Source organism: Salmo trutta, chromosome 2 (assembly GCF_901001165.1).
Source record: "Salmo trutta chromosome 2, fSalTru1.1, whole genome shotgun sequence".
NCBI classification, from domain to species: Eukaryota; Metazoa; Chordata; class Actinopteri; order Salmoniformes; family Salmonidae; genus Salmo; species Salmo trutta.
In genome coordinates, this window is record NC_042958.1 from 22,881,147 (window position 1) to 22,953,235 (window position 72,089).

At 42.5% G+C, this 72,089-nt stretch overlaps 2 protein-coding genes across 5 annotated transcripts; both read left to right on the plus strand.

Annotated features, from left to right (window-relative positions):
• Positions 1-21,067: 21,067 nt before the first annotated feature.
• On the plus strand, positions 21,068-34,585 carry LOC115153420 (metalloreductase STEAP1). Of its 4 annotated transcripts, none has more exons than XM_029698857.1 (6): positions 21,068-21,290; positions 23,647-23,765; positions 24,444-24,801; positions 28,014-28,180; positions 33,032-33,196; positions 33,447-34,585. In XM_029698857.1, the coding sequence occupies exons 2-6, from the start codon at positions 23,655-23,657 to the stop codon at positions 33,762-33,764; spliced, it is 1,119 nt and encodes a 372-aa protein (XP_029554717.1). In that variant the 5' UTR covers positions 21,068-21,290; positions 23,647-23,654; the 3' UTR covers positions 33,765-34,585. The 4 variants fall into 4 exon arrangements, with proteins under 4 accessions (XP_029554717.1, XP_029554725.1, XP_029554733.1 ...); XM_029698865.1 differs by having other exon boundaries at positions 21,072-21,290; positions 33,501-34,585; XM_029698880.1 differs by lacking the exon at positions 21,068-21,290 and adding an exon at positions 24,197-24,239 and having other exon boundaries at positions 23,690-23,765.
• Positions 34,586-35,276: 691 nt separating this feature from the next.
• Positions 35,277-44,566, plus strand: LOC115153412 (metalloreductase STEAP2). The gene is made up of 6 exons (XM_029698845.1): positions 35,277-35,397; positions 36,560-36,996; positions 37,094-37,252; positions 38,653-39,180; positions 42,560-42,724; positions 42,987-44,566. The coding sequence occupies exons 2-6, from the start codon at positions 36,607-36,609 to the stop codon at positions 43,269-43,271; spliced, it is 1,527 nt and encodes a 508-aa protein (XP_029554705.1). The 5' UTR covers positions 35,277-35,397; positions 36,560-36,606; the 3' UTR covers positions 43,272-44,566.
• Positions 44,567-72,089: the final 27,523 nt, after the last annotated feature.

Here is a 72,089-nt window from a genome sequence, read left to right on the forward strand (position 1 = left end):
ATATGCAATTTCAAAATGTGGGGGGGACATGTAAAAGGTTACGACCTTGTTTGGCCGTGTCATCACACAGTTCCATTGTTAGTGCAGGGAATAGACAAGGCTATAGCCTACTATTGTACACTATTCTCTATTATAATTATATATCAACTAATCTTTCAACATTACCATGGATTGAAGAACTTAATGTGGCAATTTTCAGAATGACTCAATCCAACGTTTTCTTTATTTTGTGCGAAATGGCTCTCCAAACCATTTTTTTATGATTCATAAGTACTTTCCTAAACCTAAATAATCATGAGCTGAAGTAAAATATCCAAGAAATGTTCCATACGCACAAAAATCTTATTTCTCTCAAATGTTGTGCACAAATTTGCTTACATCCCTGTTAGTGAGCATTTCTCATTTGCCAAGATAATCCGTCCACCTGACAGGTGTGGCATGTGAAGAAGCTGGTTAAACAGCATGATCATTACACAGGTGCACCTTGTGCTGGGGATAATAAAAGGCCACTCTGAAATTTGCAGCTTTGTCACACAACACAATGCCACAGATGTCTCAAGTTTTGATGGATCGTGCAATTGGCATGCTGACTGCAGGAATATCCACCAGAGCTGTTGCCAGAGAATGTAATGCTCATTTTTCCAATGTTGTTTTAGAGAATTTGGCAGTAAATCCAACCTGCCTCACAACCACAGACCCCGTGTAACCACGCCAGCCCAGGACCTACATATCCAGCTTCTTCACCCGAGGGATGATCTGAGACCAGCCACCCGGACAGATTATGAAACTGTGGGTTTGCAAAACTGAAGAATCTCTGCACAAACTGTCAGAAACAGTCTCAGAGAAGCTCTGACTTCAAAATGGACCGAGTTGCTCCTTCTCAAGAAACCAACATTCGACTTATCTGACGTCAAAAACTACAGACCTGTATCCTTATTTATTTTCTTTACAAAACACTTGAGCATGCTGTCTCTGATCAACTTTCTCATTATCTCTCTCAGAACAATCTTCTGGATCCTAACAAGTCAGGCTTCAAGACGGGTCATTCAGACTGCTCTTCTCTGTGTCATTGAGGTGCTCCGCACTGCCAAAGCTGACTGTCTCTCCTCTGTTCTCATCCTCCTAGATCTATCTGCTGCCTTCCACACTGTGAACCATCAGATCCTCCTCTCCACCCTCTCAGGGCTGGGCGTCTCAGGCTCTGCACACTCCAGAATTGCATCTTATCTGGCAGGCCGCTCCTACCGGGTGGAGTGGAGAGGAGTTGTGTCTGCACCACGTACCCTCACTACTGGTGCCCCCCAGGGCTCAGTTCTAGGCCCTCTCCTCTTCTCCAAGTCACTCGGCTCCGTCATATCCACACATGGTCTCTCCTATCATTGCTATGCAGATGACACTCAACTGCTTTTCTCCATCCCCCCTTCTGACACCGAGGTGGTGACACACATCTCTGCGTGCCTGGCACATATCTCAACTTGGATGTCGGCCCACCACCTCAAGCTCAACCTTGACGAAGACGGAACTGATCTTCCTCCCGGGGAAGGACTGCCCCGCTCAAAGACCTCTCCATCACGGTTGACAACTCCACAGTATCGCCCTCCCAGAGTGCAAAGAATCTTGGTGTGACCCTGGACAATACCCTGTCATTCTCTGCACACATCAAAGGAGTGACCCGCTCCTGCAGGTTCATGCTCTACAAAATCCGGAGAGTACGACCCTACCTCACACATGAAGCAGCGCAGGTCCTAATCCAGGCACTTGTCCTCTCCTGTCTGGATTACTGCAACTCACTGTTGGCTGGGCTCCCCGCTTGTGCCACCAAACCCGCGCCGTATGAGGCAAATGGTGGTCACTAAGGCTGTTGCGTTGACCGTATTACTGCCACACAGGCGATCATGAGTCATGAAGGCAGTCAAATTCCACGTGACCGTTTAGTCATAGTAATTAGGCTTCTCAAAGCTCTGATGCTGCTGATGGTCATTAGTAGCCTACCAACTTGCTAACTGTCTGGTACTCAGCACTTTATTGTCCCTCTAATCACTCTGACATCAATGCAAATGTAATCGAAAATCTAATCAAACACTTCATGAGAGCCCATGAGCTCATGTTGTGCAACGTTTCTATAGGCTATGCAATTGAGCTAGACAACAGAGTGATGACCTCTATTAAAAAGGGGAGGATCCCATCAGCTTTCTGGCTAGGCCTAATATATTTATTTTTCTACTTTCCTAATATTAAGCACATTGCTTATCTTTACAACAGGCTGGCATGAAAATGAACCATGAACCATGAGAAAAGCTCCTCCATTCGCTATTTAAGTGCATAGATGACATATTTTTTCCTGCTGCCCCTGTTTGGAGACAAGTGCATGATAATGGTGCATTCTAAATTAAAACAAATTTCACAAATATATGATTTAGTATATGTAAAGAGAAAATCAAGAATAGTCTGATGGGTGACAATATTTTTTAGAATCATAGCCGCACACCTCATGTAGCCTAGCCCATAGGCCTCAACTAAAGTGGCCAAATGACTTTTTAAATTAAGCACGTTAATCGGCTTTACAGGGGGTGTAGAGCCTAACTGCATACATAAGCAGCGTGTGAGTTTCAAGTTTGGGGAATATAATTTTCACCATAAAAATTCACCTTTATAATAAACTCAGTTAAATATTTGAAATTGTTGCATGTTACGTTTATATTTTTGTTCAGTGTAGATGGCTTTCTTTCATTGATCCCTAATATTCTCAACCTGTTCCCTCAATATATTCTAGTGAGTCTGTAGAAATGTTTTTAACTATGTAAAAGGCACACTGTATTTAAAGGGATGGCTTAAGATAAATATACTGAAAACCCTATTCAAAGAAGCCTTCCCTGTAGCTCAGTTGGTAGAGCATGGTGTTTGCAACACCAGGGTTGTGGGTTCGATTCCCACGGGGGGCCAGCACAGGAAAAAAATGTATGAAATTGTATGAAATGTATGCATTCACTACTGTAAGTCGCTCTGGATAAGAGTGTCTGCTAAATGACTAAAATGTAAATGTAAATGAAAACTCCACCACAAAATCTGTTGGCCAGCAAGTGGCAGGGTTTTCAGCAAATGAATGAAATGTATTCAGAGTGTGCAAGGTAGCCACACCTGAAGAGCACATTACACGACTGAGTAAGGTAGGCTAAGTCTGAATACCAACAACTGAGAAGTGTGTAGTAAAAGCATGTGGGCCCCTATGGGAATAGGTGCCATTTGGGATGCAGCCAATGTCTCTCTGTACTAAGCGGTGTACAGTTCCCTTGTTAGTGGTGATGAATGGGCTGTGGAGCTGGTTTCATTAGAGTCTTTAATTTGAACCACAATTAGATGCAATCCCTTTCAGAAGACAAAGCAGATTCCCAGACAGTTCATTAAAAGACATGGGCCACAAACGCTGAAGATGGATGCTTCTGTTCTCACTGGCCTGGGTCTCTCAGTCTGGGCCTTGTTCACAGTTTACTGAACTGAACCCCCATGAGGCAACTTTCCCCTCTTTACTCTGTAGTCCCCACACTGGCAGAGAAATGGTGGTGATTTTAGTAGAAAAAGCAGGTAAAAGGAAACAGTTCATTTCTATGTAAAAGTGTTGATGTTGAAAATATCACACTTTTCTCATACAATAGTGATAATTATGTCACATTGTTAAGAGAAATTAGACTATAATCTTTAGATGAAGTGAATGTAAAACCCTGTTTGGTTAGTGTGGTTAGCTAGCACCATGCGAACAGATCTAATATTTTAGTTATCTTATCAAACAATAGGAATGATGATAAAGTTTGATGATGGTCAGGTTGTTCATAGAACTGACTGAGTGGGGGCAAACCCATTATTATAAACAAATACCTCCGGACAAACATGCAATCAGTAGCTGTGTGCATTATTGATCAGGGATAGAGAGGAAGGAGTAATGAAGCTATGCCTTGTGTCCAGGGTTTTGGAGTGAGAAAAGAAGAAGAAGAAGAACTTTTAGGTCAACCAAGAGCTTTAACCACACAGAAAGTGCCTGTGCGTTTCTTGGAAAAACAGTGTAAAAAAGAGGAATGAAAACACAACATAGACTTGAATCGTCAGGGCTGTCATATGAGCTATTGTGTCTCGTCAGGGGAACAGCCAGTCTAGCGTCCCTCCCTGTCCGTCTGACAGAAGTTTGCGCTGCATCCCATTTGTGTCACTGTGTCTCCTGTTTTACAAGCCCTATAAACCCTCCATGACAAGGGGGAAAAGAGATGGTAAGCCATCAATTAGACCTGAATGGTGTCCGTAAAAAAAAAACAGGCTGATGCCACAAAGGTGAGCTGAGTCAATCTCAGAAGGAAAATGGTTTACGGTGTGATAAATCTTACAGAGAGAGGTGGATAGCATGGAGACATCTCCGGCCCTGTAGAGGTTAGGGGATGTCCTCTCCTCTTTCCCTGAGGTTATCAAAACAGAAAGGTAAAAAAAAGAGTTATTTAGCTAGCTGATCCAGATAGAACAGATCTGTGTGTACAACAAGGTCATCTTATTTAGAGAGCAAACTGGCCAACAAGTTTATTGGCTTTTTTCATAAAGGTTGAAATGAACTTTGACAATCCCTGAAAAGGCACATGGAAAAAGATTTGTTTACATAGGACAAGGTTTATCAACAGCGTACAGAGGAGGGAACTTGTGTGTGATACGTTAAGGGATGGGGGAGACCAGCCGTCTGTGAATATGTCTGTGATTTCCAACATTCTGGTAAAGACAGGATTCCAAGATTCCAATGCATCATTGGGGGTACACTGCCCGCCCTCCAGGACACCTACCACACCCGATGTCACAGGAAGGCCAAAAAGTTCATCAAGGACATCAACCAGCCGAACCACGGCCTGTTCACCCCGCTAGCATCCAGAAGGCGAGGTCAGTACAGGTGCATCAAAGCTGGGACCGAGAGACTGAAAAACAGCTTCTATCTCAAGGGCATCAGACTGTTAAATAGCCATCACTAGCCAGCCTCCACCCAGTACCCTGCCCTGAACTTTGTCACTGTCACAACCAGCTACCACCCGGTTACTCAACCCTGCACCTTAGAGGCTGCTGCCCTATTTACATAGACATGGAATCACTGCTCACTTTATGATGTTTACATACTGTTCTACTCATTTCATATGTATATACTGTATTCTAGTTAATGTCATCCTATTCAATTATTGCTGTATATATACTATCTGTACAATACCTACGTATTGTACAGATATACTAAATATTCTATCCACATACTGTCCATAATGTCTATAATGTCTATACATCCCATCACATATATATATTTATACTCCGGACTCCGACATTGCTCATCCTAATATTTATATATTTCTTAATTCCATTCTTTTACTTTTAGATTTGTGCGTATTGTTGTGAATTGTTAGATATTACTGTAATGCTGGAGCTAGGAACACAAGCATTTTGCTACACCCGCAATAACATCTGCTAAATATGTGTATGCGACCAATACAATTTATTTGATTTCTAAGGTACCAGACTCCATGCTTTCAAAAAGCCACCACACAAACCTCTGTCTCACACACACATTGAAAAGGCAACACTCGTCACATACCCACTCAATCGCTATAATGCCATTCATATCATATCTAGACCCTGGCTCTTTCCACCCTTCCCTTCCCCTGTATCTCTTTGAGGCTGTGCTCTTTTCATTTCTGACAGAGACCTGTCACACACTCTGTGCCCCCAGTGTCCCCACTTTGTCCTCTTACATGGCTAGCCAAAGACTCAGAGATGGCCCGACCTGATAGCCCTCAGGCCGATTGTATACTAAGGTTAGCTGTTTGCTACTCTCATACAGAGACACTACAGTGTGTTGATATCTTTCTATAGCCCCGAAGAGCAACGCTTCTATGGAGTCAGAGATCTGATACAGTGAGACCTTCATTGGCCCCTCGCCTGCACTCCTCCTTTTAGGTAACATTCAGTCTTTTGAGAGGCCAGAGATGGAGGGCTGTGATACAGTCAACCTAGAGTCGTCGTCTTTCTCCAACTTGTGTCACTCACTCAAAACCCAGTGACGCACTTCACATTGCCTTTATGCTCTCTGGACACTGTTTAAAAAAAATGCAAGTCCATTAAATAGATACACTATATACAAAAGTATGTGGACACCTGCTAGTCAAACATCTCATTCTAAAATCATGGGCAACAATATGGAGTTTGTCTACTATAATAGCCTCCACTCTTCTGGGAAGGCTTTCCACTAGATGTTGGAACATTGCTGCGGGGACTTGCTTCCATTCAGCCACAAGAGCGTTAATGAAGTCTGGCACTGATGTTGGGCGATTAGGCCTGGCCACGGGTGAGGCTGAAATAGCCGAATCCACTCATTTAAAGGGGTGTCCACATACTTGTGTATATATAGTGTAGGTGGTAAAGACAAAGAAAGGAAACCACAAGACACATTTGTCAGACCAACCACATCTACCGTATGTCTTACAAGCCCTGCTAGTGAGAGCCCCTTTCTCTGGCTCAATACCTCCTTACCCCAATAAAGCTCCAGTGTAGTGCTCTGTTTTCAGATGAGACCAGTGGGACCACTCTGCTGGTGGTGTTCTCTACTGCCATTTAGATAGAATAATACAGAGAAAGGGGACCATGTTACATAGAGAGTAGTGCGTTTGTAGATACAGTAGCTAGTTGCCCATAGAGAAAATGTGTCATTGCAAGTACAGTGCAATACAGTACAGTACAGTACAGTACATGTGTCAGAAGGTGAACATTGACAGGTTCTTTAGGATCTGGGTTGAGCAGGCAGAATGAAGTAGAGACAAAACACAAAAAAATTAAAAGCATATAAAATGGACCCCTACTTTACAACTGCCCACTCAGAGGCCCAGATCTTGCCGACTACGCCAAATATCACACAATGGAAAAGTGACAGGTACCTTAGGATCTGGGTTGAGCTGGCAGTGTGATCCCAGCTTCAGCCCAGACTTAACCCCAGCTCAGCCAAACCCAGCCCCAACCCAGCCCATGCAGCTCCTCTCCCAGCCTTGATCCTGACCTTGCAGGTCCCTGGGTGCTCCAGCATGGGTCCTGGATGGATGGGGTGACCCTGCTTGCTTAGTCCCCAGTCCCCTCAATGCACAGCACAGCCCCCCTCAAAACTCGATTCAGTGATTAATGAGCTTTAAGGTGACAAATCGCCCCTGTGGCTCAGCTGTGGGATCGAGCACTAGGGCGCTTCATACGTTGGCCATCGCCACCCATTCAATCGATGCTGCAATGTTTCTTTTTTTTAATTCTCATTTTCTCTCTTTGTTTCTCTCTCTTCATTCCACTTTCTCTATTACCCCCCTCTCTCTGTCTGTCTCCCTCTGTCTCTCTCTGTCACTCTCTCTTTCTCTCCCTCTCTCTCTCAAAGGGACATCACAACAAAGCAGAGAATAAAATCTCCTTTTCAACACTTTTGACACACTCATTTGATCTGACAGAATGCAATGTACTAGTGCGCTGCCTTTATGCTTTCCCATAAAGTGTGTTTGTGGAGGTTTTGTGTTATTTCAATGTACTCAACCCATTTTCAACCCAAATGGAAAACTCACTTGACTAATATTATGTTGGCCATTGAGGATGTAACGCATAACCCCTATGTGTTATCAAAGCAATAACCTTGATATTTACACTTCCCAAACCTTGCATAATATTCTAATATCCTGGTTCTATTTGCTCTCTTAACGATGGGTGTATTTTAATAAACAGAGTGGGTGGAGAGGTGTGAGTTGGCAACGGGGACATAAAAAGCTATTCACACAGTGGCAATGAGGACGTAATCAGAGTGTACACAGACACAAATACACACACAAACACACGCACGCACGCACACACACACACGGGCAGAGGCGATTCACCGGGTAAAGGTCAGATCCGAGAGAAAATTGGCTTTTCTATATTGAATAATTAATGTGATCATCTTTTCTCTGATGGCCCTGCTCTCATTCGCTGGGACACTGCTTCATGTTAAACAAACAGGACATCTGATTGGTCAGGGGAAGACTTAGGGGATTGTACGATATGCTGTCAACATTATACATGCTCAGGGGACTCCAGTTACATGTAAAATGTTTGCCACTTGGCTAGCTGCGCTAAAGACATAGTTATTTCACCTGAAATGAAATAGGCTTCATTCCTTTTGAAAATTCTTATAAATAACCAACCAGACAACATCATTATTTGTGAGACTTTTAAAGCAGCGCCAAGGTTTCAGCTTTGTACTGTAACAAAACACGCTCTTTCTCTCCTGAGATAGACCCACATGCTTCCAGGATAAATGTCATATCTCTCTATGTGCAGCCGGGCTGGGCAGCAGGTAGCCTCAGAGACAAAGTTATTACAGCGGCAGAGCTGCCAAAATGGATGACACTGTGGTGGGTAGACCACTTCTCCCTTTTATTTCTTAATAAAAGGATTTCTCTCCCCGACGGCTGATAGATTTCTGCCTGTTTCTGCCTGGAGAGAAGCAGAGGAGAGGGGAAACCCAAGGAGGATATGTTTCCTGACAGTGGGTCTGTCTTCTTAATGACACAGACTTCAACATAACCTTCAATAGCCGCTCGCCACACATGGTGCCGGGCAGAGCCGCCCTCTTCACTGACAGTTTACCCAGGTCCCCCGGCTCCAATAAATGTCATGCGCTCATCACTCTCTGACCACCGGCCAATTTGAAACCCCCGACTTAACGGACGAGTCATAAATCGGAACATACAGACACCATTTCTCGCTCTCTCTCAGGTCTATCTATGTGTGTGTGTGTGTTTGGCCTGAGGAATCTCCACCTCTCCACCATAATATTCCATATGTTCATTTCAGCTCCCTCCCTCCACCTCCTCCTCCTCTTCCACCTATCTCTCTCTTCATCTTCTCTTTCTTTATGGCCAACATTTAAAGCCCTGATGGTCTCGCTAAGCTAGCATTTGTCTGGAGGGCTTATGGGGTGTTGGAGTGGGTGGGCAGAGGTAATATTTACCATGTGTGAGGGACTTCATAACTCACCACTGGTATAGGCAGTTTTCATAGGGTTGATGGCGTGATATTAGAGGCATGGTATAGGCAGAGTGAGACACTCTTTAGATAAGGTTGGGGGGAGGTTAGGGGCATGGAGATATGAAGAGGTTACCGCAAATTACTATTTCCCACTGCAGGAATGACCTGCGAGATTAACAAAGATGATAGATTATTTGAGGCTGCCAAATATAATAAAAAACAAGAGCAGTAAAACCTGAAATCTGTTTTCTTGATGAATGCTCCACACACTGGTGACCTTACTTATAGAGATCAAAACTACATTTCAAGGAGTGACACTTGTTACCCAGTAACCCTCCGTTTAACTTTCCATGGCTACGTCCAAAATGGCACCCTATTCTCTACACAGTGTACTACTTTTGACCAGAGCCCTACGGGCCCATGGTGCTCTGGTCAAAAATAGTGCACTATATACACTCTTAGAAAAAAAGGTGCTATCTAGAACCTAAAAGAGTTCTTAAGCTGTCCCCATAGGAGAACCCTTTGAAAAACCCTTTTGGTTCCAGGTAGAACCCTTTTGACTTCCATGTAGAAACCTTTACATGGAACCCAAAAGAGTTCTACCTGGAACCAAAAAGGGTTCTACCTGGAACCAAAAAGGGTTCTCCTATGGGGACAGCCGAAGAACACTTTTGGTACCCTTTTTTCTAAGAGTGTAATGAATAGGGTGTCTTTTCTTCCCCAGTACTCTCTCCCCGTGCTCATTTTCCCTGGTCGTCAGGACCTTGGCTGTCAGAGGGTTGTTGGACGAGTGCAGCCTCTCACAGTGACAGGTATTCATGTGTGATTAATGGGCCAGGACCAACTCTGTGTGGGTGAGGCAGAAGTCCTATCAAACCAGAGAAAATCACAGCAATTAGTGACTGACTGATGAGGTCACTCACCATGCTGCTTCCTGCTGGGGGTTTAGAATATCCTGTTCACCCTGACACTACTCAGAAGGACTATAATACACCACATAGACAAATAGATAAAGGCTTTGTCCGTCCTGTTTGGGTTGGAAAGCTGAAGACATTTGTTTAGTCTCTGAGTCATTCAATTATAAGAACCCAGCATTCAAAATGCAACACAAGCAATTGACAAAGTGAGACATGCATTCTATTCTCATCCTATTCTCATCCATAGGGATCAGGCGTGTGTGTGGGGGGGCAGAGGTCGACATGGGAGCGAAGGTGTTTTTAAAGAGGAACCAAAGAGCAATCTGTGTTTTGACCACCCCAGAGGACAGGGGACACGGGCGGACTTGGACATCTGACCCACAGATTTAAAATGGAGGCTTGAACAAGGCCCCTCTATCACCAAGGGTCCAGAGTGATGAACTACACCCACACCTCCATGAGACAGCAACAATACATCCCTTCAATTCCTCCCTCCCTCTGTCCATACCTTCCAATAACTCCTTCTCTCTCTCTCTCTCTCTCTCTCTCTCTCTCTCTCTCTCTCTCTCTCTCTCTCTCTCTCTCTCTCTCCCTGCACGAGCTTCTAGCCTTCACCTAGGTTTACCCATTCGACTCATCCCCCCTTCAACTCTCCACCCCTTCACCTCTCCACCTCTTCTCCGATCCATCCATCCCTCCACCGCCTCCTCAACCCCTCCTTAAAGACATCGCGGAGATGCAATCATTTCCAAACTCCTTGTGAGTGATCCCCCAGCCCGAACGTATGCGTGTTAGGGTGTTAGGGTATTCAGGCCCATGGGTGGCAGATGACTGATAGCGCTGTGTCTGCGAGGGGAAACTGAATGATGGCTGTTGGACCACATGGTAACAGAACAGAGGGTGTGTGTATTTAGACAGAGCTGAGGAGAGGAAGGATAGAGCAGCAGCCAAACCTACCCTGTCCTGCAGCTCAGATCCTACCAAATCAGCACAAGCAAGATTATTAGACTTATTTAACATTATCATACCTTGTATCATACCTTTCTAAGGCTGATAAGTCATTATTTTCTAGAATCACTTTATGCAACGTACATTAATTCTGACCTAATTAACACATTATAAATGCATTAATAGAACACCATAATATTTGCGCGGTAGGTAGTCTAGTGGTTAGAGCGTTGGGCCAGTAACCAAAAGGCTGTTGGTTGGAATACCTGATCTGACAAGGTGAAAAATCTGCCGATGTGCCCTTGAGCAAGGCACTTAACCCTCATTTGCTCCCGGGATGCCGTACTACTATGGCTGACCCTGTAAAACACATTTCACTGCACCCATCTGGTGTATGTGACAATAAAACATATTTGTTGTTAGTCGGTATAAGTGATCCAGAAAATCTGAGTAAGTTGGGGGAAAATATGACTATGAGTACTCTGAGTAGTCTTTTGCCAACTCACACCTGGCCCTGGCCATAGTAGCAAACCATTTCCTTCCAGTTGAAGTGATTCGGAAGAACCTCCTGTGTGGAATCAGTTCCGCCCACACAAACAAACCACAACAGACTGTTTACAGGACAATAATCATACTCACATATTGGTAATTAGGTGTCAAAGGCATCCTCAAGTCTAGCAACCCTCTGGAAGGTATTGATCCCTAAGCTGTGGTAAACAACACAGAGTTAATTGTGAGTTAAATGGAAGACACAACCACCAGTAGTCATAATAGCTTTAATCCGCCTTAAATTCGGCTGGACAGTTATCAACCAGACGGAAGGGGGCGGGAGAGGGGGGTTCTGACAGCGCTATCGCCGATGACGACTGACAGGCGGGTGTTTTGGAGCGCTGGTTGTGGTGTTGGGGAGGAGTGACGCATTGTCTCCTGGGTAATGCTGGCCTACGGTAATGAGTCCTCAACGTGGCTGTCTCCCAGGCTCCCGGTTTGTCTGGAGGAGGAAAGTTTACTACAACTTATAGCTGTGATCACAGAAGCTGATAAGCCCAGGGGCCGCACACACACGCGCACACACCCCTCCCCTGCCACACCCTCTCCAATAGGGTTTTTCAAATCTCCGCCTCGGCCCAGCCCTCCTCGATTTAATAAGGAATTACAATTATTTGTCATTCTAATCTGTCTAGTCAGACAGAAGGAGATATAAAGACGACGGTAAGGCCGTGTTGGACAACAGGGCGTGTGTATGATTCATCACTCTGTCCTCCGGCCCCAGATTAATATTTGAATGTAATTATTACTTCCCTAGCCATTAGCGTACTGGCTAAATGAAATCACGTGAAAGAGGTATTTCATTAAAGTTACCACAGATGGGGAAAGGAGAAATCACTGGCGAGGCGATCCCAGTCCTAGATGACCGATGGGACCCTACAGACAGACATGGAACACTCAGGGTTCTGGAATGCTGTTCTGCATTTTAATGTGGAACTGGTATGATCGTTGCAGTATAGCCATGGCTATAAAACATTCAGAAGGACATCCCTTTATTATTTAGGCCACAATAAACAAGACATAAATCAATGACTAAATCTAAATGTTTGGATTGAATTGGATTTTATACAAACGCTTCTAATGCGGAAATATTGAGTCATTGAAAAGGGGTCAGCGGCTTTATGAATAGGCTGAATGAAATCAAATGTACAAGGTGAACAGGTGTTGAGAGCCACAAAAAATGCATTATAGTTGAAATATTAGAAGACCAATATAACTTATTTTATATAAACTTGATTCATAAACAAGTGGAGTTAGCCAGCTGGAGGTGACAGCTTAAAGACTGTCAGGTACGTTCCTGTCCCACTGTGTTAAAGAACACACAGACCATGCTACTTGGCTCTATACTCACATATGATTTGCACTGCTGCTATAAGGGCATCAAAAGAATGGAGGCATTTTGTAAATGAGAGGTTTGGAGAGAATGATATCATACAATAGATCCATACCAACTCAGATGGATCTCAAGGGGCATTAACACACACACACACAGACACATACATACATATATACACACACACACATACAGTGAGGGAAAAAAGTATTTGATCCCCTGCTGATTTTGTACGTTTGCCCACTGACAAAGAAATGATCAGTCTATAATTTTAATGGTAGGTTTATTTGAACAGTGAGAGACAGAACAACAACAAAAAAATTCAGAAAAACGCTTGTAAAAAATGTTAGAAATTGATTTGCATTTTAATGAGAGAAATAAGTATTTGACCCCTCTGAAAAACACGACTTAGTACCTGGTGGCAAAACCCTTGTTGGCAATCACAGAGGTCAGACGTTTATTGTAGTTGGGCACCAGGTTTGCACACATCTCAGGAGGGATTTTGTCCCACTCCTCTTTGCAGATCTTCTCCAAGTCATTAAGGTTTCGAGGCTGACGTTTGGCAACTCGAACCTTCAGCTCCCTCCACAGATTTTCTATGGGATTAAGGTCTGGAGACTGGCTAGGCCACTCCAGGACCTTAATGTGCTTCTTCTTGAGCCACTCCTTTGTTGCCTTGGCCGTGTGTTTTGGGTCATTGTCATGCTGGAATACCCAACCACGACCCATTTTTAATGCCCTGGTTGAGTGAAGGAGGTTCTCACCCAAGATTTGACGTTGCATGGCCCCGTCCATCGCCCCTTTGATGCGGTGAAGTTGTCCTGTCCCCTTAGCAGAAAAACACCCCCAAAGCATAATGTTAACACCTCAATGTTTGACGGTGGGGATGGTGTTCTTGGGGTCATAGGCAGCATTCCTCCTCCTCCAAACACGGCGAGTTGAGTTGATGCCAAAGAGCTCCATTTTGGTCTCATCTGACCACAACACTTTCACCCAGTTGTCCTCTGAATCATTCAGATGTTCATTGGCAAACTTCAGACGGGCATGTATATGTGCTTTCTTAAGCAGGGGGACCTTGTGGGCGCTGCAGGATTTCAGTCCTTCACGGCGTAGTGTGTTACCAATTGTTTTCTTGGTGACTATTGTCCCAGCTGCCTTGAGATCATTGACAAGATCCTCCCGTGTAGTTCTGGGCTGATTCCTCACCATTCTCATGATCATTGCAACTCCACGAGGTGAGATCTTGCATGGAGCCCCAGGCCGAGGGTGATTGCCAGTTATTTTGTGTTTCTTCCATTTGCGAATAATTGCAACAACTGTTGTCACCTTCTCACCAAGCTGCTTGGCGATGGTGTTGTAGCCCATTCCAGCCTTGTGTAGGTCTACAATCTTGTCCCTGATATCCTTGGAGAGCTCTTTGGTCTTGGCCATGGTGGAGAGTTTGGAATCTGATTGATTGATTGCTTCTTTGGACAGGTGTCTTTTATACAGGTAACAAGCTGAGATTAGGAGCATTCCTTTTAAGAGTGTGCTCCTAATCTCAGCTCGTTACCTGTATAAAAGACACCTGGGAGCCAGAAATATTTCTGATTGAGAGTGGGTCAAATACTTATTTCCCTCATTAAAGTGCAAATCAATTTATAACATTTTTGACATGCTGTCACGATTCCCACCGAAGGTGGCGCCCCCTCCTGCTCAGGTGGCGCTCGATGGTCGTCGTCACCGGCCTACTAGCTGCCACTGATTCCCTTTTTGTTTTCCCCCTTTCTGTTATTGTTTGCACCTGTTCTTAGTGGGGGTGATTAGCGGGGCTATTTGAGCTAGCTGGCCCGCCTGCTCTTTGTGCGGAATTGTTTATCTGTTGTATGCTTGTGTACACGCTGGTTGTGTTTTTGTGCTAGTGCGTTGGTTTTGCGCCGACTGTGTTTTCCCCTGTGTTTGGGGCACTTTGTTTTGTGTGCACTCTCATCGCTGTTTGGGGTGGCTTGTGTTTTTCGCCATTTGGCCCATTAAAAGCCACTACCCTGTATTCGCTGCTTCCTGCGTTTGATTCCTCACCCACGACGCCCGAGCATTACACATGCATTTTTCTGGATTTTTTGTTGTTATTCTGTCTCTCACTGTTCAAATAAACCTACCATTAAAATTATAGACTGATAATTTCTTTGTCAGTGGGCAAACGTACAAAATCAGCAGGGGATCAAATACTTTTTTCCCTCACTGTACATATATACACACACACACATATATACACACACACACACGCACGCACGCACACACACACACACACACACACACACATATTTATATATATATATATATATATATATACACACACACACACACACACACACACACACACACACAGAGGCCGTCACAGTATGATTGTGGTGATCTGAGACAGGGTGATCCTTAGTGCTAGTGACTGGGTCACATGGTCATATGTAACGGAACCCTCCCACTCTAGAACCATACTAGCTCCATTCTCCACTCCTCCACTGAGCTAATGTTCTGTCACAGCTAATGAGAGTGGTGGAACCAGAGTGATGGATCCGCTCTGGCATCTCCTCACAGAGAACTAGCCTACACTCAGTGTGGTGGAGATAGAGATCTCTGCTGCTTAGACTCCTATAGGGATGTGTTGTGTGTAAATGTGTATAATACAGAGAGACACATTCGCTAATTACTATTAGCTTGTGTCATGTTAGGTCCTTTCTTACTTTGAGCCAACAGTTTGTGAAAGAAACCTAGTTCTCTTCATATACTGTAAAACATTATGCATCAACTATATTTAATTGTGAATTACACCAAAACAAATCCTAACAGTTTAACCATTAAGGCAAGGTAGTCTGCGGGCTACCCAACCCAGTCCACAACAATAACACTGCCTTGTATAAAGCGAGCAGACACTTTTTACAAGGTTGGTTCCCTTCCGGCTAGAGGGGACAGACTGTTTTGTCCTTGAGATCCTGTACTCAGCGTAGCTCTCATACTCTCAATGGTGATTTATAGATGGTATTGTTGTGCTTCTCAATATTGTTCAATACACAGCCTGTGATTACCTCGTCTCCCTGCCACCCCGGACCTTGTCAAGGCTTCCTTCCAAATGGCACCCTATTCCCTATGTAGTGCAATACTTTTGATCAGGGCCCATAGGGCTCTCGTCAAAATTTGTGCACTATATGTCATTTCGGACATAGTCCCTGTCTCAGATGTCTGCCTGGTGCTAGAAGGCCCCTGATGGCCCTGGGGCCCCTTGACAAAATCATTGGTTTGGGCAGGATTTTGATAGCTTGGAATCCAAACTGATATGCTCTGTTTTAATGAAATTGAGCATGTCAGTTTAGATTCCAGGCTATGATTTTTTGGGGTCATTTCAGTTTTAATAAGAGGGAATTCAACACTGTTTGTGTTATGTGGGCAGGAAAGGGGATGCACTGTCATGGGCCTGTCCTGTCTAACCATATAAAGCACCCGTTGAAAGGGAGGTGAGGGCACATACAACCACGTACGCATGAAGCCATGCACACAGCAAAATACTGATGCCACAGGGAAGAAGTCGTAATACATCCTTTTTCCAAAAAACATAGTGAACGAGAGTTTGGCCATGCTTTCAAAATATCTGTAACTTGAGACGCCTAAAACAAAAACTACTTACATGTGTTACAACATACATGTTAAATAAACAGCTGTTAAATTGGACTGGATGGAATGAAGTGGAACAGCATTCATCCACATTTGGATGGAGGACAGGACGGAGCCAATGCTAACTGTCAGATGGACATAAAACTGTCAATTAAAAATGATCTTTCAGAGCCTATCCATTTTGAAGTCAGTTCCACGACCACTATCCCAATTTAAGCCCTGATATTACCGTAGTGTAAGTGTTAGTTGAAGAGCTATTTCAATTCAATCATTATATTGGATAACATATTCACAGAAAATAATAGTCTACTTACTATCAGAATTAAACAATTCGTTGATCTCTTTGAGCACCCATCATTCGGTTATGTTACACTTCTTCAGAAAGCAGGGAAATCTATGCCTTTAAGCTGTGAAGCGTGGTGGCTCGTATGTGCTGGAAAAATGAAGTATCAAAGCAATAGTCTTTATGCAATGCCTGCTCTCTTCCTAGCCCACTTTCTCTATCCATAGTGAAATGCATACACCTTTTCTTTGAAATATTGGAATTGCTGTGGTTTAATGATAATAAAAGTCAATTTGTGCAGATAACCGTAACAAGACAAAGGAGCTTGCAGACACTGCCACCTATTGGCAAGAGAGGAAAGCTATCTGGCTAAACTAAAGCATAGATTGTCTAACTCCCAAATGGCACCCTATACCTATAAAGTGCACCCTGTGGGCCTATGTCAAAACTAGTGCACTATATAGGGAATACGCTGACATTTGGGATACAGCCATAGACATTGATGTCCGTGGCAAAGTGTCTTCTAGCAGTGATCTGAAAAGCCTTCGCTGTGATGGATGGCAAAGCCCAGCTGACCATATTGCTGTGCTAATAAAAACCTGCCCTGCAATTCACATAGCTCACTGTGGTTTTTTTACCCCGGCACCATTGCTTTTAAGAGGAAAACTGGTTTAGGTGTCAAAAAGAACGATGCCCCTCCTCAGACCACGACTCACCTCAGAGGTATAGAATGAAAGGAGAGCTATATTTACAACTAAGTTTTCTCCCAGCTTGAGACAGCAGGAAAGACCTTACAGATGAAACTTTTACCCCACTACTCCTTACTTGAACATTTTGACTTCATTGCTTCATTACAAGATGGGCAGTTACCGTACATTAACAATGATTTTAATCGAAATGTAAAAAATAACAAGGATAAAAAGATACAGGATAATAATTAATAGATCAAATAAAAAAGAAGACCTTGAAAAAAACAAAAGCAGTGTGTGTATAAAATACGGCTGCTAACACTATCAAATGATGAGGATTGATCTGATGGTGAGCAAGCTGTCACCATGCAATATTAACCATGGGCCATCATGGTGTCAGTATACAGTGCAGTCAGCAGAGGATCGCTGGGTACACAGGAAGTCACTTGTTATCTCTTTGCATCCAGGGGCGTCTGTAAGGCCACTTCCTGTTTTAATTACAAGGATAACAATTAGTGACAACATTTTATAATTCATGTGCAGATGAACCTATATATGTATTGGAGTTAACCATCTCACCTTCCATGAGATTATAGAGGTTGCAGTAGTTTGTGCCGTGATCTCTAATGGCATACCAGCTCTCTGAGACAGACATGGCCTGCAGAGAAAGAATGGCTCTGGTTAGAAGTGTTTAAGACCTGAAACATGTTACTGTAGTGTTAGCTACAGATAACCCACGAAAAAAGATGTGATCCCTAAATAGGCCTACACATTATATTATTGTCCTTATATGTCATATGGATGTATAGAAGTGACGACAGGATCAGAGAATATCCCTCCTACCGAGACGTGACAGTGGGTGAAGAACTCAAAGGAGACCAGACGGAACGTCAGGTCATCGACAGACTTCTTAAATGGTGTGGTGTGTTTGGCTGCTATGAAGTGGATAGAGGCTGCCTGGAGCTGGGGAGCAGAGAGAAAGAGATAAACAGAAAGAGATAAAGAGAAAGAGATAAAGAGAGAGAGAGAGAGAGAGAGAGAGAAGATGGTCATAGTCTGTAGTCAGAAATATGCAACACACAGGGTTGTAAAACTACCAGTATTTTATCAAAGTTACTGGAATTTTCTCTCATTTTGGTAATTAACAGGTAATCTATGGCAATCTATGGTAACTTTGGCAATTTATACTTAAATAACTTAAAATATATATTCATATAAAATATGAATTCAAGAGAAAACAGCTAAATTCATTTTAAAAAGCATCTAAACAACAATTACATAATTTCCAATTAACTCTGCAACTTTTCCAACAATTTACTTTTTTGACAACTGCCACTAGTTTGGCACCAAAACATTTACAACAATCACATATAGACAGAGTAAATAAAGTTGAGTAAAAATGTAAAGGATAATTCATGGTGAAACCCACACATTAAACACCAACGGTATTCCCTAAGTTGATTGAATATATTTAGGTCACATGCGGTTGGTGGCACCTTAATTGGGGAGAATGGGCTCGTGGTAATGATGGGAGCGGAATCAGTGGAATGGTATCAAATACAGCTAACACACGGTTTCAAGTTGTTTGATGCCATTCCATTTGCTCCGTTCTGGCCATTATTATGAGCCGTTCTCCCCTCAGCAGCCTTCACTGATTTAGGATAATGTTTTACAGCTTTGTTACAATGTTTTATATTAAAATCATCTCAATTTATGATTTTATATATTTTACATGTTTTGAAAATTCCATAAAAGGCTTGAACGTTTCAACTTTGAAAGTTACCAGTAATATACTCTTCGTTTGCAACCCTAAACACACACAAGTAATTATACGATATAAAAACACACAAACACACATACACCATACCTTGTAGAGGCACCTCTGTCCCCCCATCGCACAGCTGGACATGGTCCTCCACTGCTTGATCTGAGTGACCAGACCTTCATAGACCTGTCTACAGGGGATCCCAAAGTACCTGTAGTAGGACCCAGAACATAGAAACACATCGATGACAGGGCTTAATACTTAGTCTCGTCGGGCCATCAGCTTGTCTAGTTGAGAAGCCTGGGCCCCGAGGCTACTCATTACTAGTGTCCACCACAGTCATTTCAGGTAAAATGGTACTGGCACCATCTTGTGGATACAGAGGGTAGTGTTCAACTGGGCCTAACAGAACTGCTAATTAAATTAACAAGTGGTTGTAATAAATCAGCACTATGTAAAGTTATTGATTTTTATTTGGAGCCATTTTGCACAGAGAGCTATAATAAATGATTAGTCATCATGAGGGGAATGTCCATGAGATCATATGTTTGTATTTATTTTATTTAACCTTTATTTAACTAGGCAAGTCAGTTAAGAACAAATTCTTATTTACAATGACAGCCCACCCCGGACAAACCCTAACGACGCTGAGCCAATTGTGCGCCGCCCTATGGGACTCCCAATCACAGCCGGTTGTGATACAGCCTGGAATCGAACCAGGGTCTGTAATAACACCTCTAGCAGTGCCTTAGACCGCTGCGCCACTCGGGTATGGGTCAGACCATAAAACAGCAAGAGTGAACAACAGCAACAATTTGTTTTTAAAACAACCAGCACCACAGTAAAAACAGCACGCACCATCTGGTCAAAACATAGACATATAGTCATAGCATAGTAATGGTCAAACAGTAGCTTACCATTCTACTTTGCATTGTGCATGGAGAGGTCCCGCGGATGTGATCTTGAGATTTGAGGTCCCAAAAACTAGAGCCACCGAAAGGATCCACCCTGTCAAATGCATCTTGTGAAAAGTAATATTTTTTGAAGCAGTATCCAAGTAACACATTCACAACACCAACAACAAAGTTCTGAGGCCTGTTTTGGGAGACGGATAGAAAATCACAGGATGGTCATGTGCGTTTAGAGGAAAGGAAACAGCCTAAATTCAATTAACTTTAGAAAAAAGATCCATCATTCTACAGAGCAGAGACAGAGCTACAGAGGGCAAGACTAGAGAGACATCTATGGGTCATTGAAATGAAAGCATCCACTGTGAACTTGTGAAATTGTAAACTGCTTCATCAATGAACATACATTACAGCCATACATTCCAGGCATGTGCATGTTCAGGGTTCAATGATGCATTGGAGACTCTCCAAAAAGGAGAGACAAACGTTATTCAAAGTTGTTGTAAGAGGATAAATCTGACATTCAAGATACAGTGTGGTTGTTGAAAGCTTTTTTGTTGTTGCAAATAAAATCACATTTTTATATTGGTTAACTCAGTCTTTAGAATAGAATATAACTTATTTGATCGCTAGAGGTGTCTGTATGTGTTCGTTGCTCATGTTTGCCCATGTCTTCTAGAAAGAACTAAATATTACAGAAAAAAAAACAAAAAAAAGAGTAGTGTATTCCACAGTAGGCTATAGGCAATCCTTCCTGTATCGTTCACGAGGACGGACACACCATTCAAAATGTGTGGCTGTGATTTGTATCCGAGACCCGCCCCGAAAAGTCGTATTAACTCCGCCTCACGGGCGTACTTACCTATCCTTGTCCAGAGGTGTGTAATAGATCACGCCCCTTCCAAATCCAACTTCCAATCCGTGGACAGAATTTGCCAGACCCCCTCCTTACCGCGGTCCTTTCACTACAGAACGCTCAATGCCCCACGTCCGCATCATTTTGAAGACACGTAGGTTGTGGAGCTTTTAAATAGATGTAGTCCGAGCCGCGAGCTCGTCGAGGACTGAACACTTCTCTTCTTAATGTAAACGAGCCCCGTGTCCTCCACGCGTGTTGAGAGTTGTTCACGCAGCGCGCAGTTTCCCCCCACAACTTTCATCCCTTTGGACCCGTCCATCGGCAGGATAAATATTTGTACAGATGACCTAAACTTCCAGTAAGTCACTGACATAACACACATACAATAGGTTGACAGATTGTCCACATTTATGCCATTGTTTGCTTTTACTAATGCTATTTGCGCATATGTTCTCTGGTAAAGGATTTTATAGACACTTAAAAAAAAGTTACAACAACGAAATCTTCAAGTAAACCAATAAAACATTTATACAGGTATCACATTTCCATATTTGCTTTCTACTTTAGTAGGCTACACTGCACTATACTAGGCTACAAATGTAATACTGTTTTTCTTCCTATTCTATTTCTGTCACAATTATGTTATTGTGTTACATTTTGCCAGTCCTGTTTTTTTAATCCTCGGGTATTAATGGTTTCGGTTTAATGCCGTGGGAATAGAAGTCATGTGGATTCTGCTCTCAGATCTCGAGTACTTCACATTCCATTTTGGGAATTAAACCCAGGAGAGTCTGATTGGAACAGGCTAATTATTCATAGATTTCACGTCCGTCGCATTTTTTTTTTATAGTCTTTAGCAATTTACTTTTAAGAGTATTTATTGCGCCTACCTAGCTCAAATTCTAGAGGTCAGATTAAAACTAGACTATAGAGTCCATAAAGTGACCATTCGATTTAAAAAATACCGGATTGACAAAATTTGTAGGTGCAACAGTTTTTTTTAAATAACATTTATAATGTATCGCTTTCACGTGCACATTTCCGTCAGTGTTAAGAAACAACGATGTGCTGCTACATTCTTTTTTGTAGCATATCTGACAAAGCTAACATTTTTTTTTTCTGTAACTCAAGAGTTCTAACACCAAGTCGGTTGCGCGATAACAACACAGCTGCTTGCCCCATGCTGCCAGTCTTAAGTGTTTGCGAACAATTTAGGCTACTGTATATAGATCGCTACATTGTGGTATTCAAGCTGAGGTTAACCAATACATGCAAACAGATATTTTGATTATCTAGGTAGCTAACTAGCTACAAAGTCTAGCAAACACCAGTCAGCTGTAAGCTAGCTAACAAACAGGCAAATAAAGGTAGCTAGCCAATGAATGTGATTGTTTTGATTGGCTAGGTAGCTAGCTAACGTTAGCGTTATACCAATCATATGAGCGCTAATGTTGGCTGGTTAGCTAACCAACAAGCGAGGAAAGCTAGCTATCTATATTTTTACAAGTAAGGTTTTTCTCGCATAAGGCTGAAGTCATCAAGGGGAAACTGCTGATGTAGACACTTGCGTATAATCGGAGCACAAATAAACTAGCGAACGTCCTTGGCTGCTATGATATCCAATTAACTTTAGCTAGCTAAGTAACCTTAGCCAACGTAAGACTAACGTTAGCTAACGTGTATGGCCAGTTCATGCACCACAATATATTATACTTTCTTACACACAACTTAACTAGTTCGTTAACATTAGTTACGTTAAGTTTAAAACCACCAATATTTGGGAAACTGCCACGCTGATCACGTAGGTAGCCAGATTTCAGACAGGACAAACACTGCAGTTAGCTATGCTATATTTCCTTGACTAAGAACATCCAAGACCACAACACAAACCTTAGCCAAGAAAACAAATTGTTTTGTTAAGAAACAGTAAATTACATACGTTGAACTGCATATAGTAAATGGTTGAATCCTAAACTAACAAGTATAAACAAAACATTAAGTTACACGTTATTTTGACAGAGGCAATGAACTGTCCATTGATCAGCAAAGCAATTGATAAAACAGGACCATATTTGAAACGTGGTCCTGTTTTATCAATTGCTGTGCTGATCAATGAGCTTATGTCAATATTACACAGATAAGTTAACAGTTACAGAAATCAGAAATGCAGACAGGCTCTATCAATCTGAGCTACTGTGTCCAACACACCACCACCTGTGTTTATGTTGGGTGCCTACTGACCAAAAAAAGGATGTTATGATTTTTTTTTTGCTAAATTAAAGGTTTAAGGAAATGCACCACATGCGGTACAACTCACATTATTGTGGAAGCACCTCCTCTAAGAGTATGAATTAAGCTGTTTGAATCCTAAGCAACCTGCCTACCAATAGTTTGAAGTACAGTACCAACATAGCTACTTTAGTAGGTCAAAGCTATGTGCTGGATAACCTTGGTTGAGCATTGTGGTGCACATGTGAATTTGACTATTTTTGGCTTCAGACCAATGCCTATTCTCACTTAAAATGTAGTTTCTTGTTTTTAATAATGTTCTATTGATCAGTAAGACCACATAGTCAACTCTATAGGAGTATTAGCCAAACTATGCACTACAATTAAGAGGAACTACCAAGGGTGTTTCCAGATGTGTAATTCCAGGATGTTGAAATGCCTTAATCTATGGTGATGGCATGATGTCTCTGTTCCTGTCTGCCAAGTCTCTGAAATGATGGAGAAAAGACAAGCAGATTCACAGACCACTGTGGTGGAGGACCAAGACACATGGCAAGAGCTAGCTATAATGGACCCAGTGGACAAACCACACCTGGTACACAAGGTAAAACACACCCATTGCCCATGTCAGTGAATCAGGCTAAGCTCTCAGGTGAGTAGAAAAATCATTTCCCGAGAGGAAATATGCCGTGTGAATAGGGGCCGTTGTTTAATTAAAAGTTATCCTGCTTACCCTATTGCTGTTATTAGTCATTTCAACTGGTTGTGACTCAGAATGTGAACCGTTTGTTTGCATTTAAGCTACCCCCATAGAAAACCAACTATATAGTCAGTTAGTTGTATGCCGGCCATACATTGCTGTAGTATTACTGTGCTTTAGAAGAGGAAGCTTATAGACACATTTCCTGGCCCATTTCCCAGAATCAGAAAGCTCTTTGTTTCCCTAGCAGTGGATACGATCACATGCAACTTCAAATGCAGCTCATGACAGTTAAAAAATCCGTAATGAAATGGTTATTGTCTACAATATTCCAGATGTCATCAGAGGATTGATTACATAGCAAGCCAGCGAAGCAAGGTAAAATATCACAAATAGAGCTAGATAAAGCCAGAAGAATGATATACCTGTTGAACATAGCTATGGTTGTTTTCATGGTCATCACTCACTCACTGTTAAGTTTGTCAAGGTTCCGACTTTAGCGTTAGCTATTGTTCTACAGAGATTTTTGGTCGGGGAATACATGCGCATCACTCGAACATGACGTCTCCTCTCCTCCCAAAGGCCTCCGAGGACCAGGAGGCTCTGTTATTGAACAGGGCTAAACATCCTAAACATCGCCCTCTGCTGGTCTCCTTCGCCCTGGAGGAGTTTGAGTTTCCCTCCAGCGTCTGTTTAGAAGAGATGCCCCTCTTCCCCCAGTGGCACCTACCCCTCAAACTGATGGCCATCTTGATGGCGCTGACCTTCCTGTACACTTTTATGAGGGATGTGCTGCAGCCCTTTGTGTCTCAGAGCAGGAGTGACTTCTATAAGATCCCTATACTGGTGATGAATAAGACCCTGCCATGGACGGCCATATCTCTGCTTGCTCTGGTCTATCTGCCTGGGCTACTGGCTGCCCTGCTACAGCTGCACAGAGGTAGGCTACACACGCATACACATACTGTATGTATGAAGGCAGGGGGACACACACACTCGCAGGCATGGGCACAGACACACACAAACATGCAGGCAAGCACAGACATATACACCTAAGTATGCTCAAAGTCCTACACTTAAATTTGCCCATTGCTATGTGCTACACGTGGTGTTTTTCCTTTGAGACTTAAGGTGTCCGCATACTTCCCAGCGAAACAGTTCAGAAGAGTTTGTGCATATATTATGATGACATTTTGTGACGTTTCTGTTTGTTTTGGACTTATGTTGGCTGTTCTGGCACACAACCTGTTTTCTGGAGGCAAGCCGAAGTCTACGCCCCTTCATCGATGATTGGTCAAGAGTAGAGATTCTTCAATAAAGTCTTAGTTGTCATTCACATTTTTTCGTTGAAATACTATTTATAGTTATGAATTAGCCCAAGGTTGTCTTTCCCTGCAGGAAGGTCTACTCTTGTCTGCCTGGCAGAAGAACCTCAACATATTGTGTATCATTGGGTCAACACCCTAGTCCAAAAACAAATCCCGTTTGACCTTACTACCCCCCTCCCCCCCATCCTTGTCTGACCCTTCCCCTCAATCTCCCCTCCCCCTCTTCATCTCTCTCTCTGTCCAGTCACTATTCGTAAGGGTAATTGGAGCCTTGCAGTGTATAAATATAGGTTGAGGTTTCCTCAGTGCAATGTAATTGTAGGGGGTTGAAAATATGCAGCCAGCCACAATGGAAGCAAGCTTCATAGATAGGATAACACATTGGATTTTTTGGGGCGTCGGTTTCTCTACAATAAAGGTCAATGGATCATATGAAAAGTACTGAAGTTAGTCTATATTAGGGTTCCAGTGAGTGCCAGACAGCCAGGATGTGGCAACATAGTGTCAAACCAGAGCTAGGGTGTTGGTTTTGACATGATGACACACGTTATCTTGAGGTTCTTCTGCCAGGGAGACGAGTAGTAGATCCACCACGTAAAAACAACTTTCCCAGACAACTGTAAGCCTTTTGTAGCCTGACAGTTTGCGTCCGCATACTTCCCAGCCGAAACAGTTCGAAAGAGTTTGTGCATATATTATGATGGCATTTTGTGACGTTTCTGTTCGTTTTAGACTTATGTTGGCTGTTCTGGCACACAACCTGTTTTCTGGAGGAAGCCAAAGTCTACGCCCCTTCATCGATGATTGGTCAAGAGTAGAGATTCTTCAATAAAGTCTTAGTTGTCATTCACATTTTTTTGTTGTGAAACAATGTACCAAACATCTTAGATGTAAAATTGCGCGATTAAGAGCTCCTCTGCAAAAACGTCAAAATTAATGACAGATTTTTTTAGTTATCTTAGATTCCTTCTCACTCTTTTGAGGAATAGTCTGGCTACGGCATCTCAAAATGGACAAACTATTGCTGCTTTTTTCACATTTTTCAAGCCAAGGTCTTTTTAAAGGAGTATGCGAGCACACTCGTTCAGTTCGCCTAGCCAACTCCGCCAACCAAAGCATGCTGATGCCTTTCCGCCAGTGTGTTATGTTAATGTTACCTCTAGTGTTATTATATCAGGAGTGTGCCACTAAAGACCTATGGCGAGCAGAATCAACAACCTCTGCATCATGGGGCGGCAGCGTAGCCTAGTGGTTAGAGTGTTGGACTAGTAACCGAAAGGTTGCAAGTTCAAATCCCCGAGCTGACAAGGTACAAATCTGTCGTTCTGCCCCTGAACAAGGCAGTTAACCCACTGTTCCTAGGCCGTCATTGAAAATAAGAATTTGTTCTTAACTGAATTTGTTCTTACCTTTATTTAACTAGTTAAATAAAGGTAAAATAAAAATCATTCAAGACTGTTGCTTTGTGAGAAGGTGTTAAAGTTTATACTTAGCAATTGTTATGTAAATGACATATGAACAGTTCAAATCGAAGTTTATTTGTCGTGAACACAGATTTGAAGATGTTATCACAGGTGCAGCTAAATGCTTTTGTTTCTAGCTCCAACAGTACAGTAATACCTAGACATAAAACAAATTAAAACACAATAAAAATCCAAACAAGCGTTTACATTTTCTAGATACTCTTATCCAGAGCAACGTACAGTAATGAGTGGACACATTTTAATATTTTGTTTGTACTGGTCCCCCACAGGAATTGAACTCACAACCCTGGCATTACAATTGCCATGCTCTACCAACTGAGCCACACCAGATGTCATAGAAGGTAGAGCAGGTCTGCCGGAGCCATGAGACACGGGTGCTGGCCTGCATAGATGGAAACTGAACATTTAAAAAGTGAATTGTCAATGGAAATGCGCGATTAGGCCTACTACCACAAACAATTGAATTTGAAAGTCATTGGAGTGCACAGTTGTACACATACTCCCACAAATACACACTGACATGAAATCAGTGCAGTGAGACACACAGTTTGCATAAGCGCAGTCAGTGGATTTATTTACTTATTTATTTAAGTTTAGAGAATAAATGAAATCCTATTTATAGTTATGAATTAGCCCAAGGTTGTCTTTCCCTGCAGGAAGGTCTACTCTTGTCTGCCTGGCAGAAGAACCTCAACATATTGTGTATCATTGGGTCAACACCAACACCCTAGTCCAAAAAAAAATCCCGTTTGACCTTACTACCCCCCCCCCCCATCCTTGTCTGACCCTTCCCCTCAATCTCCCCTCCCCCTCTTCATCCCTCTCTCTGTCCAGTCACTATTCGTAAGGGTAATTGGAGCCTTGCAGTGTATAAATATAGGTTGAGGTTTCCTCAGTGCAATGTAATTGTAGGGGGTTGAAAATATGCAGCCAGCCACAATGGAAGCAAGCTTCATAGATAGGATAACACACAGGATTTTTTGGGGCATCGGTTTCTCTACAATAAAGGTCAATGGATCATATGAAAAGTACTGAAGTTAGTCTATATTAGGGTTCCAGTGAGTGCCAGACAGCCAGGATGTGGCAACATGGTGTCAAACCAGAGCTAGGGTGTTGGTTTTGACATGATGACACACGTTATCTTGAGGTTCTTCTGCCAGGGAGACGAGTAGTAGATCCACCACGTAAAAACAACTTTCCCAGACAACTGTAAGCCTTTTGTAGCCTGACAGTTTGTCAGCCATTTTAAAAATGTGTTGAGAAGCACTACTAATCCCCCCCCCCCCCCCTCTCTCACACACACACACACACACACACACACACACACATCCCTCTGTCAGGTACCAAGTACAGCAGTTTCCCAGGCTGGTTGGAGAGGTGGATGTCTATGAGGAAACAGCTGGGCCTGCTAGCTTTCTTCCTAGCAGCACTCCATGCTATCTACAGCCTCTGTTACCCTATGAGACGCTCCTACAGATACAAGCTGCTCAACTGGGCTTACCAACAGGTAGATGGCTACTGGCTAGACCAGGCTTGTATCAAAAATCTGAAAATTGCATTTCTTTGTATAACTGTTGAGATGCATTTTATACTATGATGAACAGAAGGCTGCTTATTTCAGCAATATGGCATATATTCAAGCAAACTCAATCAATCAAATGTATTTTATAAATTACTTTTTACATCAACAATTGTCACAAAGTGCTTATACAGGAACCCAGCCTAAAACCCCAAAGAGTAAACAAGGCAGATGTAGAAGCACGGTGGCTGGGGAAAAACTACCTGGAAAGAGAAAGGGGGATACCTAGTCAGTTGTCCAACTGAATATATTCAACTGAAATGTGTCTTCCGCATTTAACCCAACCGAAAGGCAGGAACCTAAGCAGAAACCTAGAGAGGGACCAGGCTCCGAGGGGTTGGCCAGTCCTCTTCTGGCTGTGCTGGGTGGAGATTATAAGGTTACATGACCATTTAGGCTAGATCGTTCCTCAAGATGTTCAAACATTCATAGATGACCAGCAGGGTCAAATAATAATCACAGTAGTTATAGAGGGTGCAACAGGTCAGCACCTCAGGAGTAAATGTCAGTTGGCTTTTCATAGCCAAACATTGAGGTCAAGGCAGCAGGTGAAATAGAGAGAGGTAGAAAGAGAGAGAGGTAGAAAGAGAGAGAGGTAGAAAGAGAGAGAGGTAGAAAGAGAGAGAGGTAGAAAGAGAGCGAGAGGGTTGTATATTGGTATAACATTTCTTGACAGGGTAAACCAATTCTTACATGACAAATTACGGTGCCAGGTTTCTGTTGGTATTGAGGTGTGGGAGTTTTGGTATGGGCTGTATGCCGGCCAGAATAAACAGAACAACCTGATCGTTGTGTACTTTTCTCAGTATGGAATCTAATGTGAATATGAAGAACAGCTATTACTGAAAGAGAATTTTATATTGACTGTTGCTCATCCCAATGTGCCAGTTCACAATCAGGCATAGTTGTCAGATGTCACTTTGATATGTGCATGTGAAATGCTTATTTGACTGAATATACGCCATATCAATCAAAAGTATTTTATGAGGCCCTTATTTACATCAACAGTTGTCACAGTGCTTATCGTGATACCCAGCCTAAAATCCCGAAGAGCAAGTAATGCAGATGCAGAAGCACGGTGGCTGGGAAAAACTCCCTAGATAGGCAGGAACCTAGGAAGAAACCTTAAGAGGAACCAGGCTCTGAGGGGTGGTCAGCTGAGCTCCCTGCCATCCAGGACCTCTAGACGGTGTCGGAGGAAGGCCCTAGAAATTGTCATAGACTCAAGCCACCCAATACATAGACTGTTCTCTCTGCTACCACACGGCAAGAGGTACCAATGCACCAAGTCTGGAACCAACAAGACCCTGAACAGCTTCCACCACCAAGCCATAAAACGTTCAAATAGTTAACGAAATACAGTGCCTTCCAAAAGTATTCATGCCCCTTGGCGTTTTTCCTATTTTGTTGCATTACAACCTGTAATTTAAATTTATTTTTATTTGGATTTCATGTAATGGACATACACAAAATAGTCCAAATTGGTGAAGTGAAATGAAAAAAATAACATGTTTCAAAAAATGTAACGGAAAAGTGGTGCATGCATATGTATTCAGCCCCTTTGCTATGAAGCCCCTAAATAAGATCTGGTGCAACCAATGACATTCAAAAGTCACATAATTAGTTAAACAAAGTCCATCTGTGTGCAATCCAAGTGTCACATGATCTGTCACATGATCTCAGTACCTGTTCTGAAAGGCCCCAGAGTCTGCAGCACCACCAAGCAAGCGGCACAATGAATACCAAGGAGCTCTCCAAACCGGTCAGGGACAAAGTTGTGGAGAAGTACAGATCAGGGTTGGGTTATAAAAAAAGATCAGAAACTTTGAACATCCCACGGAGCATCATTATATCCATTATTAAAAAATTGAAAGAATATGGCACCACAACAAACCTGCCAAGAGAGGGCTGCCCACCAAAACGCAAGAATCAGGCAAGAAGGGCATTAATCAGAGAGTCAACAAAGAGACCAAAGATTACCCTGAAGGAGCTGCAAAGCTCCACAGCGGAGATTGGAGTATCTGTCCATAGGACCACTTTAAGCCGTACACTCCACAGAGCTAGGCTTTACGGAAGAGTGGCCAGAAAAAAGCCATTGCTTAAAGAAAAATATAAGCAAACACATTTGGTGTTCGCCAAAAGGCATGTGGGAGACTCCCCAAACATATGGAAGAAGGTACTCTGGTCAGATGAGACTAAAATGTAGCTTTTTGGCCATCAAGGAAAACGCTATGTCTGGCACAAACCCAACACCTCTCATCACCCCGAGAATGCCATCCCCACAGTGAAGCATGGTGGTGGCAGCATCATGCTGTGGGGATGTTTTTCATCAGCAGGGACTGGAAAACTGGTCAGAATTGAAGGAATGATAGATGGCGCTAAATACAGGGAAATTCTTGAGGGAAACCTGTTTCAGTCTTCCAGAGATTTGAAACTGGGATGGAGGTTCACCTTCCTTCAGGACAATGACCCTAAGCATACTGATAAAGCAACACTCGAGTTGTTAAGGGGAAATATTGAAATCTCTTGGAATGACGTAGTCAAAGCCCAGACTTCAATCCAATTGAGAATCTGTGGTATTACTTAAAGATTGCTGTACACCAGCGGAACCCATCCAACTTGAAGGAGCTGAAGCAGTTTTGCCTTGAAGAATGGGCAAAAATCCCAGTGGCTAGATGTGCCAAGTTTATAGAGACATACCCCAAGAGACTTGCCGCTGTAATTGCTGCAAAAGGTAGCTCTACAAAGTATTGACTTTGGGGGAAGTGAATAGTTATGCACGCTCAAGTTCTGTTTTTTAGTCTTATTTCTTGTTTGTTTCACAAAAAATAGTTTAATTTTCAAAGTGGTAGGCATGTTGTGTAAATCAAATGGTACAACCCCCCCCAAAAAAAATCCATGTTAATTCCAGGTTGTAAGGCAACAAAATAGGAAAAATGCCAAGGGGGTGAATACTTTCGCAAGCCACCGTAGCTACCCAGACCATCAGTATTGACCCTTTTTGTACTCTTTTAACTCATCACATATGCCGCTGATACTGTTTATTATCTATCCTGTTGCCTAGTCACTTTACCCCTACCTATATGTATATTATCTACCTCAATTACCTTGTACCCCTGCACATCGACCCGGTACTGGTACACCGTGTATATAGATGGGAATTTTGGGAAAGTTACTGGAATTTTGCAACCTTAGACAATCACAATTATATTAACCAATCAAATGTATTTATTAAGCCCTTCTTACATCAGCTGATGTCACAAAGTGCTGTACAGAAACCCAGCCTAAAACCCCAAACAGAAAGCAATGCAGGTGTAGAAGCACGGGGGCTAGGAAAAACTCCCTAGAAAGGCCAGAACCTAGGAAGAAACCTAGAGAGGAACCAGGCTATGAGGGGTGGCCAGTCCTCTTCTGGCTGTGCCAGGTAGAGATTATAACAGAACATGGCCAAGATGTTCAAATGTTCTTAAATGACCAGCATGGTCAAATAATAATAATAATTACAGTAGTTGTAGAGGGTGCAACAGGTCAGCACCTCAGGAGTAAATGTCAGTTGGCTTTTCATAGCCGATCATTCAGAGTATCTCTACCGCTCCTGCTGTCTCTAGAGAGTTGAAAACAGCAGGTCTGGGACAGGTAGCACATCTGGTGAACAGGTCAGGGTTCCATAGCCGCAGGCAGAACTGTTGAAACTGGAGCAGCAGCACGACCAGGTGGACTGGGGACAGCAAGGAGTCATCAGGCCAGGTAGTCCTGAGGCATGGTCCTAGGGCTCAGGTCCTCCGAGAGAAAGAAAGAGAGCGAATTAGAGAGAGCATACTTAAATTCACACAGGACACCGGATAAGACAGGAGAAATACTCCAGATATAACAGACTGACCCTAGCCCCCCCCCCCCCCCCCCCCCCTTGACACATAAACTATTGCAGCATAAATACTGGAGGCTGAGACAGGAGGGGTCGGGAGACACTGGGGCCCCGTCTGACGATACACCCGGACAGGGCCAAACAGGCAGGATATAACCCCAGCCACTTTGCCAACCCGGATAGGAAGATCACGTCAGTGACTCAACCCAATCAAGTGACACACCCCTCCTAGGGATGGCATGGAAGAGCATCAGCAAGCCAGTGACTCAGCCCCTGTAATAGGGTTTGAGGCAGAGAATCCCAGTGGAGAGAGGGGAACCGGCCAGGCAGAGACAGCAAGGGCGGTTCGTTGCTCCAGTGCCTTTCCGTTCACCTTCACACTCCTGGGACAGACTACTCTCAATCATAGGACCTACTGAAGAGATGAGTCTTCAATAAAGACTTAAAGATTGAGACCAAGTCGGTGTCTCTCACATGGATAGGCAGACCATTCCATAAAAAAATGAGCTCTATAGGAGAAAGCCCTGCCTCCAGCTGTTTGCTTAGAAATTCTAGGGAAATTAAGGAGGCCTGCGTCTTGTGACCGTAGCGTACCTGTAGGTATGTACGGCAGGACCAAATCGAGAGATGGGTAGGAGCAAGCCCATGTAATGCTTTTTAGGATAGCAGTAAAACCTAGCAGTAAAACCACAGGAAGCCAGTGTAGAGAGGCTAGCACTGGAGTAATGTGATCACATTTTTTAGTTCTAGTCAAGATTCTAGCAGCCGTGTTTAGCATTAACTGAAGTTTATTTAGTGCTTTATCCGGGTAGCCGGAAAGTAGAGCATTGCAGTAGTCTAACGTAGAAGTGACAAAAGCATGGATACATTTTTCTGCTTCATTTTAATTTATAATATTGTAATCTCTCCATCAGGTCCAGCAGAACCAGGAGGACTCATGGGTAGCAGATGACGTGTGGCGTATGGAGATCTATGTCTCCCTGGGTATCATGGGTTTGGGTCTCCTGGCTTTATTAGCCATCTCCTCTCTTCCCTCCATTTCTGACGCCCTCAACTGGAGAGAGTTCACCTGGATGCAGGTGAATCTTTTGACCCTGAAAAATAAATAATGATGTCTGTCTGTATGTCCTTCCATCCACCCGTCTGTCTGCCTTTCTATCGATGACTTAAGTGGTCAGGGTTTCCTCTCCAGTATCAATTTATCTCTGTTTGTGTCAATGACCCTGAATTTCACTGTCAGTGTCTGTTTGGCAGTACCCGTGGAACTGTCTCCTTGTTTACCAATTCTCCTGTTGTCTGTATGTCCGTCCGTCTGTCTTTTCTTAGTAGCTGTTGACAGGCCTCCTTTTTGTTTATCTATCTTCTGGTCCTTCCATCCTGCAGAGGACTCTGGGATATGCTGCCCTGGTCCTGTGTACAGCCCATGCTCTGGTCTACGGCTGGAGGAAGTGGGTGGAGCCTAAGCACTACGTGTGGTACACCCCTCCATCCTTTATCCTGGCCTCGCTCCTCCCAGCCACCGTCCTATTGGTCAAGGCTGTGCTGCTGCTGCCTTGCCTGGACCGGAGGCTGGGGCAGATTCGTCGAGGCTGGGAGAGTCCCCGCCCCCCAAGGGGAAGGGGAGTGACTGAAAAAGACTCGCTATGAAAGATGACACGTCAAAACCTGGGATGCAGCAGTGACGATTTGATAAATTGTTTCAATTTTGGGATAAGGCCGGAAGCTTGGTCTCTGGACCTCAAGGAGAATCGGTGCTGGTTGATGGGCAACATAAAGTGGCCACTGCACAGTTCTACTCTTCTGCTTATTATACAGATATCTGAGGTGACATACTCTGTAGTCTACACACAGTATGCTTACTGAATTGATGTCTTGAGAACATAGCCTGGTTAAGCAGGCTGACCGCTGTGCTCATGTTTTGTTTAATTGAGATATTGCAAGATCAGACTGGTTTCACAAGGCTACTGAGGAAGCTCAGTTCAGTTGAAGGTAAAAGTAAAACGAATGACCCTCTTGTGTCATGTTTGCACCCAGTCAGGGAAACATGGAGAAACCAAAGCTTGCTCCTCTTAGACAATTATTCTATAAGTAAGTAGTTAGTGCATAGTAATGTTATTTAATGTCAGACTAGACAATGGCTGTAGACAATCCCTGTAGACAATGTAAAATGTAGTGCACTATATAGGGAATAGGGTGCCATTTGGGAAGCAACCATTGAGAGCATCATCATAATTCCGATTTAAGTAGGCCCGTGATAATTTATATGAATGATTTCGAAGCTTACTTTGTGCTTGTTTTCACCAGTATTTTCTCTGGCGCTAGAATATCCATTAGAATATATTGTATTAGAATATGTTTTATCAAGACAGTAGCAAAAAGTCCTGAAATATCCCAAAATGCAGTTGAAGGTAGAGGAACTACCCTCAGTTTCACTCTGAAATAAAGATTTGAACATGATGAGAGTTCAACTGCTTGCCCTTTCATGACTACAGTTCACTTTTGACATTCACAATTGTTATTTTTTTTTAAACACATGACTATAGTTCTTTGTCTAACTGAGTACCAGAGTCAAAGAGGTAATTGTTTTAGATGAATGTGTCTAGCTGTACAGTGACACTCTTGTTTATAATTCCTGGTCTGTGCCCTTCTTCTTTCCACTTTATTTTGTTCCACTTTATCCTCAGACTTTGGATAAATATGGTGAATATGTTGGAGAGATAATACAGGTGTTTGTTTATAATTTGTTTATAATTACTTCTGTATTATTTATCATTTCTAATGTATAAAAACCTGAGTAATGTAAAAAAATATGACTTTATCCTATTCTAACTGGTACTTGGCTCGTTTTTGTATGAAACCGTTTAATCTGAGGATGCTTAACTAGTCCTTTTCTTTCATCAAAATTCAACCTCACATGGGATTTAGCCTTTGCAAATGAACACCAACACGGAAATCCTAAAAGGATAGGCTCTGTGTCCCTAACTGAAGGAGACCTCGTTTTGAGGACATAGTGTAAACGGCAGTTCCAGATCTACCTGCGTGGCGCTACCTCCCCTTTGTGCGTGGTGTGATGCTCGTCGCGGGTACGTGCTCTGCCTGCAAGACAGGAATCCGCTCTGTGTCTGTATGCATGACAGCGCTGCTGAGCCGAAGCACAGCCAGATCCACCTAGGAGAGAGAGAGAGAGAGAGGGAGGGGAGTCCGACAGACAGACCTGTGGCGAGCAGCTGGCTGGATGTGTGTTATTCGTGCAGTGGTGTCTTTACCAGCTCCATGAAAGGTATGGCTGTAACCTTGCGATTGACGGACGAATTTGCACACTCTTGACACGCAGCCTACAATCTACGTACATACACCTGTGAGCTATAGTAGGCTGTATTTGTAAAGCGTAATAATGTATTGCATTGTATAATGGAGTCTGAAGCTAAATAATTCCTCTGCGATGTGGAGCCTGGCTATTCTGCACTAGCAGCAATCTATTCTGGATGAGATGAGTCATATTGTCTAAACCTCGATTGGCGGGATTATTTTTCTAACGTTAGGAATACAATGTTTACTGTGAATTCTTTTTTAGCATATTGTAAATTGTTAGTGGTAATAGTTCTACAGGTTAATAAATCGCACATTTTACGAGAAGATATTTCAAAGTCACCAAAGGACATATTGTGACATGCTAGTGCCGTTCAAAAATGTTGAATGTGTAGATTATACTGTATTTCTCAAAATATGTCATAGGTTAGATAATTTCAAATAGTATGATCTCTATATGATAAGATTACATTGGTGACATATTTTGAGAAATCTTTTTTTATAACCTGAAAGCAACCTATAGCCTACCATACCAATGTAATATGTTGTAGTTGGTAGTGTAGTAGGTTAATATAATTTTAATATGAATTAGACAACATATCTTTTTTGGCTGGTTACACATACAGTACATCAACCACATATATTATATTCCTCCCTTATCTAATTTGATTTAATCTACAATTTGCAGGCAGTTAGATAATTTAATATAACCAATTAAGGTCCCCAAGCTTTGCATCATCATAATGTGTTCCCAGTATTAAAACGTCCAGACCACCAAAGAAGGAACAATCAGCACCCCAAACTAATAACACTCTGCAATGAATGTCTCCAGTGTGACTGTGCTTGGCCTAACAAGCTGTTGCTGCATCCTGCAGAGTAAAAGGTAGGGATTCCTTCTTGATAGGCTAGGGAACCAGGCAGCTGGGTGGATAGATGTTACCAAGGGTACTTAGTCTCTTCTGGTCAGAGAGCAAGCAAACCGCACTTCACACAGTTGGAGGCAATGTACTACACTGTGAATGTTCAGTGTATTTTTATTCCTATAATGTAAAGTTATTGCCAGACACCATCTATCTCTATGCTCAAAAATCAAGTGCTGTACATAACTAACTAACCATATTCCACCATCCTAGAACCTGAGACGTCCTCCTAAAGGACAGGAGAGGTCTGGAGCCTGGGGATGGACACCATCTCCATGCTGGGCAGCGGCTGCAGCAGCCCAGCTTACACCGACACAGCCCACCCTACCACCCCCTCCCTGTTCCTCCCCAACGGGGTGAGGAAGAATGGCCCCAGGGACCCTCCTCCACACGGCCCCCTCCCCAAGCCTGTCATATCCATCGTGGGTTCGGGTGACTTCTCCAAGTGCCTGACCATCCGTCTGCTCCGCTGTGGCTTCCACGTGGTGGTGGGGAGCCGCCAACCCAAACGGGCCGCTGAGTTCTTCCCTCATGTTGTTGATGTGACCCACCATGAAGACGCTGTGGGTAAAGCTTCTGTGGTTTTCCTTGCTATCCGCAGGGAGCATTATTCTGTTCTCTGGGACCTCAAGCATCTGCTGGCAGGGAAGGTGTGTGTGTGTGTGTGTGTGTGTGTGTGTGTGTGTGTGTGTGTCAGAGGATTGGGTTGTGAGCAAAAAGACACATTTCCATTCTTCTTCTTCTAAGGTTCTGGTGGACGTGAGCAACAACCGCCGTGTGAACCAGTACCCTGAGTCCAATGCTGAGTACCTGGCCTCCCTGCTCCCAGACTCTACAGTTGTGAAAGGCTTTAATGTCATATCTGCCTGGGCTATGCAGTCTGGACCCAAAGATGCCAGCAGGCAGGTAAGATGGAAGAAGAGGTCTGTGTCCCAAATGGCTCCCTGTGTCCCAAAGGGCTCTGCTCAAAAGTAGTGAACTATTTAGGGAAACGGGTGCCATTTGGGACACACACTAGGTTCATTTCAGGATTTACTTATTCAGAATTAATTCAGGCTCAAACACTGTCCCACTCTTTAACTCATTGCACAGTTAGTCATTCATTTTTAACTTATAAATATTGTATTGCATAAACCACGCATAGCGACTTATGACTAAGTTAGTATTTTTACAGGAATAGAATGTCTCCCCTGGTACAGACTTGTTGCAGGTAACAAACCACTCAGTCTATTAAAGTTGGACCCAGAGCTGAATCTGCTGAAATAACAGTGTTGGCAGTATAGATGTTGACCTGTCTGTCTAGCATGGTTCCAGGTCTCTTTCTGCTGTGGTGCCGAACTGGCAAGACCGCACAAACAGATCTGGAACCAAGTTAGGCTAACATCCGTCTACAGAGAAATTAAATGGCAGCATCAGACTCTGCAACAGGATCAGCCAAATGGCTGCAGATAGTCTCTAAGCATCCATTGTCCTAACACTCGTTTGTTGTGATCTTTTGTACAGCAGCTACCTCTCTCTACATCATTCTCAGTTGTTCAATGTCAGTTGTTACAAACCATTGTTGTTGACACAATCTGATTGGCTGACCTTTCAAAGAGGTGCACTGACATTCTCCTCAATACATACCCTCCCCCTATGGCATGATGATGTCATATGCGGGGGACAGATCAAACATGATTATGACATATCGCATCTCAGGGTAAAGTCACTGCACCCTCGTCTTTATTCCTATGATATCCTCACTAGAAGGAGTGTAAGGCAGGCTACTGAGCTGGTTAAAGCATTAACAGTCTGGTCTGTGCTTGCCTGGGAAGGAGACTAATTCCTCCAAATATTATGCAAGGATTATAGTGAGACTCTACAGCTGAGAAGAACATTTTACGCTGCCATCCTTCTTCAAATAAAACCATTCTGGTCACACACACACACACACACACACACACACACACACACACACACACACGCACACAGTAAATGCACACAGTAAATTCAATTAACACAATTGGGACAATGAAAAAACAAGCACGATATTATGAACCAGGGAATCAGATTGTGTTTGTGTCAGTCACAAGGGATAGAAACAACCACATCCATGTTTTCCTTTTACATAATTATTTCTGCTAATTTATTAGTTATTTCATGCCTATGCTTGACAAGATAAGCATGTTTAGAAATAAATGTACACTACACATTACATCACATTCACAATACATGCAATGCACATTGACCATGTCATACATATTAGATTGATTGACTGACTGATTGACTACCTTGATTTATTATTGCTTGATTACCCATTCCTCAAGGTGTACATCTGCAGTAACTCTGTAGAGGGCAGACAGCAGATCATGGAGCTGACCAGGCAGCTCAACTTCACCCCAGTGGACATGGGAGCCCTCTCCTCCTCCAGAGAGATTGAGAACATGCCCCTGCGCCTCTTCCCCGACTGGAAAGGCCCCGTGCTAGCCACTGTGGCTCTCTCCATCTTCTTCTTCGCCTATTCCTTTGTCCGGGACATCATCCACCCATATGTGAAGAACAAGCAGAGTGACTTCTATAAGATCCCTATAGAGATGGTGAATAGGACTCTGCCCACAGTGGCCATAACACTACTCGCTCTAGTCTACCTGGCGGGCCAGCTAGCCGCGGTCCACCAGCTGTACTATAGGACTAAGTACAGGAGGTTCCCTCACTGGCTGGAGGGCTGGCTACAGAGCAGGAAACAGCTGGGGCTGCTGAGCTTCTTCCTGGGGTGTGTCCACGTTCTCTACAGTCTTTGTCTACCCATGAGGAGGTCAGAGAGATACCTGCTCCTCAACGTGGCCTACCAACAGGTGGGTGATGGACAGAGGAAGGGAGGGAGAGAGAGAGTTAGAGAGAAAGGGAGGGAGGAGAGGGAGGGTGTGTGTCAAATCAAATGTTATTGGTCACATACACATATTTAGCAGATGGTATTGCGGGTGCAGTGAAATGCTTGTGTTCCTAGCAACAACAGTGCAGTAATATCGAACAATACACTCTAAAAGTAAAATAATATCATTAAGAAATATAGAAATATTAGGACGAGCAATGTCTGAGTCCGGAGTATAAGTATATATACTGTATGTATATATACAGTACCAGTCAAAAGTTTGGACACAACTACTCATTCAAAGGTTTTTCTTTATTTTGACTATTTTCTACATTGTAGAATAATAGTGAAGACATCAAAACTATGAAATAACACATATGGAATCATGTAGTAACCAAAAAAGTGTTAAACAAAATGCATTTTAATTAACAGATGTGCCTTGTTAAAAGTTAATTTGTGGAATTTCTTTCCTTCTTAATGCGTTTGAGCCAATCAGTTGTGTTTTGACAAGGTATGGGTTGTATACAGAAGATAGCCCTATTTGGTAAAAGACCAAGTCCATATTAAGGCAAGAACAGCTCAAATAAGCAAAGAGAAACGACAGTCCATCATTACTTTAAGACATGAAGCTCAGTCAATCTGGAAAATGTCAAGAACTTTGAAAGTTTCTTCAAGTGCTGTCACAAAAACCATCAAGCGCTATGATGAAACTGGATGTCATGAGAACCGCCACAGGAAAGGAAGACCCAGAGTTACCTCTGCTGCAGAGGATAAGTTCATTAGAGTTAACTGCACCTCAGATTGCAGTCCAAAAAAATGCTTCACAGAGTTGAAGTATCAGACACATCTCAACATCAACTGTTCAGAGGAGAATGCTCGAATCATGGTTGAATTGCTGCAAAGAAACCACTACTAAAGCACACCAATAAGAAGAGACTTGGGCCAAGAAGCACGAGCAATGGACATTAGACTGATGGAAACCTGTCCTTTGGTCCAAATTTGACATTTTTGGTTCCAACCACAGTGTCTTTGTGAGATGCAGAGTAGGTGAACGGATTATCTCCTCGTGTGGTTCCCACCGGGAACCATGGAGGATAAGGTGTGATGGTGTGTGGATTCTTTGCTGGTGACACTGTCAGTCATTTATTTTGAATTCAAGGCACACTTAACCATTATGGCTACCACAGCATTCTGCAGCGATATGCCATACCATCTGGTTTGCGCTTAGTGGGACTATCATTTGTTTTTCAAGAGGACAGTGACCCAACACACCTCCAGGCTGTGTAAGGGTTATTTGACCAAGAAGGAGAGTGATGGAGTGCTGCATCAGAAGACCTGGCCTCCACAATCACCTGACCTCAACCCAATTAAGATGGTTTGGGATGAGTTGGACCACAGAGTGAAGGAAAAGCAGCCAACAACTGCTCAGCATACAGTGGCTTGCGAAAGTATTCACGACCTTTGCCATTTTTCCAATTTTGTTGCCTTACAACCTGGAATTAAAATATATTTTTTAAGGGTTTGTATCATTTGATTTTCACAACATGCCTACCACTTTGAAGATGCAAAATATATTTTATTGTGAAATTAACAATAAATAAGACAAAACAGAAAACTTTAGCATGCATAACTATTACATTTTTGCCCATTCTTCAGGTAATTGGTTGCACCAGATCTTATTTAGGGGCTTCATAGCAAGGGGGGTGAATATATATGCACTCACCACTTTTCCGTTTTTTATATTTAAAAAACAAAAATGTAAACAAGTTATTTTTTAAATTTCACTTCACCAATATGGACTATTTTGTGTATGTCCATTACATGACATCCAAATAAAAATCAATTTAAATTACAGGTTGCAATGCAACAAAATAGGAAAACGCCAAGGTGGATGAATACTTTTGCAAGGCACTGTACGTGGGAACTCCTTCAAGACTGTTGGAAAATAATTCCACATGAAGCTGGTTGAGAGAATGCCAAGAGTAAAAAATAAAGAAAAACCCTTGAATGAGTAGGTGTGTCCAAACTTTTGACTTGTACTGTATATGTAATGGGATGTATAGACAATATGGACAGTATATGGATAGAACATTTAGTATATCTGAAGAATAGTGTTTGTGTCAGGTCAAAGACACCCTTCATAAATGCTGTTGTTTATGTAATTGAGGTCTGTATATGTTTTATCAGATTAAGTTCACTCTGGAATCGTGAATCAGCAGCAATGCAGCAACACTGTAACCGTTATGCACTTTTATTCTCCTCTATAATTCTAATCTTGAGAGTGACCCACATTGAAGTGATTGGATGTTTGGCCTCAGTGACTCATCTATTTGTGCTGTGGCTCCTGAGGCATGGCCATAAACAACACTTACGACAGCCAGCCAGCTGCACTGGGAAGACCACAGAGGGACAAACAGCATGCACATACTGTAGATCCTTTGGTTACCATATAGTACACATCTTGTTCTTCACAAACGACTTGCAATGCATCTTTTACTGATGGTGTTCCTTCTTGTTCATATAAGTGAAACTATAAGCTATGTTCTCATTCCAATTGGGTATTGTGAACAACATACATACTGCAGCGTATGTAACGGTTGTACATCCAAAATGTACCTGCAACATTTATCTACTGATCTGTGTGGCATACCGTAGTGTGTCATATCTGCATCTTCACCGGTTTAATCTCAGTTTATTCATTCACGTCCTCCTCTGACCTTCATCTGTCTCTTACTGCAACTCCCTACCCAGCATCCTTCATTCTCACGCACACACAAACCCTTCTAGCTGTGTGTGTCTGCCGATCCAGGCCATAGCATCAGCTGCACTCTCAAGCACATCTCTCGCTGTGTGTTTTGCTTCTCAAACACACCTCTGGCTGTGTGTTTATGTGTGTGTGTGTGGTGAGTGTGTGTGTGAATCCAGACCAACTCACCCTGTCAGCCTGTCCTCTAGTTCAGGCCTGTTACACCCATATGGCCTCTGAGGTGCTCCTGCAGTTGTATTAAAATTGCTTGATATGCCACATGCGGTTTTGCTTTATTCACCTTGTGTGAGGCGCGCACACACACACACACACACACACACTGACACAGCCAGTGGACTGTAGAGGCTTTTGTTAATGAATGAACACTGCCAAATTTAGAGCGAAAACTAGGTCTCCTCATTTAGATAAATCAGGCAGCGGCATTTTTAAGGGGATGATATTAAATTTTTTTTGTAATTTTTACTCAGGTGTGTGATTGTGAGCGTTTATTTCATGTTAAGTGAGTGTTTATTTGTGAATACACTATGTTTGTGACTTTTTGTATTCATACAGTATGTGTTTACTGAATGTATGTGTGTCTGTGTTCTCTCTGCAGGTCCATGCTAACGTGGAGAACTCGTGGAATGAGGAGGAGGTGTGGAGAGTGGAGATGTACCTGTCCTTTGGTATCATGAGCCTCGGGCTCCTTTCTCTCCTGGCCATCACCTCCATTCCTTCTGTTAACAGCGCCCTCAACTGGAGGGAGTTCAGCTTTATTCAGGTACTCAGACAGACACTGTTGATGGTGAGGAGGATGATGATGATGAAGATGGTGACGAGGATGATGAACATTCTTATGGAAAGGCCTCTGATTAATAATACTGACTAAGAAATAATAACAAGCTGTCAACTCTGGGTAAAACATTTGTTTATTTTCTGAGTAGTCTTCTACATGTTTTTTGTAATCATGTTCTTACTGTAGATGTAAAAACTGTGATATAATTTATTGTTGATGCATGTGTTTCTCTCTCCCTCTCCCCTAGTCGACGCTGGGCTACATCGCTCTGCTTATCGCTACGCTCCATGCTCTACTGTTTGGCTGGAAGCGGGCCTTTGAGGAGGAGGCTTACCGTTTCTACCTACCCCCTAACTTCGTGGTGGCCCTGGCCCTGCCCGTGTGTGTCATCCTGGGGAAGGTGTTCCTGCTGATCCCCTGTGTGGGACGGCGGCTCCACAGGATCAAACGGGGAGCTGAGAGCAGCCAGTTGCGCCAGGACCCTGTTGGCGCAGCAGCACACGTCTCACCAGAGAGGGTCACTATCATGTGAATGATTGGATGGAGGGATGGGTGGATGGATTGGGTGGATAGGTGGATGTGTAGATAGACAGGCAGATGTATGACTGGATGGATAAATGAATGAATTAACTTTATTGATCCTCAGAGGAGAAATTGGATTGTGGAAGTGGACTGTGAAGCCAGAGCCCTGGGTTGGTTGGGCTACACAACCAGACTGGGCCAGACTGCAGCATAGCCTATTTAGCTATCAATATTCTGCCAATGCTCTGCCAGTGCTCTAGTTAGCTACCACTGCCCTGCCAATGATCGATCAGACATACGTCTTTGCTCTTCAGTGACACTTTGATGACACGCTGCCATGACCAACCATACTGTAACATTTCCAACAGCATTTAATGAGCCCCTAGTTCCAGACAATATCTATAAAGGATAATTAGCCTATATACTATATGCCCTTGGATCTGTGGTTTGGTCAGTGCTGCAAAAGGCACAATGTGGTTCTGTGACTGTTGTCTGCAAATTGCCAATTTCCTTGTTGTAGAATTATAATAGTCATCATGGAATTATGTTCAGCCAAAGTACCATGTATTTTTAGACATGTACTTTTAGGAATTATGATATATGTGAAAATAGTATTATATGTGAAATCAATGTAAGAATGTTAACTGAGAATCACACACTTGAGAAAAACATATTTCGATGATCTGTCTCAGTGTTCAACGGTCAGAAAAATGTGCCAAAAAAACCACTGTATTTTTTACACGGTCAATAGAAATGATGTAGCAGGTTATTATTGATTGTTGTCAATCAGCTATTTGTTGTCAATTGAAGTCATGTAATTATGGAACAACGTTCATGTATACTGTGTGTGTATTGATAATGCAATACTGTATGATACACATACATCCTAAAAATGATAATTTCATGACACTATCCTTGGTATTAAATGTATTTACTAGTAGTCATACTTAACAACAACAGAGAGCCTAGTCAGTAGGAGAAGATATCGGCTATCAACCTGCAACATGCCAAACAATCTATCAAATCGTCATCTAGCCTATCCCCCTGTATTAGAGTATGTTGAAATAGCATGTGTGACAACGTTTTTGAAAATACACTGAACAAATATATAAACGCAACATGTAAAGTGTTGGTCCCATGTTTCATGAGCTGAAATAAAAGATCCCCAAAATGTTCCATGCACACAAAAAGCTTATTTCTCAAGTTTTGTGCATAAATTTTATTTACATCGTACATCGTTTACATTGTAAATGAGAACTTGTTCTCAACTTGCCTACCTGGTTAAATAAAGGTGAAATAAAAACATCCCTCTTACTGAGCATTTCTCCTTTGCCAAGATCATCCATCCACCTGACAGGTGTGGCATATCAAGAAGCTGATTAAACAGCATGATCCTTACACAGGTGCACCTTGTGCTGGGGACAATAAAAGGCCACTCTAAAATGTGCAGTTTTGCCACAGATGTCTCAAGTTTTGAGGAAGCATGCAATTGGCAAGCTGACGTCAGGAATGTCCACCAGAGATGTTGCTAGAAAATTGAATGTTAATTTCTTTACCATAAGCCTCCTCCAATGTCGTTTTAGAGAATTTGGCAGTACGTCCAACCGGCCTCACGACCGCAGACCACGTGTATGTGTGGGCAAAAAGTTTGCTGATGCCAACATTGTGAACAGAGTGCCCCATGGTGGCAGTGGGGTTATGGTATGGTGAAGCATAAGCTACGGAAAACAAACACAATTGCATTTCATCAATGGCTATTTGAATGCACAGAGATACCGTGACGAGATCCAGGGGTGCATCTTTCACTGGGGGGGGGGACGACATGTACCCCCTACATTCTGAAATTCCATTTTTGTCCTCCCCAGCTTTATCATTGGAATGTGATACAAAACTAGGAAACGTTGTGCCTTAGGACCATGTGGACGACCTCCGAGCAGTCGGGTAGGTTGTTTGGAGTGTTTATCTGACAGAAGAAATGTATATATATATATATACCCCCCCACTTCTAAAATCAATTACGCCCCTGACAAGATCCTGAGCCCCATTATCGTGTCATTCATCTGCCGCCATCACCTCATGTTCAGCATGATAACGCACAGCCTCATGTCGGCAAGTATCTGTGCACAATTCCTGGAAGCTGAAAACGTCCTAGTTCTCTGGATCGACTTGACAACAGCGTGTTCCAGTTCCCTCCAATATCCAGCAGAATCACACAGCCATTGAAGCCTCTACCTTTTTTATCTGAAACCAACAGATGCATATCTGTATTCCCAACCATGTGAAATCCATAGATTAGAGCCTAATGAATGTATTTCAATAGACTGATTTCCTTATATGAACTGTAACTTGAAATTGCTGCACATTGCATTTATATTTTTGTTCAGTATAAATATTATTTACTGTGTATTTCTCTGTATTCACTTTCTTCTGCCGTGTATTACAAAATGTTGCCGATTGTTTAATATATTGATGAATAACCACCTACTCTGAAGAGAAAAGAGGAGACGGAGAGGAGCGCAGAGGAGAGGAGCAATGCATGCACTCAGGCCAGTACTTCACCTTAACCACTAGGGGTCAGTGCCTAACAACATTGATGGACTTGGTACCTCTTATGGATTCCCACCCTCTAAACAAGTTATCTCTAACTGGTTTCTCACAGAAAGCAGTCAATTTATTGATATCAGCAATCCTATCCCCGCTTAGAGCATCTAGCACACATGCTTAATTCCATCTCCTTTTGATTCACACCTGAAAAGCAGCTTATCTTTAGAGGCTGGTAAATTCTAATGGACAGCAGTGGAAAACAAATGCAGCTAAGGCTAATGATTGTGATAATATGTTTTGTATGCATGCTATTCATAGCCTGCATCTTAACATAAAGGAATGGTGAATGTAGGTCATGGACCAAGCATATACATGTGTCCCTATGGAACCCTATTCCCTATATAGTGCACTACTTTGCACTACTATTGTTTAATGTGTAATGCACTATAAAGGAAATTGGGTGCCATTTGGGACAAGAACTATATGATTCTGGTCATGGTGCCAAGCACGCTTGACCTCAACCCCCTGCTAGAAGTTGTACAAGCCTAAAGTCTACAATCAGAGGCTGTTTGTCTGTAATACCTTCGATAGTCACCATCAACAATTCGACAACCAGCTCTCCAACTCATCCGCCACACACCTCCAGTGTTCTCTCAGTCCTAATGGAGCAGCTCCTCATGTGAAGTGGGCTGGCTGTACGAGACATTGTCATGTCATTGTGCTTTAGCTATACCAGCCCCATAGTGAATGCTACTTTTCTATTTCCATTTGTCCCATAATTCCTCTACAAATAATGAGGACGAGTCTGTGGGTAGAGGAGACACACACACACACACACACACACACACACACACACACACTCACACACACACACACACACACACACACACACACACACACACACACACACACACACACACACACACACACACACACACACACACACACACACACACACACACACACACACACACACATACACACACACACACACACACACACTAGAGGAGCCGTACTTCTACACTGTGTCACGATTTGGGAGAGCGGGTTGGATCGAGCGGGTTGCCATGGACACAAATATGCTTCCTGTCGCCGCGCAGAGACGGGGGAAGAGATTAGTCTTAATTAATGCTTGTGATCAACAAACAACAAGAGATGGGCCTCCTCTTATCCTCCGCCGCAGGTTAGCAACACAAACCCTTAATAACAACAATAATGGTCCCACAATGAAAGCCTGGATGGGTGCTCAACATTACAATGAAATAACAAGATGCTGCGTTTCAATGGAACTTTAAAAGATAAAAAAATGTACTTTGAAAACAAACAGTTTTTTTTACATATATTCTTCTTGCCAAGCCCTAACCCAGGTGTGTGCTAAAAATAGCATACAAGCAGTTTTAATATGACCTCTGCAGTGCATGGCTTGACCCAAGTCTCGGGCAATTCTACACAATTGAAAGCTAATTTCCTGCAATTCTACCCATTCTGCCTGGGGCAGCGAGAGCATTTAGCAGTTTTAAAGCTAATTTCTTGCAATTCTGCACATTTTGCAATGGCGCAGAATGTTTTTAGGCTTAAATTACAGTGATTTTAAGTAAAAAACAACATTTTGGGGGAATACAAGAAAAAATGTAGCATTGATAGAGTACTGTGGATAACAATATCCCTGTGAGCCTCCTGGCCCATGTTGTCCATCTAAGGGGTTAAGAACATACATTGTGGATGAATAATGTTGCATTATATTGCACCCTAAACCCATTCAATGGATCCCTTGTCCAAAATGTGTTTAATCTGTTGTTGCTAGCAATATTCATACAAAAATCTGTTGTAATTATTATAATATTTTTTTATAAATATATTGAGATCTGGCCTCTGACCCGAAACCCCTGCCCTAACTAACTGAACAATACTTTTTCCTGATAGCAGGCCCAATGATAAAGTGCAATGACAGGAACGTTTGTGGTCAGTACAAAACAAAGGGTTGCATTCTTCTGATACAAACACTGTTTCCCTGGCTGAAGCGGTACCTATTGAACACTTAGCTCAAGTGGACGCCATCAATGCCCCGTTGACTGGTCATATTGTGGACCGCCATACTAAATACATTAGCAAAACAATGCAAAACTTTATACTTCATTGTAAATTATCAGACCTTGCTGTGCTTTGTGGATGTTGATTTGCGGTCTTGGACTGCAAACAACTATTTCACTGTAGAGTGTCTGTGGGTGGAAGGATGCTATTCTGAACAGTGGCTCTCTTTATTATCGATGGCTGGCCGTATAGCAGTTCTCAACCACTGCCCACGTAGAAAAGAGAAGGCAGATTATTCCTCTAATTACTAAATCTAGTTACTAAATCTACTATCAACGTAGTACCACACATTTTATAGAGCATCTTAGGTATTGTTGTACTCAATCCTCCTTTCTTTCCCTGTCTGTGTCTCTCTCTCTCTCTCCCTCTCTCTCTCTTTCTCTCTCTCCCTTTTTCACTCTCTTTCTCAATCGCCAGATCACTCTTTACAGCCTGACTTCATTTCCCATCTTGTTGAAGTGCGTGGTGAGTCTGCAACAACCCCTGCTCCTCTCTGTTTAGCTGTGGGTGGTTGGAGCGTTGTTTCTTCACTGTTTTCCTCCCGCTCTCATCACTCACTATGCCATGACACAGTTTGTACCATCAGCCCACACAATGTAGAGGACAGCCTTCCTCCTGTACTCAACTGACAAGTCCCTCTTTGTCTTGTTCCTCTGATTTTGTTTTCTAGCTCACACTCATCTTGGCATCCATTATGTCTGTCTTTGTCACTCTCACGTTGTCTTTCTCAATATTGAACTACTTTAAAAAAAAAAAAAACATTTCTCTTCTCTCTACATCTAAACCAACTGTAGTTTGTGGTGCAATTGAGTTCTTGTTACAGCAAACAAAATGTTTTGCGGACCCCACTATACCCCTTCAAGCCTGGGCCATTTTGGCCATGGAGGGGGATCTTGTTCTGATCTTGTGCCCATCCTCTTAATGAAAAGAAAACTGCTTTGCCTAATGTTATGTGCAGATCCGTCTTTATCATGCAGGGCATCAAGAAACTTGCCTGCATCCCACTTCTGAACAACTGCCAATAAAGGCAATCAGAGCATGTAAAGGAGAGGCCCCCGGATACAGAGAGAAAAAGAAAGACAAAGAGATGGAGAGAGAGCGAGGGAGAGAGAGAAAGGGGGGAGATAGAGAGAGCGTGTCAAAAAGACAGCCTCAGAGAGGACACCCAAGGGTACATTATCCCTTCTAGACACAAAAGCATCACTATGGAAAGTGCTTATTTCAACAATAGACATAGACCTTTGTGCTTTTTGACCCTATAGGCAGTGAGAGCAATAGGAAGCAAAACACCCATTAAAATGAATGAATAGACAATTAAGCAATCAAGCATGGAATATAATGAATATCTGTTGGATGCTAATCTTCAAAACAGGATGTTTGTCACTTTGTGACCAAGCCACCAGACTATACTGCAGTGGGAGGGAGTGGCATTTGGAAGGCTGTTGCTATGTGTGACAGAATCACTGTGACAGTTGATCAGGCAGAGGAGTGGGAGGGTGGCAGCTGCTCCGAACAGCCTGGTGATGAGTAGGAAGGGCTGACCCCCCTGCTACTGCACTAATTAAGATCTTATGAGGATTATTCAAGTGTGCTTTATGGACGTGAGACTAATGTGCTCAAAGGTAACACAATATATTTTGTATAGTAGCTTTAGTTTCAACTATGGCTTTTCTTGGTCTATTCGCTGTCAAACCCATTGATGGATGGTGTCATTTTAGGAAGAAGGAAATAAACCGCAGCATGCTACTACTGCTTCACAGCGACTCTTTTCTAAAATATCAAGCATCATGACACTAGAGAAATGACATAAAATCACTTTCTAGCAAATGTTCTCAGTAGAAAGTAATCTGGCTTATATGTTACAGCGGTCAGATACAAATGCGACTCAGCGTTTCTCATTTCTTAGAGTGGTATCTTAACTACTATTTGACATATGGAGCCGCTGAGTGGAGGCAGCCAGTGTCGGGTCCAACCGACGTACCTCCTGAAGAAAATACAACTGGTGTTTTTATTGGAGCACATCAAAGACTACCAGTTGAGAAAGGTTTGCATGTGATGTATTGGTGCCCACGTAAAGAGCTCCATCAAATCATCAACCTGAAACAGTTCTATTTGTCAAAATGAAGGCTGTGTGTATGTGGTTGGTTGGGTGGGTGGGTGGGGGGATGGGTGCGTGTTGGGCAGACATAAAGAAAGGGAGAGAAAAGCCTACCCCACCTAATATACACAGCATCTTCAACATGTATCTAATCCCAACCACTAACCCTATAGCCACACCTTTACCCTAAACCCATACCTCAACACTATACTCACCACCAGCTCCTTTCGACAAACCCCCAAATGATTTGTCTGTGTCTGGGTTTATCCAGATCGAGAGCCACTGGAGATAATAATTTTACATCCAAGTTTTGTATTCTGTTATCAAAAGATTAGCAGCTAAATCTATTTCTGCAAGCAAAGAGATGCCCAACGAGGGTTGTTATTTCACTCTGTTTAAGCTCTTGTTAGTTTAGGCATTCTAGCCAGACTTCATCTCACATCTTGATGTGTGTGGTAAGTTTCATACAGTCTCTCTCTCTCTCTCTCTCTCTCTCTCTCTCTCTCTCTCTCTCTCTCTCTCTCTCTTCTCTCTCTCTCTCTCTCTCTCTCTCTCTCTCTCTCTCTCTCTCTCTCTCTCTCTCTCTCTCTCTCTCTCTCTCTCTCTCTCTCTCTCTCTCTCTCTCTCTCTCTCTCTCTCTCTCTCTCTCTCTCTCTCCCTCCCTCCCTCCCTCCCTCCGGGGAGCTGTGGGTGGTAGAAATGTTGTTCCGGGCTGTTCTCTTCCCTCTCTCATCAATCGCTGTGCTGTGCCACTCTAACCCAATTTACACCAGCCCACACAAGGAGAAGGACAGGCTCTGCTACTTGCCTGGCAAACTCTTTCCACTCTATCTTGTCCTTTCTCCCTCACAGCATCTCTCTGTTATTCTCTCTCTGTATCTTTTGGTCTTCCTCTCACCATCGTTCTCTAACTGTTTGTTCTTTCCTTCTTGGCTGTCTTTTGTCATCTCATTGGAGACTGTTGGACACAACAATGCAACATCAATTCACAACAGCATCAGCCATAACACCTGGGAATTTGTATTATGGGAGTCTTTGGGTTGCAATAAGTGGGAGACACATTAACATAGCAGTTTCTCTTCCAACCAGAGAGGGCAGTGGGAGTACATCAGTTACTTTCAATGCCACAAAATTCAAGTGTCAATGTTCTACATACTTGGTTGGTGCTTCTGATGTGGTGGTCAATAGCCCAGTCAGTGAAAACTGACCCTGGTTAGGGTCAATACACCCCAGAGAGTGTTGCTAATTTAGACATGCAGATGTTGATGGTGGATAGACTAAGCAGGGAAGACAGAGACACCCTTTAGGCCCACGACCGGGCTTGGGAGGCTTGGGGAGGAGGGGGGTCTGTCTGGAAGCCTCATATGTGTTACTAAGTGAGTCACTTCCCTCCTCAGCCTTATTGACCTTTATCAAAACGTGTAATCAACACCTCAAAGACGTCAATAACCACCACATGAGTCACTGTTACCAGTTGGGTTCAGACTGGAGAAATGTATTCTGAACTGAATCAGAAAGAGCAGACGCAGTGGCTCTGTGTATAACTCAACTAAAGTTTTGTTTAGAGAGTCCCTCGCTGGTGTATTCAGTTTGCTGATTAGACAAGAGAGAGTTCATACTTTCAACTCTTCAAACCCCACTAAGGTCTATTTGGACTGAAGAAACACAACTTCAAATTAGCTGATGCTAGACAGGAATATAAAAAGGTGGGCTCATTTTGGCCAATTCAACTGATGGGCCATGTCTAAAGATTGTTGTGTTTGAACAAAGAAATAAAGTTTTCTATACTAACAAAAATGTTGTACAGGATATTTCAACTATACCTTAGAAACTAGGGATGTGCATCTTTCCCTTTCAAGACGATTCAATACGTATCTAGATACATGGGCTCCGATACCATACAGGAATGATTTGTTTTAGTTTGAAACGATTCGGTTGGAGTTGTTTTGGTTAGAGAATGATTTGATGTGATTCGGTTAGATGCGACACAATACAATTCAATGCACTAACAATTGTTTCATAAACACATTCATTTTCCATTCTAAATTAAAATCATCTGCTCATGAGCTGGGCCTGTGAACTGGATCTGTCTGACCTGACCTGTGTGTGTGTGTGTGTGTATAAATGATGTATGTCCTGTGTGGCAGGTAGCCTAGTGGTTATATAGTTGGACTAGTAACTGAAATGTTGCTAGATCGAATCCCTGAGCTGACAAGGTAAAACTCTGTCATTCTGCCCCTGAACAAGGCTGTTAACCTACTGTTCCCCAGTAGACAGTCATTGTAAATAAGAGTTTGTTCTTAACTGACTTCCCTAGTTAAATAAAGGTTAATAAAAAATATTATGTAGGCACCTGAGCAGAGCCTTAAGGGAGACTAGGCATCTACCACCAGTACAATCAGTACCAGTACCAACACCCACTAATTAACTTCTTCTTTTTGCAGATTAAATATTTTAGCTAGTAATGTATTTTTCTACTGTATTATTGACAGTATGTTTGTTTATTCCATGTGTAACTCTGTGTTGTATGTGTCGTACTGCTTTGCTTTATCTTGGCCAGGTTGCAGTTGTAAATGAGAACTTGTGCTCAACTAGCCTACCTGGTTAAATAAAGGTGAAATAAAATAAAAAGAAATAAAATAAAATAAAGAATGTGAGCCCTTTGGGTGCTGCCATAGAGTTACGTTAGAAGTACCCTTCCAAGAAGGCTCAAGGTCATTGGACGCAGATAAAATGACGTCAAATCACGTTATATCTACAGTAGTTTTGATTGGACTTTTACTTTCAAAATCTTAGCTAGCAGTCATCATCATTAATCAAGTAGACAATCTACTGGCAAATCCTTTTAAATACTTGTCATATGAAGAGAAATAATGAAGATACATTACAGAGAAAATGTATCGGTGCTCATCGGCCATTGGACATAAACATTACACAACAAGTTGGAAATCACAAGTACAACAATGAGTGGTTTGGAAGGAATTGGTGACAGTGGCTAACCGCAAGCATTGCAACTGGGAAGTCAGACTGGGAAAATACATTTTGAACAGTCATCCAACTCAGAATTGTAAATCTTTTTCTTTGATGACAGACTTTGACAAACAAAGGACTGCCACGCACAACAAGGTGAGTCCAAAAATGTTTTATATGCTGCTGCATAAATTATGTAATATGCCAGGGAGATATGGTCAGCCATATAAGCTATGTTTTGTTTGAATGAATTGAACTGAATGAATTGTTTCGCTGCCAGACAAGGCTTTCGCTGACAGCCAAGTGTAGAGGTGGTAAGGATTCACTCCATTGTGCTGGAAAGAAATCTCTGCTGTTGGGAAAGCTTTATGTAGGCCCTAACAGTTTGTGGTCAGCGTTTGTCACCGTTATAATGCAATTAATGTATTGTTTAGTGTTGTGTTGTGTAGTGGCTTTGCTGGCATGCATCTAAAAAAATTGGGGGGGGAGTTTTCCCCACCAAGATTTACTAAAATCTTCACTGGACAACTTTGGATTTCACCCCATTTCAAAATTAAATGGTTTTGACTGTTTGGAAGTTTTTAGGAGTGATCCTCTCTTGAAAGAAACTGTGGGGGAGTTTGCCCCACCAAGATTATCTAAAATGTTCACTGAACAACTTTGGATATCACACCCATGTCACGTCCTGACCATAGTAAGATGTTCTTTTCTATGGTAGAGTAGGTCAGGGCGTGACAGGGGGTGTTTTCTGTTTTTCTATGTTTTGTATATCTATGTTTAGGATCTAGTTTTCTATTTCTATGTTGTTGTTTTTTGGGATGATCTCCAATTGGAGGCAGCTGGTCCTCGTTGTCTCTAATTGGAGATCATACTTAAGTAGGGTTTTTTTTTCCAGTAGTTGTCTTCTGTTTAGTTTATGTACATGACAGAACTGTGCGCGTTTGTTTTTTCCTCTTTGTTATTTTTCCTTTAGTGTTTTGAGTTATAATAAATATTCATCATGAGCAATCAACACGCTGCGCTTTGGTCCCCTCTCTACGACAGCCGTTACACCCCATCTCAAAATCGAATGGTTTTGACTGTTTGGAAGTTTTTAGGAGTGATCTCTTCTCTTTTCCTCTCACTTCGGCAATGCAGTGCACCTCGCAAAAGTGATTGCTGTCCTCATTAATATATCAACTTTACCTTGTATATCTAAAAATGACCATATACATTGATTGTTCAAAGCAAAACTACCAAAACTATTGTTGATGCTGAACCTGGACAATTAAAATAAAATATATTTATTGTATGCCAGCAGGTATAGCAGGTATAGCCAGATGAGAGTTGTGGTAACTTACTTTTATTCCAGTAGAACAACATTTTCAACAGCGGATAAATAACAATAACCTTGCAAATTACACTTAACTAATGAAGCCTAATATCACACAAGTCATTTTAGCATTTTAATGATAAAGGTGCCGTGCAGATGTGCAAAATCAGGAACAGGCCGCCTACCTTGCGTTGGTCAGTGCGCGAAGCTGGGCACAGTGCAGAGTTTGACTAGGCTACTGCTATTTGCCTGGGGTTATTCCGCATCGTTTCTCTTTACTTATTTGAGCTGTTCTTGCCATAATATGGACTTCGTCTTTTACCAAATAGGGCTTTCTTCTGTATACCACCCTTACCTTTTCACAACACAACCGATTGGCTCAAACGCATTAAAAAGGAAAGAAATTTGACAAATTAACATTTAAAAAGGCACACATGTTAATTGAAATGCATTCCAGGTGACTACCTCATGAAGCTGGTTGAGAGAATGCCAAGAGTGTGCAAAGCTGTCATCAAGGCAAAGGGTTGCTACTTTGAAGAATCTCAAATATAGACATTACACTCTTTTGGTTACTACATGATTCCATATGTGTTATTTCATAGTTTTGATGTCTTAACTATTATTATACAATGTAGAAAATAGTAAAAATAAAGAAAAACCCTTGAATGAGTAGGTGTGTCCAAACTTTTGACTGGTTCTGTAGGTCTTGGATGGCAGGAAGCTTGACCGCAGTGATGTATTGGGCCGTACGCACTACCCTCTGTTGCGCCTTATGGTCAGATGCCGAGCAGTAACCATACCAGGCGATGATGCAACCGGTCACGATGCTCTCAATGGTGCAGCTGTATACATTTTTGAGGATCTGGGGACCCATACCAAATCTTTTCAGTCTCCTGAGGGGGAAAAGGTGTTGTCGTGCCCTCTTCACGACTGTCTTGGTGTGTTTGGACCATGACAGTTTGTTGGTGATGTGGACACCAAGGAACTTGAAACTCTCGACACGATCCACTATAGCCCCGTCAATGTTAATGGGGGCCTGTTCAGGCCATCCTTTCACTGTAGTCTTTGTCTTTCTCACATTGAGGGAGAGGTTGTTGTCCTGGCACCACACTGCCAGGTTTCTGACCTCCTCCCTATAGGCTGTCTCATCGTTGTCGGTGATCAGGCCTACCACTGTTGTGTTGTCAGCAAACTTACTTGTTCATATAAGGAACAGTTACAGTTCATATAAGTAAATCAGTCAATGGAAATAAATTCCTTAGGCCCTAATCTATAGATTTGACATGACTGGGAATACAGATATGCATCTGTTGGTCACAGATACTGTCGTACACATCGATCCAGAGCATCCCAAACATGCTCAATGGGTGACATGTCTGGTGAGTATGCAGGCCATTGAAGAACTGGGACATTTTCAGCGTCCAGGAATTGTGTACAGATCCGTGCGACATGGGGCCGTGTATTATCATGTTGAAACATGCGGTGATGGCGGCGGATGAATGGCACGACAATGGGCCTCAGGATCTTGTCACAGTATCTCTGTGCATTCAAATTGCCATCAATAAAATCAAATTGTGTTCGCTGTCTGTAGCTTATGCCTGCCCATACTATAACCCCAATGCCACCATGCGGCACTCTGTTCACAACTTTGACATCAGCAAACCACTCGCCCACACAACGCCATACACACTGTCCATGCCATCTGTCCAGTACAATTGAAACCGGAATTCACCTGTGAAGAGTACACTTCTTCAGCGTGCCAGTGGCCATCTAAGGTGAGCATTTGCCAACTGAAGTCGGTTAAGATGCCGAATTGCAGTCAGGTCAAGACCCTGGTAAGTACGACGAGCGTGCAGATGAGTTTTCTGATACGGTTTCTGACAGTTTGTGCAGAAATTCTATGGTTGTGCAAACCCACAGTTTCATCACCTGTCTGGGTGGCTGGTCTCAGACGATCCCCCTGGTGAAGAAGCCAGATGAGGGGGTCCTGGGCTGGCAGGGTTCCATGTGGTCTGTGGTTGTGAGGCCTGTCTGACGTACTGCCAAATTCTCTAAAATGATGTTGGAGGCAGCTTATGGTAGAGAAATTAACATTATATTCTCTGGCAACAGCTCTGGTGTACATTCCTGCAGTCAGCATGCCAATTGTACTCTCCCTCAAAACTGAGACATCTGTGGCATTGTGTTGTGTGACAAAACTGCACATTTTTAAGAGTGGCCTTTTATTGCCCCAACACAAAGTGCACCTGTGTAATAATCGTGCTGTCTAATTAGCTTCTTTATATGCCACACCTGTCAGGTGGACGGATTATCTTGGCAAAGGAGAAATGCTCACTAATAGGGATGTAAACACATTTGTGCAAACAATTTGAGAGAAATAAGCTTTTTGTGCATATGGAAAATTTCTGGCATCTTTTATTTCAGCTCATGAAACATGGGACCAACACAATGCGTGTTACAGTTGGATCGGTTTGGATCTGCTGCGGACCGATGCGCTTGTATTGTAGCTACCCTTTTCCTGCAGGCACATGTCCAAATCGCCTTATAGTGGCCTCATGGGTGGAATGTTATTCATATTTTTTATAATTAATAACCAATTTAAAAAAATTAAACGCAGAACATCCGGTGTTTCTATATCAAAGAGTTTTTATTATAGTTCAGTGTTCTGTGATGAATATAAAGTGTAATATTAGGATGTAAACTCAAAATTGAATACATTTCAACTCTATATCTGACATGGTACAGGTGTCTTCTTTTTGTTTAACCACGGTCTATACTTTGGTTTCAAAGTAGATTTCTGTAAGACCAAGAAACACTCTGTGTGACCTTCCTTTAGCCCACTGCAGTAAATGTAATATCTGAATTGGTGACTGATGCGTATCGATGAATTGTTACATCCCTATTAGAAACCTTTTGGTCTTTTTTCATTTTTATTAGTCATTTAGCAGAAGCTCTTATCCACAGCAACTTACAGTAGTGAATACATACATTTCATGCAATTTTAATTTTTTTTGTACTGGCCCCCTGTGGGAATTGAACCCACAACCCTGGCATTGCAGACACCATGCTCTACCAACTGAGCCACAGGGAAGACTGAACTTTTTATTTTGCAGGCAGAAAAAAATGAGAGCACAGGTATGAGTGAGTCACAGGTCCTCCTTTATGTTTGTCAAGCCTAATGATTGATAGCAGCGGAGCCATGTCAGGGATCACTACTAACCCAGGGATGTGAGCATCCGGCATCATGGCAGGTCCTGTTCCCAACCATTTGTTTCTCAGCAGCAGAGGGAGGAGGCAGAGCAGTGGTGTTAATGTGATCTCAGAGACAGATGTCTTACACGCACGCACGCACGCACGCACACACACACACACCCCTCCTCTACCAGCCAGGTCACACAAGATCGACTTCAATATTCAACATTTGTCCAGGTCCCTAGGACGTTGGGACATGACTTCAATACCGTCTACCACTGTTAATTTTGGCAGCTATTTTAGATTTAGTTTTAGTCTTAAAAATACCTTTTAGTCTTAGTCACATTTTAATCATTTCATCCTTCGTTAGTTGTAGTTAATATCAGTTGACTAAATCTCTGGAAATTGTTTGTCTAGTTTTAGTTGCAGCCATTTTAGTCACATAATATTGTCCGTGAATTTGTTCATATTAAATAATGAATATTTAGGCTACCTCTAACTTCCATCATGTGCACATCAGTGGAGGCTGGTGAGGGAAGGACGACTCATAATAATGGCTGGAATGGAGTGAATAGAATGGCATCAAACACATGGAAACCATGTGTTTGATGTGTTTGATACCTTTCTACATATTCCGCTCAGCCATTACCACGAACCCTTCCTCCCCAATTAAGTTTCCACCAACCTCCTGTGGTGCACATTCAGATAGCGTTGTCCAACTAGGCTTAATATCCCCTCATATAGCTTAGCTGACAACATTGATATTGTGGCAGATTGTAACCAATACCAGCCATAATGATCCATAGAGGCTATAAAGCCTTGGCTACATGTTAAACATTTACAGCTCAGATTTTCTCCCGATTATATCCGTCAAGGGTGCTCAATAAAAGGGTTTCCTTGAAAAGGGGAGAATTTGAGATGTACAGAAACGACAGAAGTATAACTGTACTCCTAATATTCAACAAATAGCATTTGTTTTTCCTATAGGAAAAAAGCAACCACAACTCACATTTGCGGACTGCTGCAACACAGATGAATGGATACAGCATACATGGGAAAATAAAGCTTTTGCTAGAAAAGCAAGACAGAGAGTGAACATTGATTCTAGTTGAGGTTAGTTACAAGTCAAGTGCCCTAGCTTCGCATCAGATCAAAAGATTGACGAGTGACTGAAGTGACCGCCTGGGAGCTGTGTGGGAGAGCTGGGCAGAGCAGCTCAACCAGACCATGCAACTGAAAGATGTCAACTCTGCCAATGGGAGGATTGCATGAAATATTCTGCATGCATGCCTCCTTAGGATTGGACAAAACAGATGAAACGGAGGTTCATGTCAATATAGTTATCATTTTTTTATCCAGGGCATCTGGTCTCGTTATTGTCATAGTTTTAGTCAGGGAAAAATAGGTAGTTGACAAGTATTTTTCATCATAGTTATTGTTGACAATTCAACACCGCAGTCCACTAGGGACAACGTGAGCACCTATTACCATCTAGTAGGCTGGCGGCTTGTTAGGACATTGTAGAAGGGGATAGAGGAAGGGCATAAACCACATGCTCCAGCTTGGAGGATTGCTGGTTCAATCCCAGTGCCAAACACTCATATTTTTTCTGTTTTAACCATACCCCAAACCTTAACCCTTACCTTAACCAGTCGGAATGAATGCCTAAACCTAACCATTGACAAATATTGAATACTGAAATGAGACTGTGAGATCTTGTTGACCTCTATGGCAGATAGTCGGTCACTGGAAGGCAAACGTTTTGTTTGCCATATCACATAAATGTAAAATACCGGACCCATAATAAAGGCAGACAGGTAATTTAATAAGTGTTCGCGCGTGTGTGGGTGCGTGCGAGCGAGCATGTGGAAGGGGTGGGATGAAGGGCACTTTTGGCGTTTTCTCTCTCTCTTTATCTCTCTCTCTTTATCTCTCTCTCTTTATGTCTCTGTCTCTGTCGCTGTCTCTTTATTGGTATGGGAAACATATGTTTACATTGCCAAAGCAAGTGAAATAGATAATAAACACAATTTTAATAAACAATAAAAAAATTATTTAAAAAAATACCAGCAAGCATTACACTCACAAATGTTCCAAAATAATAAAGACATATTAAATGTCATATTGTGTGCAAATAGTTAAAGTACAAAAGGGAATATAAATTAACATAAAATATGGGTTGTATTTACAATGTGGTTTGTTCTTCACTGGTTGCCCTTTTCTTGTGACAACAGGTCACAAATCTTGCTGCTGTGATCTCTGTTAATTCAATTCAAGGGGCTTTATTGGCAGGGGAAACGTATGTTTACTTTGCCAAAGCAAGTGAAACGGATAAAACAAAAGTGAAATAAACAATAAATAGTTAACAGTAAATATAACACTCACACAAGTTCCAAAAGAATAAAGACATTTCAAATGTCATATAATGTCTACATACAGTGTTGTAATGATGTGCAATTGTTAAAGTAAAAAAGGGAAAATAAATAATATGGGTTGTATTTACAATGGTGTTTGTTCTTCACTGGTTGCCCTTTTCTTGTGGCAACAGGTCACAAATCTTGCTGCTGTGATTGCACACTGTGTTATTTCACTCAATAGATATGGGAGGTTATCAAAATTGGATTTGTTTTCAAATTCTTTGTGGGTCTGCGTAATCTGAAGGAAATATGTGTCTAATATGGCCATACATTCTCTCTCTGTCCCCCTCTCTCTCTCTCGCTCTCTCGCTCTCTCTCTCTCTAAGGAAATGAGTGCTCTGGCCCATCAGTCTGAGAGCAGAGAGGGACTGTAGTGCTGTACTGTACCGTGCCACAGCCACACCTCCTTGGCCTGCACCTTTCATATTCAGACTACGAGCAAATGTGTGGTCTCTCTTACACTCTGAGCAGGTTCAAACCCCCTGTGCTGTTCTCTCTTTTCTTCTGAAGGTCAACACATGACATTATATCAAACATTACATGTTTGGCATGACAAGAAGTTGACATTATAGCACAAACAGATCTGGGACCAGGCTATCGAAAGGATGCCTTTTTCCTTCCATCCCTAAAGCAGAAATCAATCCCTATCAAAACTGCCCTAATTCAGGAAATCATTTATCAGTCCCGATATAACTTTCCCTTCCTCATTTCATTAATGTTTTCTTTCAGGCTTAGGCAGTGTTTAAAGAGCAGTTCCTCCCTGGCTTCCAGTCCACAGCAAACGCCAGCTTTCTCTCCCAGATTCAAACTGTGTCTGACCCACAGTTTCTTCTATCGTTGGCATCCGCAGATGGCGTCGAAATAAACTAAAAACCTGTTGCTTGTTCCTCTCACCCAGCTCCTCTGATCTGAGGAACCAATGCCTGCCTGCCTGCCTGCCTGCCTGCTTGTCCTAATAAGGAAGACGAGACAAGGTTGGCATGTTATTGGCAAGGAGAGGAATCAGAAATGTAGAGCAACTGGCCACATCTCTGGTCCTGGAGTGAATCTTCATTTCAGGGAATTTTGATTTTGAGTTTTGATGTCTTCACTATTATTCTACAATGCAGAAAATAGTAAAAATAAAGAAAAACCCTTAAATAAGTAGATGTTCTAAAACTTTCAATCGGTAGTGTACGCACAAAGGAATGTGTGACAGCCAATGTCATTCACTGACACTCAAGACGGATTGTGCCTCTGCAATAAGCTCAAATCCCTCATAGGGCAGCCAGAGGTCAGCGTTGTGATCAGGGGTCATCCTTAAAGCAGCTTTCCCTCATCCGTTAATATCCCTTGAAGAGGGACTGCCTTTAACAAGCAACGGATCCCTTTGAAAACGGCTTATGTGGCATCGATATGAGTCATAAACAGTTATTCTAGTGTTAAACTTGACTACAATGTGTAAATAGGATAATTTTGATCATAAAGTCAGTCTCGTCTAAAACGGAGTTGGGAACATCTGTGTGTCACAACGGGTAAATTAAGGTTTGGTGTTGATTTGATGATGTCCATTTGCCCACTAACATGGTGTTAACAGCTGCAGTGACTGCTCTCTATCCAATAGCATAATGAGACAGACCTGCCCAGCAGCCCGACCGTATTTTGTAACTTGAGAAATACTGCACCAAACACCTTGGATAGATGTAAAAGGAAGCAACTAAAACATCCTCGTCATTACTGACTTCTTGTGTTATCCTAGATTCATTCTGGGGATTTTGATGCATTGAAATAGGTCAATAAACACACCTCCAAGACTGAAATATTGTTTTTGTAATGAGCAACAGTGTTCAGTGGCTCTGTAGCCCTTTCCTGCAGTCAATGACCAAAAGCGACCTCTTTGGCCTCATGTTATTCATATTTATCATAATTTCATAGTTAATAAAGATTATATATGTATATATATTTTAAAAAATCCTGTGTTTCTATCTCAAACAGTTTTGTTATATTTCAGTGTTCTTTGATGTATATAAAGTGTAATGTTGTGATGCAAACTCAAAATTGAATACATTTTAACTCTATTTCTGACATGGTACAGGTGTCTTCTCTTTTTTAAAGTCCATAACCATGTGTGTGAAGTATATACTTTTGTTTCATAGTATATTTGTTTAAGACCACCAAGAATCACCCTGTGTGACCATGATTTTGCCCACTGCAGTAAAATGTTAACATTGAAAAGAACCAACACAAAACAAAATAAAACAAAACAAGCTCTCATCCCTCCAAGAATCCTCACCCCTTTTTCTTCCCACTTTGTCCCTGACTGTTATTGACCAAAGCATATTGCTTTGCGTGGGGAGTGGGGATGACTCTCACTCAAGCTTGACTACAGTGGCAGGGAATCAAAGTTGTGCCAAGCTCTATGAGCTCTTTCCCTTCCAAGACGTTTGCCCACCCAAGCTTAACAAATCACTATACATCCACAACCAATCCACTGCTCTAGGTTGTCACGACTGCCATCCGCCCGCCAGGATGCAGCATTCAGTATGCTTTCTTCATTCGGCTCAGACACATTTCCATCTTCTTCTTCTTCTTCTTCTTCTTCACTTCAGACCTGAAATCTGGGGCTCTTCAGTGCAACACTTACACATCATATCAACACTAGCACATCATATTGAAGGGAAGTGAAAAGCTGCAGGTGCTGCAGCTCGGCTGCCTCTGCACTCTTGGCTCTGCCTTCTACTGAATGTGTCTTTTCAGTCTTTATTCATGGCTTTGTAACTCAGCCAAATGCTGAGTTTTAATGCACTAGTCAATGGCCTGGCCTAATCAAAGGAGTGTGCAAAGCAGAGAGGGGTGTGGTTACTGCAGGGTAAGTGGCTGTGGGCCTAGTTTGTTCTTACAAGCCTGGTAACGATTATTAAACAAAGCTTTTATTCCTAATGGTAAATCTATTGTAATTATACTGTAATTAGACAAACTGTAATCTAGTAGTAAAGGAATGTTCCATTACCTCCTGTGCTTAGTGAAATGTAACACAGACCCTTTTGTTTGATTCATTACACTATCTGCTACTACTGTACTTTGATTGTATTATATGTATTATAAGCATTATATGATTTATTTAGTACCATGCCTGCTGAATATAGATAGATAATAATGATATAGGACACTTCATATAGTATATATGTTCAGTTATATGTAGTGTGTAGTTAGCCTGGTTCCAGATCTGTCTGTGCTGTTTTGCCAACTCTTATGGTAATTGTCAGGCCAAGCACAAACAGATCTGGGACCAGGCTAGTGTATCGTGTAATAGTAAATCAAATGTGTGAACAGTTTACTGAGTTCGAACCTGTATCTTTCTGTCAGAGTGGTGTTGGGGCTCTCGGTCTATCAGACCACAGGGTTAATTTAGCAGAAAGAGAGCTGATATTTTCTTCACCGCACACGGTCGATCTGATGGTATGCCAGTCTGTTCAGAGCTAGAGGCTGCATTACAAATGGCATCCTATCCCCTGTATAGTGCACTACTTTTGACAAGGGCTCTGGTTAAAAGTAGTGCACTATAAAGGGAATAGGGTACCACCGGGCACTGGGACACACCCATAGGAGGATGCTGACGCCACAAGGTTTGTTATGATCTTAATCCTTCACTCGTCCTAAATTCTGACAAAAATGAGATTTGAGTCTGCTGAGCCATATGCCCAGCTGGTCCAATACTCATAATAACAAATCAAAAGTCAAAAAACAAATAGAGTACAAATCAGGGATTACAGCACAATACAGAACATCTTTTAACTTCATGGAGGTCAGGCCTAATCCATTTTGACTTAATATCTCTTTATTTTCCACACTTCCACACTCGTTGTTTGGAGATTTGATGTTAAATGTAAATCCCCTGCTGCATCAGAGAGTGCTGGTTGTTTTTCTAAGGCACATGGATAAGATGGTGGGAGTGGCACGATCAGGGTGCAGTTATTGGTCAACATTCAGTCTCCCTTGAGTATCCCACTTGTGAGTAACTGCGGTTGATGCCATTCCATTTGCTACGTTACAGCCATTATTATGATCCATCCTCCCCTCAGCAGCCTACTGTGACACAAACACTGTACTTCCTCTTTTCTCTCCTGGACAAGGTCCCCACTCCAACGGGGGGAGAGAAGAAGAGACAGGGAGAAGGAGGAGAGGAGGAGAGAGTAATGTTGAAAGAGAGGAGAGTGTGTGTGAGACATATCACTTTCCTCCAACTCAGCCTGCTATATACGCAGGCCCACCCACACACATAAGCCACAATTAACAAAGGTCAGCGAGCATCACGTCTCTAAGGGACTGATGGTTACGTAAAGCCCTATGGTTATTCTGGCTCATAATTCAACCCACTGTGCAGACAGAGTCCCAAATGCCAACCTGTTCCCTATATACTGTCCTGCACCACTTTTGACCAAAGCCCTATGAGCCCCCCTATACGCGCCAAAAAATGGTGTGCTAAAAACAATCCAATGTGGGTTATTTGGTAACCCAGGGCTGGGTAAATATTGGACAGAACACACACTGGCTTATTTTGACCAGCCAGTTGGGTTGCGTTTGGAATACCCAAACATGGGTTGATTTAACCAAATAGTAGCTTGCGAAAGTATTCAACCCCTTGGCATTTTTCCTATTTTGTTGTCTTACAAAGTGAAATTAAAATAGATTTTTTGGGGGGTTGTATCATTTGATTTACACAACATGCCTACCACTTTGAAGATGCCATTTTTTTTTATTGTGAAACAAACAAGAAATAAGACAAAAAAATGAAAAACTTGAGCGTGCATAACTATTCACCCCCCCAAAGTCAATACTTTGTAGATCCACCTTTTACAGCAATTACAGCTGCAAGTCTCTTGGGGTATGTCTCTATAAACTTGGCACATCTAACCACTGGGATTTTTGCCCATTCTTCAAGGCAAAACTGCTCCAGCTCCTTCAAGTTGGATGGGTTCCGCTGGTGTACCGCAATCTTTAAGTCATACCACAGATTCTCAATTGGATTGAGGTCTGGGCTTTGACTAGGCCATTCCAAGACATTTAAATGTTTCCCCTTAAACCACTCGAGTGTTGCTTTATCAGTATGCTTAGGGTCATTGTCCTGCTGGAAGGTGAACCTCAGTCCCAGTCTCAAATCTCTGGAAGACTGAAACAGGTTTCCCTCAAGAATTTCCCTGTATTTAGCGCCATCCATCATTCCTTCAATTCTGACTAGTTTCCCAGTCCCTGCCAATGAAAAACATCCCCACAGCATGATGCTGCCGCCACTCATGCTTCACTGATATTTTTTCATAACCCAACCCTGATCTGTGCTTCTCCACAACTTTGTCCCTGACCTGTTTGGAGAGCTCCTTGGTCTTCATTGTGCCGCTTGCTTGGTGGTGCACCTTGCTTAGTGGTGTTGCAGATGTAACCGATGTGAAATGGCTAGTTAGTTAGCGGTGGTGCGCGCTAATAGCATTTCAATCAGTGACATCACTCGCTCTGAGACTTGAAGTAGGGTTTCCCCTTGCGTTGCAAGGGCCGTGGCTTTTGTGGCGCGATGGGTAACGATGCTTCGTGGGGTGTCAGTTGTTGATGTGTGCAAGGGTCCCTGGTTCGAGCCCGGGTTGGGGCGAAGAGAGGGACGGAACCTACACTGTTACACAGACTCTGGGGCCTTTCAGAACAGGTGTATACAGTGAGGGGAAAAGGTATTTGATCCCCTGCTGATTTTGTACGTTTGCCCACTGACAAAGAAATGATCGGTCTATAATTTTAATGGTAGGTTTATTTGAACAGTGGGAGACAGAATAACAACAAAAAAATCCAGAAAAATACGCATGTAAAGAATGTTGTAAATTGATTTGCATTTTAATGAGGGAAATAAGTATTTGATCCCCTCTCAATCAGAAAGATTTCTGGCTCCCAGGTGTCTTTTATACAGGTAACAAGCTGAGATTAGGAGCACAGTGCTCCTAATCTCAGCTTGTTACCTGTATAAAAGACACCTGTCCACAGAAGCAATCAATCAATCAGATTCCAAACTCTCCACCATGGCCAAGACCAAAGAGCTCTCCAAGCATGTCAGGGACAAGCTTGTAGACCTACACAAGGCTGGAATGGGCTACAAGACCATCGCCAAGCAGCTTGGTGAGACGGTGACAACAGTTAGTGCGATTATTCGCAAATGGAAGAAACACAAAAGAACTGTCAATTTCCCTCGGCCTGGGGCTCCATGCAAGATCTTACCTCGTGGAGTTGCAATGATCATGAGAACGGTGAGGAATCAGCCCAGAACTACACGGGAGGATCTTGTCAATGATCTCAAGGCAGCTGGGACCAAGGTCCCCCTGCTCAAGAAAGCACATATACATGCCCGTCTGAAGTTTGCCAATGAACATCTGAATGATTCAGAGGACAACTGGGTGAAAGTGTTGTGGTCAGATGAGACCAAAATGGAGCTCTTTGGCATCAACTCAACTCGCCTGGAGGAGGAGGAATGCTGCCTATGACCCCAAGAACACCATCCCCACCGTCAAACATGGAGGTGGAAACATTATGCTTTGGGGGTGTTTTTATGCTAAGGGGACAGGACAACTTCACCGCATCAAAGGGACGATGGACCGTCAAATCGTCATATCTTGGGTGAGAACCTCCTTCCCTCAGCCAGGGCATTGAAAATGGGTCGTGGATGGGTATTCTAGCATGACAATGACCCAAAACACACGGCCAAGGCAACAAAGGAGTGGCTCAAGAAGAAGCACATTAAGGTCCTGGAGTGGCCTAGCCAGTCTCCAGACCTTAATCCCATAGAAAATCTGTGGAGGGAGCAGAAGGTTCGAGTTGCCAAACGTCAGCCTTGAAACCTTAATGACTTGGAGAAGATCTGCAAAGAGGAGTGGGACAAAATCCCTCCTGAGATGTGTGCAAACCTGGTGGCCAACTACAAGAAACGTCTGACTTCTGTGATTGCCAACAAGGGTTTTGCCACCAAGTACTAAGTCATGTTTTGCAGAGGGGTCAAATACTTATTTCCCTCATTAAAATGAAAATCATTTTATAACATTTTTTACATGCGTTTTTCTGGATTTTTTTGTTGTTATTCTGTCTCTCACTGTTCAAATAAACCTACCATTAAAATTATAGACTGATCATTTCTTTGTCAGTGGGCAAACGTACAAAATCAGCAGGGGATCAAATACTTGTTTTCCCTCACTGTATATACTGAGATCATTTGACAGATCATGTGACACTTGGATTGCACACAGGTGGGCTTTATTTATCTAACTATGTGACTTCTGAAGGTAATTGGTTGCACCAGATCTTATTTAGGGGCTTAATAGCAAAGGGGGTGAATACATATGCTTGCACCACTTTTCCGTTTTTTATTTTTAGATTTTTTTTGAAAGTAATTTTTTAAAATTTTACTTCACCAATTTGGACTATTTTGTGTAGGTCCATTACATGAAATCCAAATAAAAATCCATTTAAATTACAGGTTGTAATACAAAATAGGAAAAACACCAAGGGGGTGAATACTTTTGCAAGACACTGTAAAATGGATTTTTATTCACTTTCATGCTGAGTTGACCCAGCAACTGAGTCTTTTTTAATGTAATCCATAGATTATTTTCAGGAGGCGTGACTTATTAGGGGTGTGGCTTTCAGATACTAATTTTTGTGCCCCATGAGAGTAAATGTTATTCTTGTTCATCCTGTTAAGCTTGTACACTTCAAATGTACATGTTCCTTGAATATTTATGCATATTACATATTCTAATATAATAAATAGTAACATTGCTGATTGCTTATTGTAACAGTAGTAACTATCCTAACATTGGTATATGCATAGGTTATTGAGGAACTCCTTCACTTTATAAGTCAAATTAAAGCTACAAAAGTGTTGGTGTTCAACCTTAACATGTAATAACAATACAACAGAACAGATGAACCGGAATAACATTTACTCTAATCGGTGGACAAAAATAACTATCTGAAAGCCACACCCCACACCCCTGACCCAGCATCAATAACCCAGCATTAACAATCAAAATCTTTGGGTTCTTTTAAAGAAAATAACCCAACTAAGCGACCAATTCCATACAACCAAGCAATTTTTAGGGTATAGGTTGCCATTTGGGAGGCACACAGACTGTAGAGAGTTCTCAGAAGCATTTGGTGCTGGACAGTATCTCTACTGTCAGCTTTCAGTTGCCTATGAGAACTCATATAAGAGGTAAAGAGGTCTGAAGTATTTTGAATTTGACATTCTGTGAATTAATTTGGGTTGAGGAGGATCAGAGTGGGCATTGAGCAGGACATAGTTCAATGTCTGTATCATGTGTCCCTATTGGGTTGAAGTGCTTAGAAGTTGCAGCATCAAGCTTTCCCAGAGGGATAAAGATGTGCCCCAAAGGGCTTTGGTCAAAAGTAGGGCACTACATAGGGAATAGGGTACCATTTGGGACGCAACCCTAGACTTTAAATCCCTTTAGTCACACCATTAGTCTTTTGACGATATCACACTCTCTCACTTCACTAAAAGTCAGAAGATTGCAAACTAAGACAATAACAATAAATATATCCTATGAATAATACATGTATTTTATAGCTTTCTTCATCTTTTAAAAGTGTGAGTACTTGGGTTTGAATCCTATAACATACCGAAGCATATAAAGTGCTCTGCGAACAAAGACAAAGTCCAAGAGATGTACTACAGACGATAAACATGACAGACACAGAGAACAGACCAAGCAGATTAGCATTTCAGAGGGGATTTATATGAATGTGTTTGGGAGTCTTCTGCATGCCCATCAACAAGACGGGTCTACATTCCAAATGATACTCTATTCCCTATTTAGTGCACTACTTTTACCCAAGGCACAGGGCTCTGGTCAAAAGTAGTGCACTATATAGGGAATAGAGTGCTATTTGTGACACCGAGGGATAACAAAACAATACGGCTGCTGTGTAGAATGCCTGATCACTTCTTAGACCGTTACTTCACTGAAGCATAACAATGCGATAAAACAAACAAACGATGGCGTAGCTATCAGGCTATATTTCAAGAAATCCCGTAATATGGGCTACCTTTGAATAATACATTTAAAAAAATAAGTCCCCAAGTCGCATTTCGATTGCTTTTCAAAATAGTCTGTTTTTAATTGGCCTGTTTAAGCTTCCAACAACAACATGTCATTATCCTGACTTCAAAAGGTGATTAGTGCTAACGAATGTTATCAATATTACAGGTATGTAAATGATTTAGATGCTATTTACCCCTCTATCCTTCTCAGCATAGGATGATGTATTTTGTTGTTTTCATATTCTCCCTTTCCACTTCCAGTCAAACCCACTAGAACTGACCTGGATGATGATATTAAAGTAGTGAGCCATCAACTCAAACCCACTAGAACTGACCTGGATGATGATATTAAAGTAGTGAGCCATCATTCTGCTCTGGTCAATTGTAGTTCACTAGGTAGGAAATAGGGTGCCAGTTGGGAAGTAGCGATTATGTAACTCTTTCCTATAGGTCGATGATCACTGTGCTCATAATGTCATGATTTAGTCGACTTCTCCAACAAAGCCTTGGTCAGTTGACCTTCAGGCCAGCGATAAGTCATTCGTACCCACAATTCCAGTCAGTCTAACCTAGATATGGATAGAGGGGAAGGCAGTGTGAGTCACAGACTGATTCTAGCTTAGATGTAAGAAATATCAGATTTCAACAACGCGTTAGAGTGTGTGTGTGTGTGTGTGTGTGTGTGTGTGTGTGTGTGTGTGTGTGTGTGTGTGTGTGTGTGTGTGTGTGTGTGTGTGTGTGTGTGTGAAACCTCCACATTAATGCGGCTCATTACGGTAAGTGAAAGCCAGCGAGGGCCTGTGCACTGATCCGTGACTCGCCCCTATCTTCATCTCCATGGCTACAATAACAGCGCTGGTATTTGGGTGGGAATCGATGCTAGAAAGGTCAGGCTCGTGCTAGCGCTACTTAATATGTGGCGGAAGGCTAACCTTTTCTTCCCGCCTCTTTCCTTCAGTCCGTCAGTGAGCAAATGGTAATTCTCATTTGGGGCAAATAGACCTGTAACCTTTCAAGAAAAGGTGGATTTTTTTTGAGTCCACTCTGGTGGTAGTATTTTCCTTGAATGAAATATTTGAAAAATGTCAATGTCTGAAGGGTTTTAGACATGAAGGGGGGATTTTAGACATGTAGCTAGTGTTAGGGTTTGAATTTGGGTTAAGGTTAGAGTTGAGGCGAGGGTTAGGATGGAACCAGGTTGTGGACATGAAGCTAGTGTTAGGGTTAGGGTTGAGGGTTAGGATGGAACCAGGTTGTGGACATGAAGCTAGGATTAGGGTTAGGGTTGAGGGTTAGGATGGAACCAGGTTGTGGACATGAAGCTAGGGTTAGGGTTAGGGTTGAGGGTTAGGATGGAACCAGGTTGTGGACATGAAGCTAGGATTAGGGTTAGGGTTGAGGGTTAGGATGGAACCAGGTTGTGGACATGAAGCTAGTGTTAGGGTTAGGGTTGAGGGTTAGGATGGAACCAGGTTGTGGACATGAAGCTAGTGTTAGGGTTAGGGTTGAGGGTTAGGATGGAACCAGGTTGTGGACATGAAGCTAGGGTTAGGGTTAGGGTTGAGGGTTAGGATGGAACCAGGTTGTGGACATGAAGCTAGTGTTAGGGTTAGGGTTGAGGGTTAGGATGGAACCAGGTTGTGGACATGAAGCTAGTGTTAGGGTTAGGGTTGAGGGTTAGGATGGAACCAGGTTGTGGACATGAAGCTAGGGTTAGGGTTAGGGTTGAGGCGAGGGTTCGGATTGAACCAGGATATGAACATGAAGCTCGAGTTAGGGTTAGGGTTGAGGCGAGGGTTCGGATTGAACCAGGATATGGAAATGAAGCTAGGGTTAGGGTTAGGGTTAGGATTAGGGTTAGGAACTCATGCAACACTGAATGATTTCACTTACTACATCATATATATGTTCTGGACTCTAACATGCTCGTTCCGATCCTGCATGTTCTGATGTTTCTTATTTGTTTATTAGTATTGTACTGTTAGAAATGTACTGCACTGCTGGAACACAAGCATTACGCTGCACCTGCTTCAACATCTGCTAATCTGGGTACTCAACAAATAAACTTTGATTTGATTTGATTTATATGAGCACTTCAGGTCCGTCCATGGTAACTTTCCAAGAATATTCTCTGAAGCCTTATCTAACATGTTCCCAGTTAACTTATAGCATCATAACTTCTCTGTTAGTTATGCATCACTTCTTCTCACTCACTCTCTCCAGTGCTCTCTCTCTCTTTCCTTTCATTCTTCCCTCCCTATCTCCCTCTCTCATCTCACTTTATGGAAACTCGTTCTGCCCTTCTATTCATCCTCCCATTGTTCTTGTCTCTTCCTATTACGTCCTCTCTGATCTCTCACTCCACTCTTCTTTTCCCAGCATGCCTCACCTCCTCCCATTGATTCATCATTTACTCACTTTACCGACCCACACATGGAACATGATCTAACCAGGTAATTACATCATGTAATATGATCTTGTTAGATTAATGACATCATCATATGGGGACAAATATGCCTTGGAGTGTTTGAGTGGACATGAGGACCAATGTATCCTTTGAAAGTACATGCACTCAAGTTCTACCACTGGCATTGACGATAACCTCAACCTCAACCTTGTGTTTTCCAAGATGGCATAGCAGTCAGACGTCTTTATAGTATGCAATGGTCATCACCAGCCATTTTTACTGTGTCCCGTGTATATATATATATTTACATATTTTCTTCGCATATCTTTTTATATATTTTTTCTTAAACTCAACCTCAAAACACTCTCCTGCAACCCGCCTCACCAATTAAAAAAATAATAATTATTTACCTCAAATCTGAAATCTGAAATCCACAACAGAAGCTAGCCAGAGATTGGCCAGTTCACTGGCTAACGTTGGAGTTCAGCTAGCCACGGTTGGCGGTCATAAGCTATCCCTTAGCTCGAAAAGCTATCGGCAGTTTTGTACAGCGCGACTCTGACCAGAGCATACCGGACCTATTTTCTCTCCATAACCGCGGATTTCTACCGCAGGCTCTGGACATTTACACCTGGATCTTGCAGCTAGCTAGCTGCTACCCGAGTGACTATTGGCTAACGACGGTCCCGGAGCTAACATCAATTATTCCGGAGCTAGCCAGCTGAAG

Coding starts and splice junctions, on each gene's coding strand:
- LOC115153420 (XM_029698857.1), top strand. CDS start 23,655: ATGATGGAGAAAAGACAAGCAGATTCACAGACCACTGTGGTGGAGGAC. Junction 24,802..28,013: donor CCTGCTACAGCTGCACAGAG/GTAGGCTACACA, acceptor TCCCTCTGTCAG/GTACCAAGTACAGCAGTTTC. Junction 28,181..33,031: donor TCAACTGGGCTTACCAACAG/GTAGATGGCTAC, acceptor TCTCTCCATCAG/GTCCAGCAGAACCAGGAGGA.
- LOC115153412 (XM_029698845.1), top strand. CDS start 36,607: ATGGACACCATCTCCATGCTGGGCAGCGGCTGCAGCAGCCCAGCTTAC. Junction 36,997..37,093: donor AGCATCTGCTGGCAGGGAAG/GTGTGTGTGTGT, acceptor TCTTCTTCTAAG/GTTCTGGTGGACGTGAGCAA. Junction 42,725..42,986: donor GGGAGTTCAGCTTTATTCAG/GTACTCAGACAG, acceptor CCTCTCCCCTAG/TCGACGCTGGGCTACATCGC.